The sequence below is a fragment of the Indicator indicator genome, chromosome 8 (genome assembly GCF_027791375.1).
Source record: "Indicator indicator isolate 239-I01 chromosome 8, UM_Iind_1.1, whole genome shotgun sequence".
Lineage (NCBI taxonomy): Eukaryota > Metazoa > Chordata > Aves > Piciformes > Indicatoridae > Indicator > Indicator indicator.
The window spans coordinates 10,393,134-10,464,020 of record NC_072017.1 but is presented as its reverse complement, the minus strand read 5'-3'; the positions used below and the strand labels follow the sequence as shown (position 1 = coordinate 10,464,020).

Sequence of the window (70,887 nt, the reverse complement as noted above, 5' to 3'; positions counted from 1 at the left end):
GAATGATCTGTGCCTAGCCTTCACTTCAGTTTTTGGACTGATTCACAGATTCTTTGGGAATGGTTGGGCTGCAGTGTAGGGAAATTGTCATTTTTTTTTGGGTATGTTTCATGAAGCACTTTGTAAGATGCTTCTAAATGCCTTATCTGTTGAGTCATGCTGGTGCATTTGTATTGCCTTGCCTCCTGCACCCCAACAGATCTTGTGCATGTTTTTAATGTTCTGGTTGTCTACCCCAACCTCCTTACAGCAGCCTTCTCACCTCGTCTGACTCACCACTTCTGCTCTTTTCTATGTTCCAGTTTCACAACGGAACAGGAATGCTGAACAGCTAAATACAGGCACTCTCTGGCTAAACTTCTGATGCAGGAGTTGTGTGGATCCTGTAAAATGCTGGGTACAGCAGCAACTAACTGCAAACACCATGTAGGCTCTAGTAGGAATTTCCATGCTTTGCTAGATTTTTTTTTTTTTGGTGGCTCAGCTGATTTTACACCTATCTGCCTGATAAAGAGTGCCAAAAGTAGAGTAGCCTGCCAGAAGTTCACGCGGTTCTAGAACCCTTAACAGAAAAATTGTAGATCTGCAGATAAGCACAGATCTGGAAAAAAAAAAAGAGAGAACAATTCCACCTCTGCATTAATTGCATCTGGGAACTTCAAGTCACATTTTGTACTTCACAGCAGAATGTTGTGCTAAATTAGAACTGGTGATGTTCTCGCCCACAATTGTTCAGTGCCATGCAACTCTGGTGGAGTTAGTCACAAGCAGAACATGCTCTGCCTACTCTATCTTTGCAGCTCCCAGAGCTTGGGAGCTGCTCTTAGTGCTTCATTACCATTCCTGTGTGGTTTGCAGGAGGAAGGAGAGTTGTGGGCAATGTCTGTCTTTTTTTTCCTGATGGCCAAGACCTGTCTTTGAAAGATGTTAGAGAGCCAGAGAAAACCCAACATCTCCAGAAACACGTGGTGACATAATCTGCAGCTCCTTAGGAGGCTGCAGTTGTGTGGGGGCTGAGGATTTTCAGTAGTGGTTCAGAGTAGCTGATGGGATTCTCTTGATTTTGTTTCCTTCTTGGACTGGTGTTGGAATCTGCAGAGAGCTCCAGCCTGTTTTACCTGGCTAATCAAGTGGGGAGAAATCAGTTCTGATGCTGAAGGTCTGTCATGTACTGCTGAGCAGAACTGAATGTGCTTCAGAAGGGATCTAGTTGGAGGTGCACCTGCTGGACTGCAGGGGGATTGGGCAAGATGACCTTTGGGAGGGTCCCTTCCAACCCAATGCAATCTGTGATTCTGTGTGATTCATGCCATCTAGACATCTGCAGGGGACCTCAAGATACAAATCCTTTAAAAATATACTTAGCAGTTGTGGTGCGTCTAGTTAGAATGATTTATTGTGCCATAGAAGTGTTTTTTAATGTGTGTCTTTTTTCTTGTTGTTGTTGTTGTTGTTTTTGTCTTTTATTTTCTGGCCTTGGCTGCCTGCCCAACCTTACCTTCACTTTTGGTCACACCTTTTATTTACCTCCTCACTCGAATGTCCAAGGGAACTTGCAAAGCAGTGTGTTCAAAAGAGAAATAAATCCAGAAGCAGATTTATTTTTGTGTGTGTGTGCGTGCAGCTTTTGCTTTTCTGTTGTTCATAAGGTGGTTCAGTTCAGGTAGAGGGTGAATGAGGGCTAGTACTTGAGAAATATGTTTTTTTCTTTTCCTAATAAAGGCCAAGCAGAGCTCTTTAGATTAGCTGAGGCCTTACTACTGCCTGAATTGATTGTGACTTTTTCTGCACAGTTAATGAATGCCTCAATCATTGCATTCAGAGTTGATGGTTGACCCACCACTTAATGCTGGGAATTTGTTTTTGTGTTCAGTCTAACACACTGGAGAGATGCAAAAGGCTTTTATATGTGTTCTGGAACCCCTATTACAAGAAGGATTTGGGCATGCTGGAATGTGTCCAGAGAAGGGCCACAAGTATGATAGGCTGGAGCACCTCTCCTGTAAGGACAGACTGCAAGAGTTGGGGCTGTGCAGTCTGGAGAAGAGAAGGCTCTGAGGAGACCTTATTGTGGCCTTCCAGTATCTGAAGGGGGCTACAAGAAAGCTGGGGAGGGACTTTTTAGGGCGTGAGATAGTGATAAGACAAGACTAGGGGAAATGGAGCAAAAATAGAAATGGGTAGATTCGGATTGGATGTTAGGAGGAAATTCTTCATCATGAAGGTGGTGAGATGCTGGAACAGGTTGTCCAGGGAGGTGGTGGGAGCCTCATCTCTGGAGGTTTTCAAGGCCAGGCTGGATGTGGGTGTGAGCAACCTGATTTAGTGTGAGGTGTCCCTGCCCATGGCAGGGGGTTGGAACTGGATGATCCTTGAGGTCCCTTCCAACCCTAACAATTCTATGATTCTATGTGGCATTACATTAATATCCCTGAGCTGGAACCCTTCTTGTCTACAGCCATGCTAGTAAATAACTGAGTGTTCCTTGAACATGGCATGTTTCATCATTGCAATCAATACGGGCAGCTTGCAGCAGAAGGTGGGTCAGAATGGACTTTATGCCTGGCTGGAGATAGGAGAAGCAGGGAAGTTGGGGGCACACGAGGAACTGGTAAAAGGTTGACAGTGTGGCCTCATGAATGTTCAGCAGAAGATGTATGCTAACTGAACATGTGGAGAAGCTAGCTGAAGTTGGCAGTGGGATGAGGGATGGCCCAGGGGAAGGGAGGGTGGCACAGGTCATGCTGTGTAGTGCACTGGGGAAGGAGAAAAAAGACCTTGGCATTGATGGTCCTTAGACCCACAAAACATTAGGGTGGTGGTGACAGACTTGTTTTTGTGTAGGGTTTGAAGGGTTGCAGACACAGTTCCCAGCTGTAAACAAGTTGGGGACCCTGGAATTGTTCCTTGTCTCTCATTCCTTTGCTGTGTTTGTTCATGGGAGTAAACATTACTTTGTCACAGCTGTTTAGGGAACAAGTATAAAGCGAACCAGAAATGCTGAATTGGGGCACAGCTTTAATTATGTGGTTTATTTTTGTGAGAACTGTGGTGATTCTGTAATTTTCCACACTGAGGGTACCTGGCAGGGGACAGTGTGTCTTTTTCAGTCCCCCTTTCCTGCATACCTTTATGTGGCTGATTCTCTGGTAAAGCACCTCTTCTTTTTAGGGTAGGGTGTAGTAGTTGCTTTAACTTTCTTAAAACCTTTGGTTTGGCAGGATTTGGGTTAGTGGATGCACAAGAACAGATTGCTCAAAAATCAGTGCTGTGGAAGTGATGCTGCAAGAAACTCTGAAGGCTTTTTTTCACCTTTCTGCAAGTTAATTCAGCCTCACTTCTGTTACTACCACAGACTCAGAGAGCAAACAGGGAGGGTTGTGTGCATGCACCTTCTCTCACCTCGTTTTTTTTGAACCATTAATGAAGTGGTCACTGTAGAGCTTTACAGAGGACTGAAGTGGTGTACTCAGAACAGAGTGATCTTGGGCAGTGGTTTTGCTGCTTTATAAAGGAGCAAAGTTGCATTTCTGCAGAAGCTAACCATAATGAACCACTTGTTTAAAAACAAAAAGTTTTAGAAAGTGAGGAACTGCTTTTTGAGCAAAGGGAAGTAACAATCTCTAATCAAACTAGAGGAGTGATAAGGGTCTGCATGATTGAAATGATATTTATGGCTTAAAAAAAAAAAAAAGGTTAGGAAGCTGCAGTAAGGAGATGGACTTGATACCAGAATGTCAAAACTACCTGATAGTACTTTGATAATACCTTTTCCCAGCTAAGGAGGGCAATGAGAAGCTGGAATGAAAGCCTTGGGACTGGGCATGAAGTGTGCAAGATGCTGAGGGAAAACCTTGAGTTACTGGAGCCAAGCTGGGAGCAGCTGTACTACCTGAAGGGAGGTTGTAGCCAGGAGGGGGTTGGTCTCTTCTCCCAGGCAACCAGCAGCAGAACAAGAGGACACAGTCTCAAGCTGCGCCAGGGGAGGTTTAGGCTGGAGGTGAGGAGAAAGTTCTTCACAGAGAGAGTGGTTGGCCATTGGAATGTGCTGCCCAGGGAGGTGGTGGAGTCACCATCCCTGGAGGTGTTCAAGAGGGGGTGGGACGTGGCACTTGGTGCCATGGTTTAGATACTCATGAGGTTTAGGGTGACAGGGTGGACTCGATGATTTTTGAGGTCTCTTCCAACCTTCTTGATTCTATGATGTGGAGGGAGAAGTCACACCAACAGGAAAGCACCGACCTGATTGACTGTAGGAACTGACAGCACTGATAGCAGACAGTAACAACTCAAGAGTATTTTTTCTGAGCTTGTGTACGGCAGGAATGAGGCCTGTGTGCTTCTCCTTGGCTTGCTGGGTAACACTTGTCAGTAGCTGCAGCTCTCTGGTGGTGTAGGGAGCATTTTGGAAACTTGTGTTTGTGCTAGATAATGAGTTGAGTGCTTGGAATACTAAATATTTCTGTGGCTTCTTCAAATCCTGCTGTTTTGCTGGTTGTGCACTGAGCAAAACAGGCTGGTGGCTGTAGCCACAGACTGCTCAGTGGTGTGCTGCCACTGACTGAGTTCCTCTGCAGGACCTGCCCCAGGTGGCTGCAAGCTGACTGAGATGTTTGCACCCAAGCAAAATCTCAAGCCTGACTTATGAAACCATCTTTCTATTGTCTTCCTGATGAGTTAATGACATAACACAGAGCCTGCAGCTTCAGCCTGTTTCTTCTGTCCTGTGCTGGGATGGGGACCCTTGGGATGGAGAAGGGAAGGTGCTGGTGAGATGAATTTTTGAGTCAGTTTGCAGTCTCAGAGGTGACAGGAAAAGGAGATGCAACAGATGTGGCTGAAATGTTTGCCCTGATTTCCTTGTTTCTGTTGGAAACCTCTCTGAGGTGTGGCTTCTATCAGCCATATCTAGTGGGTGGATGATTCTCTAGACTACAGAAAGCAATTAGTCAGAGTGGTGTGCAGGCAGAGCTGGGGTGGCACTAACGTTTGGAGCAGGGTGGCTAGGGCTGACTTGAACACCTTCTGGACTCGGGGATTATTTTGAAGAAAAATGTGACCTGAAACTGTTGCCCAGGTTTGTTGTTTTAAATTGCCATCAGGCTTCATTGAATCATAGAATGGTTTGGGTTGGAAGGGACCTTCAAGATCATCTAGTTCCAATGCTCTGCCATGGCCAGGGGCACCTTCTACTGGACCAGGTTGCTCAAGGCCTCCTGTAGTTTGGCCTTGGAACACCTCCAGGGTGGGGGTATTCACAGCCTTCCTGGGCATCCTGTTCCAGTGCCTCTCCACCCTGAGATACTGAAAACTGTTGTCAAATTCTTGCCCTTGTTCAGGCTTTGACTGGCCCAGGGCAGGTGTTACCCTTCAGTAGGTCAGTGTGCCCAGTTGTTCGTAGATGACCATGGTATCTGTTAGTGCAGTGAATGATGTAGCAGTGCCTCTGAGGCTTAAAAATAAAAGTATAGTAAGCAAGGCTAAGTGTTCAGAGGATGTCTTGTATCAAGGTGTCCCTGTGGGAAAACTAGAGCTAAAATCCTGCTTGTCTTGAAGTAAACCTTCCCTAGCTGGCTGCATTTTGTTTCTGGCTCTCTTCTTGAGCAGTGCTGTGCATACTCTTCTGTGCACTCACAGGAGCGTGTGGCCCTTACAAATGGGAGCTCATCTGGGCAGTGCCAGTGGGTGTCTGAGCACAGCAAAGATGATCTCTTAAAGCAGCCCTAATCCTCCTGCTGCCTCCTTTTTGGGCTTGTTTCAAATTGGCCTGCAGGCAGAAAGCCCTTCCAGGTAATAAGGGAAGGCTGTGTGCTTGTGTTCACTGAGGAGCTTACAAAGACCAAAATAGTGTCTGTGTGGTGTTGCATATGATAGAGAGTGGGCAGGAACTGCTTGCTGCTACTTTTCAGAGTAAAATGGATACTTGCTTTGAGTGAAGTACCTGAAGATGTGTGTTCTGACGATGGGTGCTCCATTTGTCAGCTCACTGCTCTGGAGTTGTGGAGTATCTCCTGTTGAGCTGAGCTCTCATGGAAGGGCAGGCAGAGATGGAGGTGAAAGCAGTGGCTTGTGTTTGTTTCATAGTTCCTGTATGCTTTTGGCATTCTGCACTTGGCACAGGAGAAATGGGATTTTTGTCTTAGTCTAGTAGCCTTGCAGTCTTGTCCAGATCTTTCAAATGCTGATGTAATATTTATTTGAATTGCCAAGCCGAAAGAACTCTGTTCTATTAATCAGGCTTTACTATAACACATAATCCTTTGTGAGGGATCAGTAAATCAACAGCCCATGTGATCTGCTATGAAACACAGGGATTGAAAGAACTCTGCTCTCTAAGTTTGTTTAGTAAAACTTGGGTTGAAGTACCCTCCTTTTATTAAAAAAACCCAAAAAACACAAACAAAAACAAGCAAAACCCAAACCCCAATATCTTACACAGTGCAGAAATGAAATTTCATTACCACTAATTCACATTACCCAGGGACTTCTATAGTCTCAAAATTGTTGTTGTTTTGTTTTGTTTTGTTTTTAATCCTTGGTGGAACTTCCAGTTCTTTACACCATTACATTCAATAAGTCTGATACACTGATTTTTTTTTTTTTTCCAGATGGCAGCTTGCTTCTTGAGACTGGTTAAGTGCTGGTACTTAAAAATGTGACTAGCTTGACGCTACTTACTAGGTGAAGTGTTCCTGACAAGTGCTGGAAAGAAGCTTTTAGCTAGCTGCATGAAAGTAAACAATGCTCAGGTTCAGTTGCAAGGAACAGCTGCTGCTGCTCAGAAGAGACTGGGCTGAATTCTCTTCTGTTTAAACCCTGAACTGGCTTCAGAGATCACAGCTTCTATAAGGTGCTGTCTGCAGGTAATTATACACATGAGCTGTGAGTTCAGGATTTCTTCTGCTGAGGCAGAACCTCTTCCAGTTGATGAACTGAGCTCTGCTGGAGTAGATTTGGGTATGTTTTCAGGGTGTTGGTTGATTTCACTCCAATTAACTGATTTTACTTGTTGCTTCTTATCACATTTCAGAGGCACTATCATTTCTACAGCTTTCCAGTAAAAATATAAGTAAAGGCTCAGTTTGCAAGCTCTTATTTTTTTGTGAATACATTGGCTGTTTTTGGTGAGGTGAGTAGATGAGTAAAACCGATGGTTTACCATCTTAATCTCATCTTCTGCCATTTCCACACCCTCCTGTTTCCCTCCCCCCCGCTGCTGACTGCAACTGAGCCAACAGCATCTTGAATCTTATTTTTGATCAGGATTGCAGTTGTAGTGCAGCAACTTATGTAACACTCTGTCATGAATTACTTTTTCTGCTTATAAAAACAGGGGAAGGGTTTGGAAAGGGCCCTGTCTTCTGCAGATGAAAACTGTTCACCCTCCTCAAAGGGTCAACTTTAAAACCTGTGTGAATGTCCAAAAGGCCATCAAACCTTTTGTAGGTGTTTGCCCTTAGGGAATATTAAGCGTTTCAGTTTTCATATTGCTGAAAGAAAATGTGAGGCTTCTTACCAAGCCAGCACTGGATCCTGCTGGAGCTTTAGAAAACTAACAGTATCAGATTTTTTGAGCCATGGCCCAAAGATCTAAGCTTTTGCAATAAATGCCTCACTTCAAAGCACAGATTGTCATCTGTAGTAGAATTTTAGCTGATTTGCCCTCATAAAGTTGGTCCTACAGAATGTCTCCTAAAATAACTAATTTCTTGTGGGACTACAAGATGCAAAGCAATGCTATGCAATGTACTGTGCAGCCTAAATCCTGGCCTGAACATACCAGTTGTGGTGAATTCTTTCCTCTGAAAGGTTAGCACCCTGATGTCAAGCTCTGGGCTGCTACAGGCATAGCAGCCTCGGACTGCCTGCTCCCTTCATTGTCTTTCTGCTGGAACTCTCATCTCTTCATTATATATAATGTACTGCTTTGAGTCATGGACGGGGAGAACTTAGAGAACTTGGGACTTCTGACAGAGGCATGGGGTGTTAAGATGAGGGGTGATGGCTTCAAACTGGAAGAAGCTAGACAGAGATGAGGAAGACATGATTCCCTATGAGGGTGGTGAGACACTGCAACAGGTTGCCCAGAGGAGCTCCAAGCCTTGAAGTATTCGAGGCCAGGTTGGAATTGAGTTCTTGAGCAAGCTACTGTAGTAGGAGGTGTCCCTGCCTATGTAAGGGAACTGGAACTGGATGATCTTCCAACCCAAACCAGTCTGTGATTGTGTGATTCTGAAGAAGGTTAATTGGAGAAGTTAATTGCTGGTTGCCAAATTAGGAGGGCAGTTGGTGGGCAGTGCAGTCTCTGTCTGTGGTGTTCCCACAGGTAATGGAGCTGAGGAAATGGTTCTGCTTACAGGGTGATGAGCACACTCAGCTTTCAGTTTGTGATGTTTGTCCCTCTTACAAGGGCCATCTTAACCTCCTCGTTTTCAAAGCTGGGTTCAGGTGTCACCTAGACAAATATTGCTGTTCTCTGCTCTGTCGCCAGTGCATGCCCCAAGACTAGCAGTAGAATTTTTCTGAACATGTTCTCCTGGTTAAAAACTTCTGAATAATTTCTTGATAATGTGAACTGAATCAGTTTGAAAATACCTGTTTGCTTTAGGATTTTAGAGGCACTGGCACCTGGCTTTGGGTGGGCATTGGTAATCAAATTTTACTGATGCAAAGAGAACTTGAGCAAACATTTTACATGGCAGAAGAGTGTGTTTATGTGTAACTGCTCTAGGAACTGGAAACTTCAGTGTATCAATGTCTCTGTGTTGATTTTATTAAAGAAGTGAAACTTAATGAAAGGAAGAAACTGCTTCCTTTTGTGTTTTACTGCAACACATGGAGAGTATACCTTTGTGTTACGGTGAGCATGGCACAACTGTCATGCGTTTTATGCTACCAACTGGGTGTTCACAGAATGCTTTGGGTTGGAAGGGGCATTCAAGATCATCTAGTTCCAACCCCCCTGCCATGGGCAGGGCCACCTTCCACTAGACCAGGTTGCTCAAGGCCCTATCTGACCTGATCTTGAACACCTCCAGGGAAGGGGCATCCACAACTTCCCTGGGCAGCCTGTTCCAGTGTCTCACCTCCCTTGCTGTAGAGAATGTTGATTGTGCTGGAGGGAATCCAAGGGAGAGCCACGAGGATGATTAGGGGACTTGAGCATCTCCCCTATGAAGAGAGACTGAGATCCCTGGGGCTGTTTAGTCTGGAGAAAACTGAGAGGGGATCTGATCAATGTCTATAAATATCTGAGGGGTGGGTGTCAAGTGGAGGGGGCCAGGATCTTTTTGGTGGTTCACAGTGATAAGACAAGGAACAATGGGTTCAAACTATAACATAGAAGATTTCACCTCAACATGAGGAGAAACTTCTTTACAGTGAGGGTGATGAAGCACTGGACCAGGCTGCCCAGGGGGGTTGTGGAGTCTCCTTCTCTGGAGACTTCCAAACCCACCTGGATGCATTCCTGTGTGGACTTACCCTAAGTGATCCTGCTCTGGCAGGGCGGTTGGACCTGGTGATCTCTTGAGGTCCCTTCCAACCTCTGATACACTGTGATACTGTGTTCAGTATTCCTCAGGAATGCAGAGCAGAAAAACATTGTCCCCCTCCCCCTTCAGATGGCTTGGTGTAAAAATTACTTTAAAATGGTAGAGTTCTAGCCTACACATCACTGTTACTATGGACAAGATGAATGCTTTGCTGCTGGCTGAAAGTTGGACTGACAGGGGCTAGCTGGTGCATTGGATGTCAGCTTTGTCAGGTACTGCATGCAGGGCTTGAAGCTGGACCTTGCAGATAAAGCCTGCAGAATGTGTTCCTTGTGCTTGGTTAAACCTGAGGGAAACTGCATGGTGGAACGAAATCGCAAAACATGCTCCTCTTTGAGATGTGAAAGAGAAGCTTCAGGTGGGCTTTATTGTCTATGGAGGCCATAAATCAGCAGCAGGACACCTAACAAGGCAAGACAGGAATGCCACCATGTTTGAAAACAATGTTCTCTTTGTCACACATTTCTGTGTCTGGGGGAAACAGGTGGTCTCGTGTGAAAGGAGCTTCCTGGGGCTTTGGAAGTTGGGATCTCATGGAATGTAATGAAGTAAAATCAGTCTGTGGTGGTTCTGGTTTACTTCTGTTTGTGCTGAGTGATGGGCAGATGGCTTTTTGAACTCCTGGATGCTATTTCCTTTTTGCTGCTGCAGATGATGGACTGCCTGTACGTGCTGATATTTGATATATTAAAGAAAGGTAACGTAGCGGAAACATTTCTAGCTGCTGGAATCTGGCACCCTGCCTGCTCCCCTGCTTCTGCCTGTGCAGGCAGCAAAGAGCAGCAGAAGTGCTGGTGAAATACCACGCATGAGATCCCCAGTTCCATTTGCAGTGTGTCCAGCACAGTTGAAATAGAATAAAAATAACCTAGGATGTTTGTTTTCATGCTGTAACCTTTTCAAATCTGATAGGTGCAGATCGGTATTAGTGTTTTAAAGTCTGATGTCAGGCTCTAAAATGGATGCTGACATTTGCTGTTTAAATAAACATGTATATGTCATAAAGCACCTGTACTGAGTCTTGGAAGTAAAAGCAGTCAACATCTGGAACAAGCTCACTGCGTTTCCTTTCATCTTGGTATTTCCCAATATGTGTCAGGAAGATGGGTTGGGATTTAAGTGGGGACTTGAGTATGTATATGTAACATAATTGTCATTGGTTTCCTTTCAAGATATCTTGTACCACTATTCTTTTGCATTTGTTTGGGTGACCTCAGTTGTCACAGTGTTAATTTTTAAGAGATCTTTGTGCTTGTTCTTTCTCCTTATCTATCTTCCAGGCTGTTTTTTCTCTTCTGAAAACTGTCCTGTGGTGCTACCAGTAGCGGAAAAAAAAAAACCCTCGAACCCTTAAATAAAACAACCCAATCACAAACCCACTTGGCTTTCTGGAGCCAGGAGTCCTAGGCTTCCAGCTTTGGGACAGGTCTTGTGGTGTTGCTGCTGTTTGTAGTCCTGTGTATGGAATTCTTTGTGTGTGTTCTGGCTTCTGGAACTGAGAGCTTGAAGATGGGGACTGCATAAATGCCAGCAATGTTTGGGACACCCACACTGAGAAGAGGCTTTGAGCTTGCTGGTGTGAGTTTGTGGAGATGAGGTGCCTCTGGAGGACATCATGGTATGAACTGGCTGCAACTGGAGTTTATGACTTCTCAAGTGTGCTGGGGAGAGCCTTGGAGAAAGGACAGGTACTGAGTTCACTGGAGCGATGTTAGAAACAGAATCACAGAATGACAGGGGTTGGAAGGGACCTTTGGAGATTGAGTCCAAGCCTCCTGACAAGGCAGGGTCACCTAGAGAAGGTCACACAAGAACATGTGTAGACAGGTTTGGAATGTCTCCAGAGATGGAGACTCCACTACCTCTCTGAAACTTCTTATGTTCAAGTTGGTGCCAGTTATTCCTTGTCCTGTCACTAGGCACCACTGAAAAAAGCCTGGTTCCATCCTCCTGACACCACCCTTGAAGTATTCACTAGCATTGATGAGATTCTTTCTTAGGCTGCTCTGCTCCAGACTAAAATCCCCAGTTCCCTCAGCCTTTCCTCATCAGAAGGATGCTCCAGCCTCCTTAGCATCTTTGTAGCCCTTTGCCATACCCTGTACCCTCTCCAGCAAGTCCCTGTCCTTCTTGGACCAAGGAGCCCAAAACCATTCTGTCAGATCTCCTGGAATGTTTTGTTTGTTCTTGCTCCAACTCCTGCCATAGGGTTCTAAAAGTCTGGTTTAAGTGTTTTAGGCCACAAAACCTACTTGGAAAAAAAAATGCAGGTTGTTCCAAGTAGTTCGTTGTTGTGTATAAGGTTCAGTCACGGGCTCAGCTTGCTGCAGGTAAATGTCTGTCATCTTTCCACTCCAAGGTTGTTATTTGCAGCAAGTTGTCTAGGACCGGGTTCAATTTTGGGCCCCTCTCTCTGAGAAGGATGTTTTGCTGCTAGTCTGGGTCCAGAGAAGGGCAGTGAAGGTGGTGAAGGGTCTGGAGAACAGGTCTGGTGAGGAGCAGCTGAGGGAACTGGGGTTGCTTAGTCTGGAGAAGAGGAGGCTGAGGGGAGACCTTACTCTCTACAACTCCCTGAAAAGAGGTTGGAGGTCTCTTCTCACGAGTCACAGCTGATAGGACAAGAGGAAATGGCATCCAGTTGTGCCAGGGGAGCTTTAGGTTGGACATTATGGAAAAACTTCTATATCAAAAGGATTCTCAAAGACTGGAACAGGCTGCCCAGGGAAGTGGTTGAATTCTCATCCCTAGAGATGTTTAAAGCCATCTAGATATGGTGCTCGAGGATGTGGTGTAGTAGTGGCCCCGGTAGAGTTAGATAATTGTTGGACTTGATGATCTGGAAGGTCTTTTCCAACCATAGTGATTCTGTGATTATATGACTGACTTCAGATTTTGGAGCTCTTGATTAATCGAGTTTCCTTTTTTTCTGCTGTGTGATTTTTGTGCACAGAAGAGGAGTGCCCAGTGTGTGCACGCTATGTAAGAGCTGGCTGCTCTTTAAAGCACTGACCACCTTAGCACTCAGGGAATGCATAATGAAAAGCCACACTGTTTTTATAGGCCCAGAAATACATTTATCAAAATGGTATCAACCAAGAGGTATCTCTGAGCCATGCAGCTCTGGTTTATCTGTGCATTCTCTTAAGTGCAAGTTTGGGCAGTAGCGTAAGGATAGCTTGTTTTGAGGATGTGTGACTTTCATTTCTTTCACGTTCTGAAAACCTTATTTATTTTAAGCCAGGCTCTTTAGATCTTATTTGCATCAAAGAAGCCAAGGTGAAGGGAGCCATGGTCAGTAGATTTGTCAGCCCTCTTTATCACTTGGTGGAATTCATCATCAGGAAAATATTTCACAGCATATTAGTAGGAGCAAAAGTGCCAGTTGTGCAGCCTGAGTGTGAGTGCTGACTGCAGAGGGGGTTTGTGTCAGCTCCTGGAAGGAGGACAGGCCTTAACTAGCCGGCAATTTGCACATAAGCTAAGAGCACTATTTAAAGAAACTGAGATTTATTTATGCATCCTTCAAATTAATGATCTGGTGAGTGGTTCTCAGAGGAAGTGTTTCATTATGGTATGTTTGATGAAATAAATCTATGCACTTGGAGTCTTTCTTTCGGAAAGTATAAACATTCCACAGGCTGACAAATGTGGTACTCAAATGCTAGGATCTCAACAGATTGTGTATTTCAGAAACGAAAGGACCCTGGTGCTAAGCTTCCTTTACTCCCAGTACAAAGTGAGGTTTTGGTTGGATCACTCAGCTCTGCTCTCTCAAAGTATAAATACATCCTGACAACATGTTGTTACAGGAACTCTGGAGGAACTGAGGATGCTACAGATGGTGCTCACAGAGGATTAAATTTGATGCCTTGGCTAGAACAGTTAATAATCTACGTAGGAGATCAGGTGGTGTAAAAGGCTGGAGTAATTCAGTAATGTCAGCAATGCCATGCCTGCATGCCTGATTCATGGATATAGGAGAGGTTTAGGAATCGCAAGTGAAAACAAATACATCAGAGCAAAAATGGGTGTGATTAAAAGTTTGAAGACCTATAAAATTTTATATGAAAATAATTAATGACTTCAATACACTCCTTTAATTTATAATTTTACTACACCTCAGTTCATTTTTTCTGAAGGTGTAAGGTTTTAGCTCTCAAAAGAACCATAGAATTGTAGAATCATTAAGGTTGGAAAAGATCTTCAAGATCATTGAGCCCAACTGTAACCCAGCCACCAAAGCAGATTATTTTTTTTTTTTTAATCTTCCAACCACATCTGTGATTACTTTGTAACACCTTTTACTAAACTTGTTTAAAATGACGTAGAGGTGGTAAAGTTCTTCTGAAGTGCTTCCCCCAGCCTCCTTTTTAATTCCAAGATGGGAAGAACCTTGTCAGCATGGAAAAAAGGTTGTAAACTTTTAAATTACAGCTGTGCTGTCACTCTGGTTATCCAGAGAGGAATTTGGTGGCTCATGCTCTGCTTAGGTCTTGAGCCATGTCTGAATAGAAGTGGGGACAATGAATTTTCACAACACAGTTTTAACCAGAAGGCTAAAGATCAGGCTTCCAGATGAGTGCAGAGGAGGGGAATTCTGAGCAAAAGGGTGAGGTTTTCTGTAGAAACCAGTTACTAGGAGGCTTGTTTCAGAAATTACGTGAACGTATTGCCAGATGTTTGAATGTCACCTGTAAATTGCTTTGCCTAATTTCTGACCAAATTAGGAAAATGGCTTGAATGTGCTCCTGCTGTTGTTCCTTAATAACTGAGAAATTCCTGGGCAGGTTGAAGTATGTGATCAGAGACAGGCTGCAGCTCTTCCAGCTACTCTGCTGGGAAGGGGAGAGAGTTACTACAGCAGCAGCGAAGAGCTAGTCAGAGCTGAAATGTTGGCTGTGCTTCGAAGCATGTTATGCGTTGGTAGTCACTGACTGTATATGAACACCCAGCTGTAGTTTATTTCATCAGCTTCGTTTGTCATCAGAGCATTAATTAACTCACGTTGGTAATTCAAACCTGTTCCTTTGATAGCTGTAATCTCTAACACGTGTGGGATATAAAGCAAAAATGCTCTTGTCGGTTTTGTCTGAGTCAAGGGTGTGCTTTTAGTCCAGATGAAGTCATGACTATAGGTCCTTTTTGAACCTGGGTAAATTTGTTGGGTTTTTTTTTTTTTTCCTTGGAGCTGCTTTAATTGTAAATGCTGATTACTGTATCGTGCACAGACTACATCATACACTTCTGAAGGTGTGTTAAATAGTTGTCACTACCAAATCAAGATACGGGGATGAAAGCTGAGGTTTAAACAGCATTAAATATTTGCCTTCTTGGTCTTGTTGTACTAATGCATGTGAGACACTTTCCAGTTGCTGAGAGTAGGGATCAGGTGTCTGGCTTTGTGTTTTTTTGATTGCACATTCATGTGCAGTCTGTAGGTTTGTGTAGTGAGTGTTGTTCAAGTACAAGTGAGGGTGGAAGGAGGAAAAGCCAGAATTTTCGATGGCTTGCATAAGCTGCGTCTCCCAGTTTCCTCTCCTGCTTTGTTAGGGTTGGCAGGAATTCCTCTGCTAAATTAGGCTACTTTGACTATTGTATACAATCATTGTCCAACTTCCTCTTCCCTTCAAACTGTTGCATTGCTCAGGGAGGGTGTGGGAAGGAGATGGAAAAGCCATGAATCCCTCGTCTTGATTTTTTTGTTTTGTTTTGTTTTGTTTAGTCAGAGCAGGGTTGTAATTTACTAATTAATTTCCTAACTGCCTAACTGAAGTGTTTATACTGATGTTTTGTGGTGGCAGAATCATTCTTGACATGATTAGCAGATCCAAATTCCTTTTTATACAACTACTGCTGATCTGGGATGGTTGTTTTTAATGCAGTTAAATTAAAGCAGAATTAGATTTGACATCAAATTTAACTCTCCAAATAATTCCTTTTTCATATTTTGAGTAAACGTGTTTTTTTCCTTTTCTAAAGTTCTTTAATAGTTTTCTAAGATAATTGACAATATTTTGACTGTCTTAACAAGTGACCAAAAAACCCAAGTGTCTGCTATCCTGCAGTTTGTTTTGAAGCTTTTTATCTAGGAAAGGTAAGAAAAGCTTTAATTGGAACCTGTCTGAAGACTTGACTTTGTTAGTGGCAGAGTTTATTTGCCTGAATTTCTGCTTTACATAACAAACTGATTTCGTGGATTTTTTTTTTTAATGTGTGTATATAAAAAAATGAAATTTTAGCTCCTCATTAGACAGCTTTTTGGTGGGTGTGGAGAAAGCAGAGATGCACTATTGGTGATTTAAGGAAAAATCAAAGCCTTCCCTGCCTGATGAAGTTTCAGGTATCCCTGCAGGGGGAGAGGGGAGCGTGGGGGGTGTGTGTGGAGTATAACTGATTTGCATCTCTGAAAAGGTACAGAAACAGGAGAATAAATGGACACTCCTCAGTAGTGCCAAAGCCAGGCTTGGCTCTCTCCTGCAGAGATCCCTTGTGTACATCTTGCAGCAGCAGCAATGATTTATGTTAAGGCTGTTTGAAGTGCCTGCTTTGGTTACTGAAGGTTGGTTGGTGGAATAGAAAAGAATGATGGCAGCTTTCATGGATCTGAACTGCAGAGTTGTGGTGTGGGTTGGGTTTGGTAACTGAAGGTGTTGCCAGTCACAAAGCGTGGCACATGTATGGTAGCAGGTCCAGGGAGGGACCCAGGGCTGCTGGATCCAGCTCTGAAGCCTACAACACAAGAAGGGACATGGAAATGATCAGAGGGCACCTCTGCCCTGAAGACAGGCTGAGCGAGTTGGGCTTGTTCATGCTGAAGAAGAGAAGGCTCTGGGGAGACCTTAGAGCAGCCTTCCAGGATTTGAAGGGGCTCCAGGAGAGCTGGAGAGGGACTTTTTGACAAAAGCATGGAATGAGAGGGGTAATGGCTTCAAACTGGAAGAAACTGGATTGAGATGAGACATGAAGAAGAAATTCTTGCCCATGAGAGTGGTGAGGCACTGGAACAGGTTGCTCATGGAAGTTGTGGAGGCTCCAAGCCAGGGTGTTGAAAGCCAGGTTGGCTGGGGCCTTCAGCAACCTGGTCTAGTGGAAGGTGTCCCTGCCTGTGGCAGGGAGGTTGGAGTTAGATGATCTTTAAGGTCCCTTCCAACCGTTCTATGACTGAACCAAGTGCTGCATTTACCAGACCTTTTGGTCAGGAGTTTCAACTGCAAGTCTCATCTGCTGTTGCTGTGTGAGCCTCTAAACACAATTTCAGGAATCACCTGAGTTTTCTTTAATTCCCAAATTAACAGAGTGATGGCAAAGCCTGATGTGAAACTTTACATTTTAAAATCCTTTGGAGGCAATGTCACACCTTTCTCCACTCTCTTTAGTATTATTGCATTTTCCTCTTGAGGAAGCTGATCTAAGTAACGTCAGTGTTGTGATTAGAGGAGTGGTGTATTCTCCCCTTTTTGTTCAAATTTCATCTGCTTTTAAAAAGATGTTTTTAGTGGAAGGACCTACTGCAATGATGAACTTTATTTTTCACTCCAATCATTTAAATAAATGTCACAAATGACATTGTCAAGTTAACTGTTACATCCTGCTCAGCCTACTTGCCATATGGAGGAGTTTAATTATTAAGAGTAGGAGTGATTTGCTTTGGGAGCTTTTAATTGAAAGATTAAATGAAGCTCACTCTAAGATGCTGTCTCTTCAACCATCTGAAGATTTTAATGACACCTTATATAAGGATTTAAGTTAAAAGCAACCTGTTTGTTGCCTTCACTCTGAGGAGCTGTTTTGAACACCTGGTGAAGTTCTTGGAAACACTTGTGTTTCTGTCATTTTAGTAATCCCTGCTGCATCTGACACTCCAGTTTGTACTCAGGTCTTGAAAAATTGTTCTTTTACAGTTGGGGTTTTTTTGGGGCCTCGAATGACATTGAATTGCTGAAGAAAGTGTGATGTATTAAAGTACAGATTAAAACTGAAGCAGGAAACAGAAATCCTAGTTAGAGTCATAGAATCACAGGATTGTTGGGATTGGAAAAGGCCTTTAAGATCATTCTTTACAGTAAGGGTGGTGAGGCAGTGGAACAGGGTGCCCAAAGAGGTTGTGGATGCTTGCTCCTTGGAGGTGTTCAAGGCCAGATTGGATGGGACCCTGAGCAACCATGGCAGGGCATTTGACCTAGTTGATCTTGAAGGTCCCTTCCAACCCAAACCGTTCTATGAATCCTTGAGTCCAACCATCAACCCATCACCACCATGGCCATTAAACCATCTTCCCAAAGTGCCATGTCTACACTTTTATTGAACGCCTCCAGGGATGGTGTCTCCACCACCTTCCTGGGCAGCCTGTTTCAATGCCTGATGAGGATGCATTTGGCAGGGAGCTGGGGGTGTTATGGCCACCTGCTTTGGCACTGGAGAATACAAAGGAAGCCTACTTCTGTCACCACAGCTGGCTGAAACTCAGTTATTTTGAGCTGAGTGTACTTTCTTGGGAAGCTGACACTCGTGTAGTGCTTGCCTGTTCTGTGAGGCTTCCCATGATCCCAGATGGCTTCATGGGAACAAGGAGTTGTAAAGCTAGCAAAGCAGGGTACACTCCTGGAGTCCTCAGGGAATGCCATATGTTAGTGTGAAGAATGATCTTCAGTTCTGTGAGGACATCGTGTGCTCACCATGGTGAATGTGGACAGCCAGGCTCCAGAGAGCTCACAGCGCCTGGGCTGCCCTGGGTGTGCTGGTGGGGAAACCAAAGGCACGGGATTGCTCGGGCTGGATGAAGCCTTGAGCAGCCTGGTCTGGTGGAAGGGTGTCCCTGCCCACAGCAGAGGGGTTGGAACTAGAGATCTTGAAGGTCCCTTCCCACTCAGACCTTTCTATGATGCTACAAAGTGTCAATTCTGGGGCCTGTGTCTGGTTCCAGAGGTCTTGAGACAGTTATCAAGGTTCTGTGTGCCCTGTATGGCCCAAAAGGCTCAAGAAGGCATGGGGAAGGCTTAAGGCATGGGTGCTTTGAAGCCCAGGCTGGAGGTGCACATGCCTGAGCAGGGCCCCTCTGCCAGGTGCTGGCACTGGCACAAACCTGGTGGCTGTGTGGCTGAATCACCTGGAGAGGCTGTGGGGCTGCGTCTGTGCCTGGCTGTGGGCTCTGTGCTGTGTGTGGGGCTATGTGTGTGCCTGGCTGTGGGCTCTGTGCTGTGTGTGGGGCTAGGGGCTGTGTGTGTGCCTAGGGGCTGTGTGTGTGCCTGGCTGTGGGCTCTGTGCTGTGTGTGGGGCTGTGTGTGTGCCTGGCTGTGGGCTCTGGGCTGTGTGTGGGGCTGTGGGCTGTGTGTGTGCCTGGCTGTGGGCTCTGTGCTGTGTGTGGGGCTGTGTGTGTGCCTGGCTGTGGGCTCTGTGCTGTGTGTGGGGCTGTGGGCTGTGTGTGTGCCTGGCTGTGGGCTCTGTGCTGTGTGTGGGGCTAGGGGCTGTGTGTGTGCCTGGCTGTGGGCTCTGTGCTGTGTGTGGGGCTAGGGGCTGTGTGTGTGCCTGGCTGTGGGCTCTGTGCTGTGTGTGGGGCTAGGGGCTGTGTGTGTGCCTGGCTGTGGGCTCTGTGCTGTGTGTGGGGCTGTGGGCTGTGTGTGTGCCTGGCTGTGGGCTCTGTGCTGTGTGTGGGGCTGTGTGTGTGCCTGGCTGTGGGCTCTGGCTCTGTGTGGGCTGTGGGCTGTGTGTGTGCCTGGCTGTGGGCTCTGTGCTGTGTGTGGGGCTAGGGCTGTGTGTGCCTGGCTGTGGGCTCTGTGCTGTGTGTGGGGCTGTGGGCTGTGTGTGTGCCTGGCTGTGGGCTCTGTGCTGTGTGTGGGCTGTGTGTGTGCCTGGCTGTGGGCTCTGGGCTCTGTGTGGGGCTGTGGGCTGTGTGTGTGCCTGGCTGTGGGCTCTGTGCTGTGTGGGGCTAGGGGCTGTGTGTGTGCCTGGCTGTGGGCTCTGTGCTGTGTGGGGCTAGGGGCTGTGTGTGTGCCTGGCTGTGGGCTCTGTGCTGTGTGTGGGGCTGTGGGCTGTGTGTGTGCCTGGCTGTGGGCTCTGTGCTGTGCGTGGGGCTATGTGTGTGTGCCAGGCTGGGCGCTGTGTGCCAGGCTGGGCGCTGTGTGCCAGGCTGCCAGCTCATTGACTCGCAACGGTCCAGGCACAAATGTGTCCAGGGTAGATGAAAGACGTGAGGAGCTTTGGAACCATTTCTGGTGCCGTATTCCTAAAATAAATTCCTAGGGCTTTGCTGACAGGGACACGTGAAAGCAGGGGGTCATTAATCCTCCTCTCTGCTTGTGTTGACAGTGCCACTTGGTGAGTTTAGCTCCCGGTGCCTCAGGAAACAGGCTGGAAAAGCCCTGATTCTGGGAGCTGAGCATTTCAGTCAAGGGTTTTTCTTGTCATCTCACCTCTCTTTGGCCTCTTTGCAAAAGGCAGGGCGTGGAGGGTGGCAGGAAGGAAAGGAAGGGGAAACCCCAAGGTGCTCAGTGTGACTTCCCCCCTTATCTCTGCACCAAGCTTCCTGTACACTGAGCTTGGATAACTCTGTCCAGTTCACAACCTGGTCTGTGCCCATGGTGCTGTGCAGCTCCCTGCAGTGGTGAAGACTTTTGCCTCCGAGCAGTTAACTGAGCTGCTCAGGGCAGGAGGAAGGCTTTGTTTGAAAGCCTCTGCCATGTTGGCTGAACTATAAATTTTTTTAGTAATGAATTTCATCTTTATCATGACCAGAACTTCTGAAGCTTCTTCCTCCTGAGCAACACTAAAAAACGGGCTGTGCAATAACCCCTGCTTAGAGTGACGTGTGGAGTGTCTGTGCCTTCTGCCCACCTCTGCCAAGGGCAAGGACACCTTCCGCTAGAGCAGGTTGCTCAAGGCCCCATCCAACCTGGCCTTGAACATGTCCAGAACATCCATGGATAACCTGTTCCAGCGTCTCACCACCCTCACTATAAACCTTGTCTCCTTTGTCTCCTTTGTCTCTTTGGTCTCTGCTTTTTGTTAGAGGAAGGACCACATTCTGAGCTGTCAGGTTCACTCCCTGAGTGAGTGTCTTAATGTCATCTTTGTGCTCTCTCCTGTGCTGATGATTTTGGACTAAGTGTATTTATGAGAACACGCCAGGCTAGGAGAGAGAAACTGCTCCAGACGTGAAATTTGATTTTATCTTAAAGTACCACAGAAGGTTTGAATTCCAGAACACTTTTCATAGGATGGATTTGAAGTGCAAAATAAGTTACCAACCAGTCTTATCATTTGTTGTGGGGCCTCAGTCCTGTGTTTATGGTGTTTGCTGTATCTGGAGACTTTCCCTCTTGGTTGTTGCCTTGGTTAATGGGGAGGTGTGTTGAGAAGTTTCTGCCGAGCTAGTATTAATTGGAATTGTTTCTGTCCTGTGAGGAAGGAATGCTAGAATGTTCTGCAGAGCTGCAGATGAAATTTTTGCTTTGGTAGGACTTCACAGGTGTACTTGTGAGATGCTTTCCACTTACTCTTTAGACTGTGGCTTTGTAATTTGTTTTTGTTTTGAAATTGCTCTGTGAAGAGAGGGCTGGCAGTCTGGTAATGCTGAATTTTACCAGATGAAAATAAACTAGAAGGTAGATCTGGATTCTGTCCGGAGTGGGTTAAGTCTCCTCAGATCTGAGGTGTGGTTTCTCAGTACCAAAAAGGAGCAATTGGCACTCCATCATCTCTTAAGAGAGAGATCAAGTGTTCCTGCAGCCAGCACCAGGGGCATTTGCAGCACAACCAGCCTGTTTGCTTTTCTCAAGAAAAGCCACAGGTCTTTAAAGTGCTTTCATGCTTAAATACCCCTGAAATGGTATTTAGCCCAATAATCTATCCCCAAAAGGGTATTTAAGATAAATAACTCCTCTTGTAAAGAAACTAATAATCCTCAGTTTTGAGAAAACTTCAGAGAAAGCCTTCTTGGTTTGAAAAGCTGGGCTTTCAGTGAACAGAATGGAAAAACATCTGAGTGGGTGCTTGCAAGCTGTGAACACTCTTTATCTGATGTTTTGTTCTGTGTAAGAATGGAACTAAGTAAAAATTAAACAAGTTGGGAGTGTTTGAAGGACCTCTTTATCTGTTCTGACAATTGTGCTTGCTTCTAACTGATAGCATGGATCTCATCTTGCAGTACAAAGATGGCTCTTCTAATATATGACTGTTTAAGTAGTGTTCTGTTCTTTGTTCATGGCTATTGGAATTAAATTATTAGCACTTGTGGGTGATTAATTTGAGGTGATTATAATTCCTTTGAGATGATCAGTTACTGTTGCAAGGGAAAGCTCTACACCAAGTCCTGTGAGAGAAGTCCTGAGAATTCCTTTAGCACCACCCCCACCCCCCACCCCCCCAGCCCATGACACCATTTTTTTTTCATTGCAATGCAAAAATCTCAAGTCTTATCAGCAACCATTATTTTTTACTATTTTGAAATTTAGAATAGAAAGAAGAACAGAATTCTGCCAACTCAGTTGGTCTGGAAGTACTAACCCAGTTATTTTTTCTGTTGCAAACTCCTGCTTCTGTCCACTTCTATGATTTCTGCATGTGCTTCCTTTTCATCACTTATATAAATGAGCCTTTAGTAAATACCATTGTAAATATAAAAGCTTAATTAATCCTTTGATTAGAAGGAACAAAAATTACTCATCTCCTGCCTCAATTTGTGTTGACACGATGGAAGTGGAGTACAGCAGTTTCTGTGAGTGATCAGTGCATTTTTACACTGGCTATGATAGCAGGAATTCACTGCCTTAGGAAAGCTGAACTTTGACAACATTTTCACAGATTCACAGATTGCATTGGATTGGATTGGAAGGGACCCTCAAAGGTATCTTGTCCAAACCCCCTGCAGTCAGCAGGGTCACCTCCAGCTAGATGTCCTCCTCCACCTTCTGTTCTCTGATGGTATTTGGTATATCAGAGTTAGTGAAATTAGTTATTAGTTAATGCCAAGGTCTCTAAAAGACCAGTCTTCAATGCTGGTTGGTCATCATGCAGGGTAGAGTTTTGGAGCACTTGGCTTGTGCCTTGAGGAAGGGTAAGAAGAGAGATGCAACAGTCTGATGTGGTGCAGGCAGGGTTACCAGATGCACACAAATCATGAGCCTTCAGCAATGAATACAAATGCAAGTGTGCTATTTGTGACCTGGAATCCTGTCCACAGTGACTTTGCTGTCTTTATCAGAGCACACAGGTCTGAGATACCATCTATTACCACCAACTGAGCTTTCTTTTGCCCTGTGCTTGCTTTCCTCCCTCAACATTCTGCATTCAGTAGCAGTTATCTGCTTTGAATTTGATCTGCAGCGTGGCCACAGATCAGTTGGTCTGGAAATACTAACCCAGTTACTTTTTCTGTTGCAAACTCTTGCTCCTATTCACTTCTATGATTCTGTGATTTCTGTATGTGCTTCCTTTTCATTACTTAGATAAATGAGCCTTTAGTAAATACCATTGTCTGTGGACAAAGCTGTGATTGTAGGACATGACAGTCCCTTTGCTCCACTGCTGCCTGTTCTGCCCAGGTTTTCAGAAAATGGCTTTAAAAGTGCTGTGCCTTTATTTGCTGTTGCAGTGAACTGTTGCTAGGGGTGGATGGCAGAAAAAAAACCCAACATACCAAGAGTCAAACTATTCCAGCCTATTCTTTGGGATTCCCTCCTGGAGAAGAAAAATAAAAGAGACTTCATTCTACTCCCACACCCCCTTCACTTTTTTTATTATTTTACAGCTAAATTTGAGATCTAAGACTGGTGGCTATGTGCGGTTTGATCCATGTGCACATACAGAAATGGGAGCCCTTTCTCTTGCATGGGAGCTTTATATTCTGGAGTGACAGGAGCTGATATTTCTGTTTCTGTGTTTCTTTTTGTTTCCCCTCCACTTTAGATCCCTGCAGCTCCCTCAGCCCACCATGCTTCACTGAGGAGGACCGGTTCAGCCTGGAAGCTCTCCGCATGATCCACAAGCAAATGGATGATGACAAAGATGGTGGCATTGAAGTAGATGAAAGTGATGAGGTAGGAGGAGAAGCCTTTACTTGTCTGCGCATGAGGTGTGTCTCTTTCCCCCCCATTTTGTACTGCTGCTCTTTACATTCCAGTGCTTGAGTAGTCCTTGCTGTTTTCCTTACTCCAGCCCTTCCCACAGCCAGATGTGGCAGGAAGGTAATTTCTAGAATTGTCCAAAAAGGTCTGTTATTGTCCAGAAAGGACTACTATTGCCCACTGCTCCAGTCTGAAGGGAATTTTTGTGCAGCTCTGTATTTAACCTGTTCTTTTTGTGATTAGCGTAAGAGGCAGGGAAATGGTGTTGGTTTAGCCGGCAGGAGGTGATCCCCAGCTGGTGTGATCTGCCACCTTTTGGCTTCTTTGTTCTAAGGTTTTTTTTGTTGAAGACATTCCCGGGCTTTTCTGTTTGTCTTAGAGCACTGTTCCAGGCACTTCATGGTGCAAGACAATATCTACTCCAGCCTAGAAAGCTTTCTTAGGTGGCTTTGCTAACCTAAGCAAAGTGTTTCATGTGCAAGTAGTAAGTGCTTCCTGCTGTAGGTTAATGTTAGATCTAAGTCCATGAGCTAGGGAAGGTTATTCAGACCTGCCTGGAGTTGATTGTGGTTGTGCTTGAATGAATTAGCTAGGTGGTCTCCTGGTGGTCATGGCAAAGGACTTGCCCTTGTGCTTACTCAACTTTTCCATGGGGATTCTCAGAATTGCTGAGCAGAAATGGAAATATCGATGAAGTTTTATTGGTTCTTTTCTGCTTTTGCTTTCTGGCTGATGCCAGGGTACAGATGTGTGAACATGGCACTTTTGGTCATGGTTTAATTGCTATGGTAGTCTTGGGTTGATGGTTAGACTTGATGATCTTACAGGTCTTTTCCAACACAAATAATGTTGTGATTTTAAGAAGGGAAAGTGAAGATGCTCCCTCATCTCCTGTCCCCTAAAACTGAGGGTGTATTGCCACAAGGTTCTGAAGCCCATTCTCACTCAAGATGACTGGAGGAAGAATCTAGCCCTGATTTCTCTTCCCTTTCTGGTGAAATCTCAGGGAAGATTATTGTCCATGAATGAGTTAAGTTTTTAATTGTCAAGTTTAATGTGATGCTACATTTATGTGTGGCTGTACAAGCAGTGGCTGTTGCTTGACTGTTAGGAATTCTCTGAAGGAATACAGGACAAGAGAGAGAATGGCCCAGAGTGAAATCATGGGCCTTGAAACTCTGGAGGGAAAAACCTGCCCTGCACCTGAGGAGGGGGTGTTGTGGCCAAGCAGCTGAGGAACTGGAAATAGTCTTATCTCTGTTGTCACAGAGTGTCTGGTGCCTGTCATTCGTGTCTGGGACAGGCAAGGTCCAGTCTGCAAACTGAGACACTGGTGTGGGCTTCCTGAGGAGCTTCTCAGCAGGGTGTGATTCTCCTGGCTTGTGCTGCCTTTGTTGTAGTGGAAGTTAGGGAAATAAATACATAAAGCAAAACAAAACTCAGCAACAAAAAAAGCCTAAACAAACCTGTTTCCCCTCCCTCAAAGAAAACCAATCAAACAAAAAAACCCAAACAAAACCAACCAAACAAAAAAAACCACGGTAAAACCAAATAAAAACAAACTCCAAAACACAGCCAAAACCAAACCACCAAAAAACTGCCCCAAAATGACAACGAACCAAACCCACTGAGAAACAAAAAACAAACCCTGCAATTTTTGTACATGAGAAACTTTTTATTAGTGTCCCAAAGATCTGCCCAGATTTCCACTAGACTCTCTTTATATTTGACCTTAAGTTTCTTCCTGTCCCAGAGTAGTGTTGAGATAAACCCAAGCGACAGCAACTACTCTGAAAAGCTTTTAAAATGACTGAAATTAGAACAGTTTGTTATAGCTGGGTAATGAGGGATGAGTAAAATATATATATATCTACAAACCACTACTGAGCTCAGAATAAGCTGACAGAAACATGGCCCTTTTCTCTGCCAGCTCATGTTTTAATAATGGAAATAATGGAATAAATATTTAATAATAACCCACAAATTAGCACTTTTTTTTTTTTATCCCCTTCATGTAGTTTCCATGCAAATCAGTGATGAATATGGATTTCCAGAGAGTGCTTTCTTCCAAGACAGGAAAGTCAAATCTTGAAATTAATGAGAAATGCAATATAATTGCAAATCCAAGGAATGATCTCTCACTGCGTCCTTACCACAACCTTCAAAGCTGGCTTTCAGCAGCAGAGATCTGTTGTCACCTGATGGCAGCACCTCTGAATATGCACTAAACAAGTCCTAATCCATGCCTTTTCAAACCCAGGGTTTTGTTTTGTTCTGTTACAGTGGGTCATGCTGCTTGTTTTGAGTAAGTAGGGGGACCGATTGGGTGAAAAAGGCTTTCCTAGAAGTAAAGCTGATGTGCAATTCACTCCTTGACTCCTGAGAGAGCAGCACATTGAGTGTGTTGATTGGCAGAAAACCGTGGCAAAGACCAGTACATTTCTGCTGTTTAACCAGGACTAAAGCCATGAAACAAATTCCAAGTGATTGGTTACACCCAGGAAGAAAGTTCTTGTAAATAAGTTATTTTGAGAGGGGAAGGTAAGCAGAGCTAAAGACGTTGCTCTATTTATTTTAACTCTTTTAATTTGCTAATCCATCTGAGAACTCACAACAGGAGTTCCAGATACTTCATCTACATGCTATTATTTTTCCTAATGTTCCTCATGCCATGTTTTGTGTTGCAGTTTGATTTTTTTTTTTTTTTCCCTCTGTGAAATTAAGTCTCACACAAAATAATTCTGTAGAGAGCTTCCCAAGGGTATAAAAAAATCTGAACTGCAACAAGAAACTTTTTATTCCCCTCCAGAATTGTCTGATACTGCAAGTCTTTTGGATCTCCTTTGTGTGGACTGGACAGCAGCTTATCTTTGACCTTGAGGAATCTGATGTGGGGAAACTTGATCTAAATTTTTAGCATGGGATTCATTAGTCATGGAAACACATGAGGGAGTTTTTGGAGTCCTCTAAGGAGGATAGAGGGGCTCTGGTCTGAGCTTAGGCTGGTTAGATAGTGGGTTTTTTTTAATTATTTTTTTCTTTATTCTTTGGTCTGTTACCCAAGGTTAGGTGGTAACACTTCAGAGATTGTCATAGGTTCAGCTCTTAAACCAAGACAGAGATTTATATAAATGAAAAACCTGGACTTTTAAATTCACAAGAAGATGCTTTGCTAATTCTAATTACAAAATACTTAGGGGAAAAAAAGACCTTTTGTCAGAGCTACTCATGTTTGAAGATTTGTTTTGCATTCAGGTTTCACATAATTGTAACACTTGCCCTGAATTTTCAGTGTAGAATGTTGTACTTCAAAACAAGCATAACTGAAAGAGAACAACAACATAAAGAGGTCAGATAATAAATTTGTGTCGTAATTTAGAGCATGCTTTACTCTGCAGTTACTAATTGCTGTGAAGTAGGCTCTCACAGTGTGAAAGCCAAAGTGTGGCAGAGCACAGAGGAGGAAAAAGGAAGGATGTGGGAAAAGACTCTGCTTACTGTCAGGGTGGGCTAATGTGAATTTTCCTACCCAGTCTATGTCTTCCTGTTATCACTTTGTTATTAAGATACAAAAGATTGATTTTCACTTTATGATGTACACACAGAAGATTGCAATTTAAGCTGGCTCAGAGGTTGGCTGTAAAGGGGTAGGTGGAAGGGAGGTTTTGCTCAGGAAGGTTTTAGTGCCTGCCTCAGGAAGCATCTGCTGCACCATGTGTGCCAGACCTGTTCTCGTGATGAAGAGGCAGAAGCAGTGAAGACTTAGCCTGTGCTCACTGTTTGCATAGGTTTTTCCTGTTTCCTGAGAACCACTCTCTCTAGATCCTACATCAGTCCATTTCCTCAAGGAATAGTGCTGTAGAAATAGAAGTTGTCATTTTTTAAATATTAATACCTGTGTGTCTAGTGTCACACCCAGCTAATGGCACCAATTTACAGCTGTGAGTGGGATCTCTGGTTACATATCTTCGTATTTTGACTGCCTTTTTTTTTTTTTCTATGAATGCACTTGCAGAATTACTTAACAAAAAAATCCTCAATCCTAGGAAGGTTGGACTTGATGATCTTTAGAGGTCTATTCCAACCAAAACAATTCTGTAATTCTCTCCCCATCCCCTACAGCCACCAAAAATCAGAAAAGACAAAAAGCACTGGGGAAATGCAGGGACTGCAGCACTGAGGGTACAAAACAGGGAGTGGCTTTTAACAGTGTGGTTAAAGCAGTTAGAATGTCAGGGGTGATATGAAGAAGTGCCTTAACATAGACTGTTGTCTGGAGGCAAGCATCAAGAAGAATCTAGCCTTAGTGGCCTCTAACAGGGAGGATGATTGTCTCCTACAGAGTGATGAAAGCAGAAAAAGCAGCTAGCATGATCTCATCAGGAATAGCAATGACAGTATATAGCATTTGGGCTGCAGTGAGCTTAACAGGAGCAGGATGCTTGACAGTCCAAGAGCTGCCTTTGAAGTGACCCTTTCTAAAGGGATGGGCTGGGGAAGCTGTTGTTGGAGGGCTCCAGGGCATATTTGCATCCAAGTTGCAAATAATCCAGGGGAGGTGGAACAAACATCATGCCTTGAGAGAGTATGCTCTGGTGTTTGGGAGTTGGAGTCTGAAAAAAGAAACAAAAGTCAAGGGAAGAATCCAGGAGGAAATAAAAATGGAGAAGATGCAGCTCAAGTGTAAACAACACAGTTAAAAATAAGCAACACCCTCCTGAAGTGGTGATTAAAAGGGTTACAGTAAAGGAGAACCAGTTCATGCTCTTAGCACTGGTGTTTATCGTGCAATTAATTTGCTAGTCATATTCTTGGTTCATTATGCTTCCGTTCTTTGAGCAATTAAAATGGTGCTCACAGTTTTGCAGCACAGGCTATTTTACAAGCTTGCTGGGGGAATCTGGGGAAATAAAGCTTAACATGTTAACTTCTCAATGCAGAATGGGTCTGGATTGCAGCTGGGATGGAAACTGGCTGTGCAGTTTGTGCAGAGAGGAGCTGGTGGGTATTTTTGTTCTTTAATTATGTAAGAGAAGTCTTAAAAAAAAAAAAAGAACGAAACAGGATTTTCTAGTTTGGAGCAGAGACATCCTAGCACTCCTGGTGCTGCAAAAGGTGGAGAGAGGAGGTAAAGAAACCACCAGGGAGGAGCAGCTCCTTCTGCAAGGGTCCATGATACTCTGGAACTGGGCAGCTGAGGTTCAGATTGGTTTGCACCATCACATTGGAGATAATTTGTTCCTGAAATTCCAGATAAGGCTGAAAATAGAGGAGGAGATGGCTTATAGATTGTGGGTTTTTTTGTGAATCTGGTGTTTGTTGACATCATCTACTGAGTGTCTTTGTGTTTAATTGAAGTGGGGGGAGGAGGAGAGGTGGGGCCTGCATCGTCTGATGGTTGGACTCGATGATCTTAGAGGTCTTTTCCAACTGAAACAATTCTGCGATGATTTCTGTAATCAGTTCTGGACAGCAGGAAGTGCTAAATGCTTTGGGCAAGATGGCAAGAAATTCCAGGACAGGAAATCCTGAGGAATTGGATCTGACAAGGTGGTGTGGAGCTCCCATTTTCGGTGTGTGTATGTTGGATATCAGAAGCAGAAAGTGAAAACAACACTTTGGGAACTGAACATTGAACTTGGGATGGCTCTAAGTGAACAGCCCTCCTGTGGTTGTGACAGAAACAAATTTAGACACAGAGTTTATCTTCTTCTTGGTGGGTACATCTTGGAATACAGAGTTAGCAGAAGCTTTTGGATGAAGGGGAAGTACAGCAGTATGTGGAATAGTTGTTACAAAATAATAGATAGCATAGTTCAAAAGCCTGATCTCTTTGTTTAGTGCCTCCTGGGATCCTGTTAAATTTCAGGAACCTACCCTAGGTATTTAAGTTAGGAGAGGTTTTGCTATAGACTGAGCTCCTTCTTCATGTTGTTGTCTGCAAATACATGCTCAGCAAGATGATGGATAGCCTTTAAAGTCACCTTGGCATTCTGGTTACATCCTTTTGATTTATGGAATAAAGGTCTTTGAGCAGGTGCTGCTCACCTGTGTGTAAACCAGTGTGCATCTCAGTGTCATCTGGCCAGGCAGAGCTCTGCCTGGTGGGGAGAGACCTGCTGCAGTGAGGCACAAACCGAGAACATTTTCACTGCTTTGCATGAAACTGGGATGGTTTCTGAACCTGCTTTACATCCATCTGGGCACAAACCTGCTACCAATACTGATCTTTCAAATGAGTGTTTTGAGCTTCCTAACCAGCTCAGCAAACGTTTTTCCCCCCAAGGCTATTGGAATGATTTGATTCTCTTATTCTATTGTAGATCTAGTTTTGTTTTGGGGGTTTTGTTTGTTTTGTTTTGGTTTGTTTTTTTCTGTTTTGGTTGGTATTTTTATGTGTGTTTTGTTTTTTGTTATGGTTGGGGGGGGGGGGGTGTTGGTTGTGTTTTTGTTTGATTGTGGTTTTTTCATTCGTTTGTTTGTTTGTTTTTCCACTGAGGTTTATCAGTCATCTGCTAATGTTTGTCCCCAGGCACAGTGTCTTAGAGTCTTTTGGCCTCCTGAAGTTCTGCAAGCATCTCTAACACACAGAGCCTGTGTTTTCAGAGTGGGGTAGGAAGAAGCCCAGCACATGCCTGAAAATATGATTCATAGAATGGTTTGGGTTGGAAGGGACCTTAAAGATCATCTTGTTCCAACCCTCCCACCATGAGCTGGGGCACCTTCCACTAGACCAGGTTACTCAAGGCCTCATCCAGTCTGACCTTGAACCAGGGAAGGGGAATCCGCAAACTCCCTGGGCAACCTTTCCAGTGTCTCACCACCCTTACTGTAAAGAATTTCTAACTAATCTCCAGTCTTAATCTCTCCTGTTCCAGCTCAAAGCCATCTACAGTGGTACCTGTGCAGAGCAGCCCTGTGGAGAGGCAGCCTTTGTGGTCATGGCCATGGTTGCATGGGAACCTGCTCCAAGGTGATTTGGATCAGACCCACCTCATGCCTTGCCTCCTTGGAGCTATTTAAGCTAATATTGAGCTATCTGCTCCTGTTTCTGTAGCACTGCAGGCATTCAGACCTGCCACAGTGAAATGTCCCTCTGGAAATTCTGGCCTGGCTGTGACGAGGTTGCAAAGTCGACTTTGCTATACAATAGGTACAATTTTGAGCTGCAATAATCCTTTTGCAGTACAGTTTGTAGCTTAGTTAAGATTGACTTGGTGACACTTTGATAGCCACAGGCTACATTTTTACAGTAATATTGGTATTATACTTGAAAACATTCCTAATTTTACCATGGAACCTCTCTAGAGTAGGCAGCTCTGAGCACTGTCCATCCTTCCTGACAGTTTTACTTTCATCAGCTTTTCTTGTCATTTTGTTTCAGTGATAACTTAATGCTTCTGGAATCATAGACTCTTAGACTGGTTTGGGTTGGAAGGGACCTTCAGGATCATCCAGTTCCACCCCCTTGCCATGGGCAAGGACACCTCCTGCTAGACCAGCTTGCTCAAGGCCTCATCCAACCTGGCCCTGAACAGTGCCACACTTGAAGCTTCTGTGGGCAACCTTGTTCCAGTGCCTCACCACCCTCATGGGGAAAAATTTCTCCTCATGTCTCATCTCAATCCAGCTTCTTCCAGTTTGAAGCCATCACTAACTCTAAAAAGCATCACAGTTGCCATCATAACTGAGTCACCAAGTGTGACACTGCATGAGGGGATGTACCAAAGAGTGTCTGACCATGCTGTACCTGGGGGTGGGATTACAGGAAAACTGGAGTTATAACTGGTGCAGTTTCTTCTGGAGGGATAGAAGTGAAGGCAATAACACCGTTTAAGGACTAGATGTTTAAGGAAGCCAGGAATCCTTAGCCAGAAGATGTTACTAATTGCTCCTGAAGTAAACTTGTCAGTTAAAAAGGGCTATTTTAAGTTGATGAAACAGAAAATCATAAACTTGAGCCCTCAGCCAGAGCAGAATGTAAACATGGATATAAACACAGCATGGGAGCACTTCCTTCAGGCAGGGAGCTGCAGTTGACTTTTCCACTGCTAAAGGATGCCATTGTTCATTTTTTCTTCAGGGAGCAGGAATTTCTTGCAGCCTCCATATTTTAACATGTTTTAACTTTTTGTGGTGCTGCATGGGCCTTTAGTCACCAAGTGCTCTCTCTCCATCTAGGGTATTTCTGTTCCTCTCTGTGAAGGGTTGGAATTTTTTGCTTGGCTTTTGTTTGTATGTTTGGGTGTTTTTATGGTCATTGTGGTTCTTGGTTCAGGTTTTTGGTTGTGAGTTGACTGGATTTTAGTGAATGTTAGGGTACTAAAGGCTTCCTGAAAAGAAGGTTGTGGCACACTCAAACCTTTTAACTCTTTCCCAGGGCTCCACAAGTCCTGTCCCTTGCAGGAAGGAGAAAGTTTCCTCTCCACTTATTACTCTGCTCAGCCTTGGGTTTTGGGGTGTGAGTCACAGAACCAGAGACTGGATTGGATTGGGTTGGAAGGGACTCTCAAAGGACATTTTGTTCAATACCCCTGCAGTCAGCAGGGACATCTCCAACTAGAGCAAGTTGTTTGGGGCCCCATCAAGTGTGACCTTGAATTTCTCCAGGGTTGGGGCCTCAACTACATCTCTGGGCAACCTGTTCTAGTATTTCTTTGTAGAAGCACAGTTCTTATGGTAGTTTTGGGATCAAAAGTCCAGTTTCCAGTCTAGGTGTGGTGTTTGTTTTTTTTTTTATTTATTCTCTACTTGTTTTTGAAGTAACTCCTTTGACAAATGATCACATTTTTTGTTTCATGTAGAGTTTTTGGATAACTTATCTGCTGCCTTCTTGGTTTCAGCTTTGTAGTCTTTAAAAGGCCTTCTCTCTCTCTCTTAATTAGGTTGGCCAAGATAATCCTTAGATGTTTTCTGTTGGAGATTATTCTTTTAACCTCCCTATTTAGAGTTATTTTTCTAACCTTTTCTTTGTATACTTAATGACCAGGGCAACAGAAGAGAGATTAGCTGCCATGACAAGGAACAAAAAAATCCTTTCGTTTTACTAGGACACAATCCCTATTCTTAAAGGAGAAATTCCATAGGAGGCCAGATTTGAAACAAAGCTCTTTTAGACAAAAGGAAGATGTTAGGTGATGGTCTGTATTTTTTCATTAGCAAATGTGTTCTCTCTTCAGAACTTGATGGCCCCTTTCTAGTTCTCCCAACTGTAATTTTACTGTTGTGACCCTCTGCTGTCAGAGGACCTCTCTGAGGAAGAGAAGTCTGCCATTCTCTTCTCCTGGGAAAATACGCTCTTGAAGCTGTGATTTGTCTCCTCCATTCGTGGTGAAATTCTTCCTCCCCCGCCCCCCCTTGTTCTACAGCCCGTGGAGTTCAGCAGCATGCTGAGAAGGTGGATTCTTGCCTTAACTCTTGCTCCCTCTGTGGGTTCTGCAGCACAACGACATGGAACTGCAAGTTTTCATAAATTCATAGAGTGATTTGGGTTGGAAAGGACCTTGAAGATCATCTAGTTCCCTGAGGTGCTGTTTGCATTGCTTCTCTGGCTGCCAAGGCAACCTGTGTCCATCCCATTTCCAAAATCAGAATGCTTTCTTAGTGCTTTGGGCTGAGATGATGGAGCACCCTGCAGCTTTTTCTGTGTAGCAGTTGGCACCCTCATCTTTATTCCCAGCCCTGTATTCCTGCTAACAGCGCTTCAAATGTTCCTTGGCAGAACCTGTAACTGCTCAAATGTTCTTGTCCTATGGTATTTAAAAACCTTTGCTGACAACTAGAAGTTAGAAAAAAGTGAGTTTATTTCCTATGAACAAAACATATCTGAGGCATGAGTTTGAGCTGAGGAGATGCAAAATGTACTGAAACCTTTATATATAGAACCATCACAGAATCATAGAATGGTTTGGGTGGGAATCACCTAGTTGCAACCCCCTCATCCAACCTGGCCGTGAACACCTCCAGAGAGGGGGCAACTTCACTGGGCAACCTATTCCAGTGCCTCACCACCATCATGGGGAAGAATTTCCTCCTCATATCTCATCTCAATCCAGCTTCTTCCAGTTTGAAGCTATCATTCCTCACCCGGTCACTCCATGCCTCTGTCAAAAGGTCCTCTCCAGCTCTCTCCTGACTCCGTTCAAATCCTGGAAGGCCCCTAAGTCTCTCTGGAGCCTTCTCTTGTCCAGCATGAACAAGCCAAACTCTGTCTGTCTTTGTAGAGGAGATATTCTAGCCCTCAGATCATCTTTGTGTCCTCCCCTGGACCCACTCCTGCTCCTGGACAGTTCCATGTCCTCCTTGTAGCCATGCGCTGCATTCCATTCTCTTCCTCTTTGCAGGCTCAGCAGCCTGTGATGTCCATTTTTAAAGCAAATGTCCATGTCTGATGTTCAGAGGCTGCAGTTTAACCTGGGAAGGCTTAGAGACATTCTGAAATAAGATGGGGTTTGGTTCTCTTTTTGTTTGGTTCCTTCAGTTTACCCTTTAATAGAGTGGAAACAAGTAAGATGATCTGCCTTTGGCTGCACACTTTGTTACCTGTGCTAGGTCTGTGGTGGTTTGATGGGTTTAGGAAGTAGTCAGAGTTCTCAGCTGGACTGTGGGATCTGCAGCAGAGGTTCTGCAGCAGAGGTTCTGCAGCAGAGGTTCTGCAGCAGAGGTTCTGCAGCAGAGGTTCTGCAGCAGAGGTTCTGCAGCAGATACTCATTCTGCATACAGCTGCAGCAGGCAGTCCTCTGCTGCTTGTGTTCTAAGAAGGGAGGTCTTCTGCAGTGCATCCTTAGCATGACCCCTTTCCTCATGGTTATAACATGAGCAGCCACATCCAAAGCCAGGTTTTGAGTTATCTGTCATGACTATGCTGTAGTTGGTTTTGCATGAGCAGCTTTATCCTTCAGGAGCTGCAGTGAGCAAGCAATCTGCTGTGGAAGATAATTTGGCTTTCATGGTAGCTTTCTGGTCTCCACCCACAGAGACTGCTCATGCTGTGCTTTCAGGGACATTCCTATGGGAGTTTTCCAATATCCATGGGAGGTGTTTTCTAACAGAATTCCAGCTTCTCTAGGCCTGGGTGAGACAAAAAGAAAAGGGGTTTTAGAGTTCCATGCTGTTTGTCTTGTATGCCTTTGGATAACCCATTGGTAGTGGCTTGTGAAAGACTAATAAAAGCAAGATGTGACTGTAGATCTTCCTTCTTGTCTTGTTGTGACACAGGCTTTCTGCTAATTACTGAGAGTGAATCAGCTTTGTGTAATGCTTCTGTGCTTGGAGTGGAATTACTGAAGAGTGATTAGCAAGGAGAAATTGGCCCTAAGATGCCTTCTGTGTTTTAATTTGATGAAATATCAGTCAAATTCTTGTTGTCTAATGAAAAGACTTTAATAATCCTTAGCCAACACCTTTCTCTCATCCCTCAAGCATTTAACTGCTGTAGCAGGATCCAGGTGTTACTCATCCAGACAGGACTGGCACATTTTCAAGTCTTACCTGGCCTTGTCTCCAAGGAGGTGAAGGTGGTTAAATGTTTTCAGAAGTCTGCAACATACCTTCGTGGTGCATTCTTGTCATGCAGCTGAATCTGAGGCACACTGATCATGTTGTTAAACCTGTTGTGCCAACAACAGCACCTTCAGCATCTCTAGGATGCTCGTGGTGAAAAATCAAACCCTCTAAGGGTATTTAATTTGCTCACTGAGGTTTTGATGTAGTCAGCCTACACGAATTGTGTGATGCTCACATGGGGAAGAGATTGTTAAAGGTTCTTCTATGCCTGCTTTCCATGTAGGTTCTGTTTAGAAGTTGTTATTTTAGCATTTCAGCTGAATGTTTTCCCTTTTCTGCAGTTTCTGAGGGAAGATATGCAGTACAAGGATGCCTCTAACAAGCACAGTCACCTGCACAGAGAAGACAAACACATCACCATTGAGGATCTGTGGAGACGCTGGAAAATGTCTGAAGGTAGGTAAAGCAGAAGAGCTGGAAATGATGGTGGCTCTTGAAATGGACATGATTCAACAGTTTTCCCTCTGAGTAGTTTAGAGTAGTAAATGGATGATCTCTTGGAAGCATGTTCATGACTCTGGTACTGCTGTTCCTAAGTGTGTAAACCTGGTTAAGCACTGGTTTAGTCCAGCTGTCGATTTCCTCTTGAGAGGTCTGGAAAAATGCTTCACTTTTCTTCCCCATCCTGTTCAGAAGGGGTTGCACTAATGGTGACCTTAGAGAGAGCTAAGAGTTGGTGTTAGTCAAACAGCTAAAACTGGCAACAAAAAGAGGATGAAAGTAGGAACATGCTGTTGGTTCATTCTGGGAATTTGAGAAGTCATCAAAGTGCAATCTGAGGTAATACATTGGGTAAGTGCTTTAACCGGTGGTTTTTAGCCTCCTCTATTCAAATACTCTGTAAATGCTCCTTAGTCACCAAAGATCTTGTTCAGTGTAAGCATTGCAGCTCAGTTATCAAAGGATCTCCCTGCAATTGTTCATCTAACTCAGGAGCAGCTCTTCAGAAGGTTAGGCTGCAGTAATACAAGAAGGATCTGATGTGTCTGGTGTCTGTATCTTTGGTCTGGCTTTCTTGGCTGTAGTGAGCAGTGTGAGTAAGGCTCGGAAGATTTGAGGGGAGTGTCTGGCCTTACTCTGTTTCTAATGGCTTTATGTGCAGCTCATAGAGGAAACTAAGGGAGGATCTTAGAGTAAGAGTCCCAGGCAGTGTGAACCTGTTGACTGCTAGAGAGTGTGAAACCCCTCAGATAATAACCTATTCCATTTAATAATGGGTAACATGGAAATACAGATTTTTCCTTTCTAGGTGGTTTAGGAATTTTGGTTTCTTTGGTTCCTTACCTGCTGCTAGTTTATAGTGCCATGCAGGAGGGTGGGTACAGTACTGCATGCCATACAGCTGATACAAGTATGTTTGAGAGAGATTGCAGTGTTTTCCTGTTAACTTTCTGCTGCCTTTCAGTATTTTCTTTCAGTCTCCTCTCTGCTCTCATTCTGTAGGAGCAGGCATGAGGCTCTAAGAAGATTCTTGTGCAAACAAGTTGTTAAGCCACCATCCTGGGAATGATCTTGGGACATTGCCTTAGATGGCTCCAGCACCTGCTGGCCTGTGCTGAGTTTTGAAGGATCAGCAAAGACAAAAGGCTTGAGGCTGAGATCAGTTGAAACAGATAAAAGTCACAAGATGCTGTCCTGACTTTAACTAAAACAACAGATGGAATTTTTAATAAAGAGACGTATCTGTTGGTTCCATGCTTGTTTATTTGTGGTTTTCCTGAGGGATATCATGAGCAAGGGTCAATGCCAGGATCACCTTGGTGAATCTTAGAGCTGATTTTTCTGCAGCTATATTTGGCTAAACCCTCTTGCTCACTGTAACCTGTTTTTTTTTTTCTGCTGCTTCTCTATGTGCCTTGCTATTTATTTTTACAAAAATTGCCTTTTTGTTTCAGTTCATAACTGGACTCAAGAGGACACTCTTCAGTGGCTGTCAGAGTTCGTTGAACTGCCCCAATATGAGAAGAACTTCAGAGACAGCAATGTCAATGGAACAACACTTCCCAGGTGAGCCTTTCTTCTGAATTAGTTTCAAATAATGGGAAAAAAAATCCCAACCTAGACCCATAGGTTAATGTTTTAGTCTGCATGTGGGAACAGCTGTGTGCACCTAATCCACCAAGACATGGTCAGCTGCAGGAAAAGTTATGCCTCCTTTTTCTGCCAAAATACTTAGAAACACTTCTTGCCAGTCCTTTTCTCTTAGGTTTGTTTCTTGCAGTTTAAGCTTTTATTGATCGTCACACAATTCTGTGTGGTAATGAGCTTCCTTTTGAACAGCCTCCAATCCACTAGGTGGGTACACACCACAGGCTGTCTGCAGAACCCCTTTTCTTAAGCATAACCATTGCATTTGCATGTATTTTAGTGTTACAGGTCTGCAAATGCACCAGTACCTGGATTGATTCCATGACTGTTTCAGAAAGAAAAGATGAGGGAAATGATTTGATGTTCTTCCTTTGCCACGTGCTGATACTTTATTTACTCTCCTCATGTTCTGTCTGTCACTTCAGCTGCTTAACTTAACTATGGGAAGTGCTGCTGATGTATTTCTGTCTAGGTTGACTATGGCATGTAGAACAGGTAACCCTTTGTCTCCTCATTAACAGGATAGCAGTCAATGAACATGCTTTCATGATCTCTCACCTGAAAATAATCGACCGGAGCCACAGGCAGAAGCTTCAGCTGAAGGCCTTAGATGTTGTGCTGTTTGGACCCCTCACACGTTAGTAACCTGATGGAACTTCTGTTGTATCTCTCATTTGTGGGAATTCAACAGAGGATATTTTCAGTGATTGATGCTGTGGGCAGTACAGTTTGTTTTGTGGGTGTGCTGATGGGTTGCATGCCTTGTGGGATTGGGCTGTGAATTCAAAAAGCTAATCAAGGTGCTGGGATCAGGACAAGGGTTCACTTCTAGGTGTAAGCTGATGTAGACATTTTGACATAACCCCACCTGACAGGTTTTTGTGTCACATGAAGTGGCCTCTCAAAGTTTGGGGTGGTTTAAATGACTCTTAACAGCTAATGTGACATTCACTTGCCAGTTAGCTTGGACAGTGTGTCAGCTGGGCTGCTGAAGTGAGAGGGAATGGCCCCAAGGAAGAGAACAGGAAGTGGTGGTGCAAACCCAGTACCAGTGCCTTTGGTGCAGACTTGGTTTAAATGCAGCAAATGCAGCAGCTCCAGATCTGACCCATTTTGACCTGTGCAGACAGCTCCTTGCCCCACACCAGTGGTCTGCATGCTTACTTGTGCTCAGTTCCAGCTCTGTGGTGGTGCTGTGTAGACTGGGTACTCTTCAACTGGGAGGTCAGAGGTGCTTGGTCAGGTTGCAGAGCAGTGAAGAGCTGGCCTTGCTGATTTGAGTTTCTCTTGAGAGTTCTGAGCTGGAGAATTTTAGGGAGAAGAAAGGCACTTTGTGTTGGCATCATACTTGTAATGCCAGCAGAAACTGTCCTGTGAAGGTTTTGGTCAGTTGAACTGTTGTGAAACAAAGTTTTGCTAACAAAGAAGTGGATGTGAATCTGGGATGGGATGCTTGGACAGTCCAGGCTTTGCTGTTTGTGAGTGTCATTGTTAGCTACTTACTTTTACATCTACTTCATTTTGTACAAGTGCTTTTTAAACTCAGCATAGGGCATTCCAGAAGGTGCAGACTGGGGAGAACTTACTCAAGCACAGCTCAAGTTCCTACTGGTCTGAGCAGATGTGTTGGGAAGACTCTCATTTAAATGGAGTTACAAGCTCTAGTACTGTCAAGGCTTAGTGAGCTTTCCTCAAACTGAAGTATGTTTTGGTGCAGATTAAGTAGATGGCATTAGAGCAGAGTTGCTTATGTGCTATAGAAAATGCACTGGAAACCATTTGACAGGTTGGATATAAATGAGCTTGGGATTGTGTTTAGCACCAGTTTCTGTAGTGAAGTCCACAGTTTGTTTTCTGTGTCCTGATGATGTTGTTCTCTGTGCAGGTCCCCCTCACAACTGGATGAAAGATTTTATATTGACAGTGTCTATAGTGATTGGCTTTGGAGGCTGCTGGTTTGCATACACACAGAACAGAACCTCCAAAGAACACATCACCAAAATGATGAAGGACTTAGAAAGTCTCCAAACAGCAGAGCAAAGTCTTCTTGACTTGCAGGAAAGGTAAAAAAACAACTACAAAAGTTAAGATTGTCCTTTTGTTTTGAGGTTAAATACAAATCTAAATACAGTCATAAATGATTTGCCTTAAGATGCCTTTGACTGCATTTTGCATGGAATTTGTGATTTCAGTGATGTATTTTTGGGGGTATAGATTGATCCTGGGTATTTGAACAGGCAGTGTGAACTTGGAGAGGAAGGTACAGAGCAGAGGTTGGGTGTTTTTTTTCCCCACAGACTGTACTGTTGTTTTCATGCAATTACAGCTGATTGTGGAATCCCTACAGAAGATTAAGCAGCTAAGGTTGAGATAGACCTACACTGATTCTGTTTAGCATTCTAAGAGTTTATAGTCTTCTCTAGTGCACCTGTAGCTCAGTTGTCTACAAAGAGTTGTATTTTGAACTTACTACACCTTTAATGAAGGCTGACCTAAAAGTGTGCATCTTTTGTCTGAGGTGGACATCACACTGTGGGCTGTAATTGCTGCTGATCGATGAAGCTTGCGCAGTCTTTATTATCACTGAATGGTTCAGGTTGGAAGGGACTTCTGGAGGTCATCTTGTCCAGCCCCACCTGCTCAAGCAGGATCATCTAGAACAGGTTGGCCAGGACCAGGTCCAAGGATGGAGACTTTACCACCTCCCTGGCCAACCTGTGCCAGTCACCTCATGGTGAAAAAGCATTTCGTGATGTTCAGATGGAACCTCTTGTGTTTTGGTTTGTGCTCGCTGCCTCTTGCCCTCTTGCTGGACACATCTTCTCCTGAGGGCTATCACTTTTAATACATATGCTGTGTATTTTCTCATGTTTTCTGTTCAATTGTGAAGGCTTGAGAAGGCACAAGAGGAGAATAGAAACGTTGCTGTGGAGAAGCAAAATCTGGAGCGCAAAATGATGGATGAGATCAATGATGCAAAACGGGAAGCTCATCGCCTGAGGGAGCTGAGGGAGGGAGCTGAGTGTGAGCTCAGCAGGCTCAAATATGCAGAGGAAGAGCTGGTGCAGGTATCTGCAAGCTGTTTGTCACTGCACTGTTGGCTTGAGATTCATCCTGGTTTTATTGGATCCTCAGGAGTGTTTAAAGCAGCATTTTTCTGATGCTCAAGCTGAATGGAAATATTCTAAGCTGATTGTCTCGTTGCCTGAGACGTTTGCCTAATGATTGTCTGTCAATCACACCATGAGCTAGTAAAAGAATTCTGACACTGTAAAAAGACCCTCACTTTGTACATTATCTTATCATCATGTTGTTGGATTCATGGAACAAAATACCTACAAAAGTTTTTTTTTTCTGTCTTATAACTCTGTGAGAGATAGCAGTAGCTTTGTCTCACTCTTCTGAGTAGCAGTAGGTTGGATTTATTGTACTGAATAAAAAGTGGCCTGGTACAAAATATTTCAGTCTCATGTTAAGGACTGTATATGATAGGAAAAAAAAAAAAAGAAATGAGTGTAGTAAAGTGTATGGAAATTCAGAAGTGCCAGAGCTGTCTTCTGTCATCAATGGGCATACACAAAACTTCTTTCAAGTCTTGGTGTGCTGCTGTGGAGTGTAAAGGTGCTTAGAGAAGTTACAGAAGCAGCAGATGAAATAGTTGCTCTCTTGGTGATGCTCATTTCTCCCTAGGTCCGCATGGCTCTAAAGAAGGCTGAGAAGGAGTTTGAGCTAAGAAGCAATTGGTCTGTTCCTGAAGCTCTGCAGAAGTGGCTTCAGCTGACACATGAAGTTGAAGTCCAATATTACAACATCAAAAGGCAGCACGCAGAAATGCAGTTAGCCATTGCCAAAGATGAGGTACTGAGTCTTCCTCTTCAGCTGCTTCAAGACTTTTCTGATCTGTGGCTAGATATATGAAATAATAAATAAATTGGGTCATCTGTGTTAAGTATTAACTCCTGGCTTTCTGCATTTCATTTTATCTTGCTCTGTAGGCAGAAAAGATCAAAAAGAAGAGAAGCACCGTGTTTGGAACATTACATGTTGCACACAGCTCATCCCTGGATGAAGTGGACCATAAAATCCTTGAAGCAAAGTAAGAGTTAACCAGGATGTGTATTTTCTGTGGTTATTTATTCCTGGAACAACAGGGTTTGTTGAGAGGGGTGGAATTTAGTGTCTTACCCTTTTTGCACTTGGAAGTGAAACACTTGAAAAATACTGAAGTGCAAAGATTTGGAAAGTCCTTGTGACTGAACTTGTGCTGCTTTGCTTTACCATGAAGAGCAGTGTCTGTAATCTGACTTTCCCTTGCTTTACCATGAAGAGCAGTGTCTGTAATCTGACTTTCCCTTGCTTTACCATGAAGAGCAGTGTCTGTAATCTGACTTTTCCTCCAGGAAAGCCCTCTCTGAGCTGACGACGTGTTTGCGAGAGCGCCTGTATCGCTGGCAGCAGATTGAGAAGATCTGTGGCTTTCAGATAGCCCACAATTCTGGGCTGCCAAGCTTAACCTCCTCACTCTACTCAGACCACAGCTGGGTAGTTATGCCTCGAGTCTCCATTCCTCCTTACCCCATTGCAGGGGGAGTTGATGACCTAGATGAAGATACTCCTCCAATAGTTTCACAGTTTCATGGTAAGTGGCGAGTTCGTTAAGGACAGGGAAAAGTTATGGGATTGTAAGACCACGTGCTGGAATCCAACAGGATTGGAGCAGAGTCATGTTCTGTTTATCATTTCAGATGCATCCTTTGGGACTGAAAAATGGGGATCACAATAAACATGACATGAAGAAAGAGCCTTTATTCTGTTTCACTGGGGAAGTGGGGAGTACATTCAGCTAAGGTTTTGAAAGTCTGCTTGTCATGCATGGCTTGGCACCTAGGCCAAAATTTGTAACGACAAACGATGAAGATCTGTTGGAACATCAGTTCTTCCTGATGGAAGGGATGGAGCTGGCCTAGGGAGATCCCTTGCTTTGAGGGGCTGCGTGCTACGTAGCTTCTCAAGCATTCTTTAGTGGCTGATGCAAAGTCCTGTTGTTGTCCAAGGGAAGCTTCCAGGCAGCATATTTGTGTTTGTGCACAGGGCTGTTTGAGGCAGAGAGGCCAAGTGCTGGGTGAGGGAGGCCTAGCTTTGCTTAGACTCTGCTCAGAAGAAAGACACCAGAGATCCAGACCACCCTGGTACGTCCAGTCATTGCGTCAGCACAAGGGCCTGTTCCGTGGAAGCTGTGGTTAACTGGGCTCCAGAGGCAAAGCTAAACAATCAGCTCCCATGTGGCTGTTCAAACCAGAAATAACAAGCTGAGGAAGGAGAAGGGAAGAGAACTCTGTCACACTGTACATTTGTCTTCTAGGGCTGGGATTCTCAGAATAGGTTAGAAGTGTGTTTTAAAATAGCCTAAGGAGAATGGTCACCTGTTTGATGCCTTTTGTTTCGAGTGCCTTGGACACGTTCTTCTTCCGGATGTGCCAACCTTGTGCTTACAGGCCACACTGAAAAGTTCATTAATCCCCTTGCAACACCAACTACTGCAAGTTCTGATGGCTTGTAAAGAATCCTGCCTCTCTGGTTGTCCTCACCATGAAGGCTTGGATGTAAACCTTAGCAGCAGATTTCTGGGATGACCCAGTAAAAGGTGGATGCCTAAACTTCCAAGCCTGCATGAAGAAACCTGTGCTCTGGTTTCAAAACAAAGAGCTCCATTTGCTATCAGGACTTTCCAGGTGTTTTAAAATGATGAAACTGATGCATATAAAGTTCATTTGGAAGTGGTTAGCTCATGGATGTTGTCTGAGGAAGGTTAGGTGAATTGTAGTAACGGTACAGATACTTGAAATGTGTTGTCCTGAATTTTGGTAAGGCAGGAGAGCATGGTTTGTTGTGATTAGAGGAGAAAAGGAACTTCTCTTTATTTTCCTAGCTTTAAAAAAATGCCTACTTGGTCAGAAACCCTGGAAACACTTGGGAGTGGGGAAAGATGGGGAAAAGATGCTGAATGACCCCTTGTTGAAACTAGGAGTCGAGTTCTTGTAGGCTAGTTTGGGAACTGCTCCATTTTTCCTGTTCTTCAGGCAAAAATGAGAAATGGAAGGAATCCATGGAGGACAGGAAAGACAGAAGAAAAGTGTCTTGTCTCACTTAAGGCTTCAGGAAAATACAGTGAGCAGACAGGGCAGTTCTGGAACCAAAATGCTTGTAACTCCTCTCAAAATTCATTGGTAGTTGAATCTTGTTCTGTTTTACACCACTGAGTAGGATGGCATCTGATTTACCTGGGCAAAAAGTGCAAATGTCCTAAAGGAATTCTTATTCTTTTATCTCTGTTCACGTTTGCTTTTCTTAGGAGGGTTTTTGTAATGACACAAGCTTAGTTTGGAAGTGCCAGCGTCTGCTTTTCAGGTCACTAGGGGGAGTTCATCAAAAGTTTGACTTAGCTGCCAGCTGCAGCTGCTCAGCCTGGCAGGAAGCAAAGTCCAAGTGCTGACAGAGGTGCAGGTAGTTGCTGCTGTGTGAAGGCTGGCATTCCTCTGCACCAGAAGCAGAATGGGGCTGCTCAAGCTTTGCTGAGATTCCAGGAATGGAAACTGGAATTTACATGATGCTAAACTGCCATCTGAAAAAGAGAATGCAGGCATCCTTGTCTACTCAACAACTTCTGGTAGTAAGCATTCTTTTGGTGAACATCAGTAAGGGTTTAGTTTGGGTCAGAACTCCTAAAGCTTGAAAACAGGCCTGTAGGTTCATTCCTATAGCAGTGCTGCTGCCTAATCATCTGTTGGAGGAGGAATTGGATCAGAACATATTAGTTTGTCACTTCCTGTTGGATACTTTCCTGGTCAGGTCTTGTGTCACTGTCTCAATGCATTCTTAGGGACTTTGTTTCTGGAAATTCATAGTTAGCCTGGCAGTGGGAAGTGTTAGCACCTAGGAAACTCTTGAGTTTAGCTGAGGTTGCGTCTTTGTCGTGTGACGTTGCTCTTCCATGCCTAAGGTGACTCCTAGATGGCTATTTGGTTGGGTGTCCTTGCATTGCCAACCTTCTACACGTTCTTTAATCCCCACGTCTCAGCACACCAGTGGAACCCAGGGTGTTGTGTAACATGCTAATTCCAGCACTGTTCTCTTTAGTTTGTAAAGGGTTGGGAGTTTCAGCAGAATCCTTCTCTTTGCTCTCAGCAGAGCACTTTGGTGTGCACCTGGTCAGATCCAATTTGGCAGGCACAGACCTGCTGCAGTTGCATCTTGGTTAGCATCTTCACCTACCTGTAGGATGTCCAAGGTGGTGCCAGTCTTTCTGCCCTCTCAATGTCCAATGAAGAACCACTTAGGCTGATACCTGCTGTTTAGTCTCCAGGGCAGCTTCCATTAACACCAATGTCACTGGAAGGTTTTGGTTTGCTTTCTCTTTGCCCAGGGTCCATTGTCAAAGCTCCCAGCACTCTGGCCAGAAGCAGTAGCTTGTGCCGCTCCAGACGCAATGTGGTGCCATCATCTCCTCAGTCTCAGCATGCTTTGCACTCCCCTGACCCCGACATCCTCTCGGTGTCGAGCTGCCCAGCTCTGTATCGAACTGAAGAGGAGGAGGAAGCCATTTACTTCTCTGCTGACAAACAATGGTACGGAGCTGAGCACGCAGCACTTGGAGAGCATTGTTTGAGACTAGCAGCTTAGAGGTAGAGGTGGAACCAAGCCACGGCTAAAGTAACCTGTAGGATGATAGAACTTAACGTGGAGCAGAGAGGGGTTCTGGTCTGGAATGTGTGTGTGACTAGCTAGCATGTCATGTACAGTTGAGTGATGTCACAGTGCAGGGTGCACTGAACTAACCCTGATTCTCCATTGCAATCTGTCACTGGCTTTTACATCTGCAAGCAGGAGCAAAAGCAGTGTCAGCTACTGGGCGAAGAGAAGATGGATGGTAGCACAATTCTTACAGCATGTTGAGCGGGTCCCTACTCTTGTTACATGGCCTCATAGGAAAAGGTTAAATTCCTTTTGGAAGGAGCAAATGAGCTTGTTGAAAGGTAGGGACACTTGTCCTGAAGAAACTTTTTGTATATGATAGGCTTAAATCTCCTTCTTTCGTTTCATAACTTTTCTCAATTCACCTGCCAGAAAGTTTTTTTGTTCTTTGAGTTGAGATGCAAATGGCTGATTCTGGGCAGATGCTGCTGCCCACAGAAACAAGATTGCACAAACTAATTATCTTAAGCTTAGATCATAAAATGTTGTAATGCAAGTTGTAACTCAATGTTTAACTTACTGTGTTGTTTGTGGATTTTGTTTTTGCTTTTATCTTTTTTGTTAACTAACTACTAAGGAAAAGTGTGGGTGGTGCTTTTAGACTAAGGTTATTGATTCTAAATTAATTTCCTTTTAACTGCAGGAAGGAAATAGTAGTTTTATTGTGTGTTCTTCTCTCTCTGCTCTGACTCAGGGAAGTACAGGAAACAGGTTCAGAATGTGACTCCTTAAACTCCTCCATTGGAAGGAAGCAGTCTCCTCCAGCAAGCCTTGAGATATACCAGACACTTCCTCCTCAAAAAGTGTCCCCAGAAGACTTCTCCCTGGAGGAATCATCCACAGGAGACTCCTCTTCTCTAACTGCAGATATTTCCAGGGGTTCTCCTGACTGTGTTGGCATGGCAGAAACTAAGAGCATGATCTTTAGTCCTGCAAGTAAAGTCTATAATGGAATTCTGGAGAAGTCCTGCAGCATGAACCAGCTTTCCTCTGGGCTGCCAGTCCCAAAGCCTCGGCACACCTCGTGCTCCTCAGCCAGCAGCGACAGCAAACCCAGCCAGGAGGCTGCCTCTGTGCCCCGGATCAGCAGCATCCCACAGGACCTCTACCAGAATGGGGAGAAAAGCAAAAAGCCATCCAAAATCAAAAGCTTCTTTAAGAAGAAGTGTAAGTGAGGTGGGCAGAGGAGACCCATAGCAACGTCCTAAGAACTCTCTTTTTTAACTCTTGAGGAATGTAATTCCATTGGAGCACTCCAGCCTGGATGCCCTGCTGGAACGCTCTGGAGGTCACCTATATTTAACTGACTGTACTGTCACAGGCCATGCCAGCTGTCAATGAGAAATCATTAAAAGTTCAGACAGTTTACATTCACTTCTGCCTATTTATTTCTTCTTTTTTTCCTCCTTCTTTTTTTTTGTTTAGTTTGTCTTTTTTAGATTGTTTGTTTGTTTTTGTTGGGATTTTTTTTTTGTTTTGTTTTATTGGGGTGTTTTAGTGTATTCATAAACCATTTTTAAGCTTCACTTTGGACTTCTAAGCTTTAATGGACTAGTAAGCCTGCCTGGGCTTTCCAAAGTATCTTGTTTACTGGAGCATCTTCCTATCTTTCCATAGAGCTAGGACATCTACCTGCTGGACTCTGAGAGAAATAAAAGCAGCAGAACTAACTGAATTGCACTACTGGTTTACAGACTGGAAAAGTCTCCCTGCAAGTGAACCTGGAAAGACTTTCTTGTTTGGCGGAGAAGATGAATCTTTTCACTTTTAGATCTTTTGGGGTTTTTAAGTAGAACTTAGGATTTCTAATTCACTTGATTTCTGGAAATGGAAATGCCATGCTTTTATTATGGGAAGCTTTGTTAGATGCATTTATTATTAGAATGGTTCAAGTCCTGCTGTAAAGATCATGTTATTCCCAGGACTTTCACTGTGATTTTACTTCACTGCAGGCTGTATGAAGAAAAAAAAAAAAGAAAAAAAAAAAAAAGGAGGGAAGTTAATTTACAAGAGAAGAGGCTCTTGATTCCTTATGCAAGTGATGGATATGAAACCTGACTGAGACTGTAAATATTCCCCCTTCTAAAGTGAGGAGGGGGGATAGTAGCTTTTGTTTACAGACAGACATGGACATGGGGTTTGTGACAGTTTCTAAAGACAATAAATTGGCAACATTATTGTGCTTGGGAATGTTCCAATCCTAGCTGATGCTTGTTTCAGACATGTTCCAGAGGTCCTGTTGACTGAGAGCTGTTGTAGGCTACCTTGCTTCTGCTGACTGCTGTCTATAAGCTGTTATTATATTTTTTTTGGATTAGCTATCAATGTCTTAATGTCCTCCTTTTGTAAGATTTCATACACTTTATTTTTGTATAGTTTGAAGATCTGGCTGTTCAGGCAGCTCTGAAGTAAATGGTCTAATTTTCTAATGCACACTGTTATACTAACTCCTGATTTTAGATACCAAGAGAGATCTAAAGGTGCGACTTGAAGAGCAGCTTTTCTGTTGCTGGTATAGGAGGAGATGAAGTTACCTTGAGGTCACAAGAAAGCCTTCCTAGACCAAGGGTAGTTAGCTGCTCAAAACCATCTTTTTATTTCTTTTAAGCAGTTGGAGATAACGTTCTGCTTGAGCAACAGTGCCTTGTATTCATGTTGTTGGAAGCATTGACACTGAGCAGGGATTTCTTCTGAGGTCCATTCCAGAAGAATCCTCCTTGCTCCAGTGGACGCAAGCACATCACCCAGTGATGAATAACCAGCTCCAGCTCTTCCACTGGGGTGTTGTGTTGCCTCTAACAGGTGCCATTGCCAGGGACTTGTGATGAGGGGCTCTCTTCTTTCAGATATGTCCATGCTGGACTGCACAAGAAGATTCATTCTCTGACTGCTTGGATTGGTTTCTAGTCAGGAGCCTTCAAAACCTGTAGCTAACTGACATCATGTCTTCTCTGTCATTTTCTGTTTAGGTTGCACTGTACATAACTTATGTGTTCTGTCCTCAAGCTGGTGGTGATGTTAACAGCAGCATTTACTGTGGCTACCGAAGTGCTTAGGAGGGTTGAAAAACGAGGTGGCACCTTACATGTGCAAGTAACTTAAAAGTCCTGGTACACTGGTTAATTCCAGGAGACAACAGAAGGGCTCCAGAGCTGTGCTGTCTAAAGGAGTGACTGTTGACACGTGGGAAAATACCGTTTGGTCCTGAGGAGTAGGAGTATAGCAGTTCTTCAACCTGATGTCACAGCCAGGGAAGCTGCAGTGCTGGGAAGCCAAAGCAGACAGACTCAGGGTTCTGCAGTGAGCATAACTGAAAACTGGAATAGAGCAGGTGCTGAGCAGTTTAGGTATAAAGTATCTTTTAAAAACATCCAATTTAACCCTTCTGGAAAAAGAAAGTTGTTATGGCTTTCTACAACCCAGTCAGGTGAGACTGTCACAGTGACAGATTCTGGCTGCAGAGCAACAAACCTTGGGAGCACAGACTGCTCTCAACCCTCAGTCCTTCACCTGCTGCCCTGCAACTTGATAGCTGTTGTTTAATGAATGGTATAGAACTGAAAGCTGAAATTAATCTGATCAGAAGTGGTGAGTATTGGAGCAGAAGCTGTAATTTAAAGTTGGGGTTTATTATTTTCCTAGACCCCTTGCCCATCCTTGCCACCTGAATTTGTCCACAGTCTAAGTGAGGTGCCTTGCTCCCACCATGGCTGCTGTGGAAGTGCTTCTCCTCAAGCTGTCAGCATCCTTTCATTGAGGAGTGTTGGGAGCACTGACTCTGAGGTAGATCCTCCCTGGCAGGTATCAGATCTGATCTCCATGCTGAAGTGCCTGGCTTGTGTCAGAAGTGAGGTGATGTGCTTTAAAAGTACAAGGTCCTCTGCTCTTCCATTTGCTTTACTGTGTAACTCAGACTGGCTGCAGTCAGTGAGTCCAGCCAGCATTCCAGCCACAAGGATCTCTGTAAGGCATGGCAGTCACTCCAGGCCATCATACAGTGTCACCAGCCTGGAATGGCTGAGGGCTTTCTAAGCCCTGCACTTGGAGTGCTTGGAATCACACTATTATTTTATTTTATTTTAGCTACAATCCATTTTAAATTCTCCAGTATTTTTCAAAAGATGCTTTCTTCAATAATTCGGTTAGAGAACTTTGTCAGGACAGCAGCCCCTTTGGGGAAGCTTCTTCCTGGTTACACTTTAAGTCTTTCAGCTGTCGAAAGAAGAGATGTTCAGTGTGTGGTTCTATAGAAAGAATTAAAAAAAGTCCTGAACAAACCCAAACCTTTCCAGAGTTCTAACTAAACTTAAGGGACACGTTTCCTAACTCTGAAAACTTCAGGAAAGTAATTTCTGGTGGCCATGGGAAAGCTTTTGACCAGCTTATGGTGGTAAAAAAAGTTGATTCTTTCCCCTGCATGGGAATGGAATTAAGATTGCTAAAAGTTGATCCTTTCCCTGTGTGAGGATGGAATTAAGATTGCTCAGTGACAGTTCCATGCATGTGTCAGCTTTTCTCTGGTACCAGGCAGCAAATGACTCTGTGTTTTGGTGGGCAGTTTGTAGGAAGAAGGAAGGCTCTCCATCATAGACAAGGCAATAATGTAAGAACAGAGTTCCTTATGTGGAGCTGTTGAAGGTGGTCAAGCCAATGATACTCTTCATATTTATGGATGCCAGTTTGAGTTAGGCATTAACTTGATGACTGACTGAAATCCTAATTAGAACCTGAAGCTTTCTAGATGTCTTTGCTCCCCAATACATGGGGAGGCAGCACGCACAGCAGAGAGACGAACTCTCCTTGACATTTCTCACACCACCAGCTTCTAGAGCTGCAGGGTGGTTTCATTCCATTTCCAAGGCACCTTGCTGGCCAGGAGTTGCTACCTTAATTTTGTAATGTATGCAAAGGAGCCTTTCTATTTTATTTATTTCCAAGCAGGAGAGAAGAATGTAAATAAACTGAATGCTTAACCTTCCACCTCTTGCCTGCTGCAGAGTTTGCTAAGCACGGTGAACACAGCTTTCTGACCTGCTCAGTTTCTCGAAGGTGGTGCTTCACCATCTCCTGTTTGAAGCTGCTTGGTCTGGGTGGCTGTAGGCATTGAGACCCTGCATGCTGCCTCTACATGGAGCAGTGGCCAAGCCTGCTGAGGCTGTTTGATTCCAAGTGCTGGTAAATTCTCTGCTCATGACTCAGACACAGATGGTCTAACCAGCAAGCAAACAGGGCTTTTGCTTGTCTGCCAGCATGTAAATGTTTGGGTGACCTTTCTCTGAGGCCTGCTAGCAGTTCAGCAGTGTCACACCATCTCCAGGAGACCTCTCTAGTCCTGGTCTGAAACCCCACCTCATCCCCTTCATCTTGCTTTTGGACAAGCAGAAAGCACTGGTTCATGCACATAGGAGCAATATTAACCTTGAAGCTTTTACTCCCACTTGCTGTTGCATCTGGCGTTGCTCCAGCAGGATGGCAGCACTCAGCAGCCCAGGTCAGTCTGTCAGAAATCAAATGGATTGGTTTTACCTTTTATATTTCTACAATTCCAGATGTCAAGTTTACCAAATTCTGTGTGTTTAGTGCTTGACTGAAATGGCAAGAGGAAAGCTTGGCTCTGCTCAGGTGTTTAGGAAAGCATATCTGAGCAGGGCAAAAAAGAAATTCCTCTTGCTCATTGTAGAGGATGAAGAGTTCAGAGTTGTTTTCATCTGTACCAGCAGCAGAAGACCAAGGAATGCTCATGACTTGATGCTGGAGATGAGAGGTACATTCAATCTCAAAGCTTTCAGAGCAGTAAATCTTCACCCAAGAGAAAAAAAAACCTTTCCTCTCTGGATGTGCTCTGCAGGGCATTGCCTTACTATTTTTCTTTCATGTATGACCCAGCAGTGTTTGGAGCCCCAGCACTAACATAGGTGACTGCCGGAGCTGAAAGCAGGCTCTGGTGATGACTTCAGCAGCACATCCTGGTTTAACACTGGCTAAAGAAATCTGAATGAGAATGTTCTCCTTGACATTCCCATTCTTTTAATTCAGATCGGTTCTTTCTCACCCCTTCCACTGCTAAAGAACTGATCAGGTCATGGTAGCTGGTCCCTGGTGAAGGTTAGTTCACAGTGTTTTCAGCGGAGAGTTGCTAACACAAATTGCAGATGGTTGCTTTTTGGAAAGACTAGATGGGGGTTGGATATTACTGAAAAAACACTGCTGGACCTCAGTGGAACTAGGTGCAGCACTGACTGGAGCAGCTGATGTGTGAGTGGGAAAGAAATCCTCAGTGGTTTTTATTTTTATCTGAACTTGATGCTGCACAATGATTTTCAGACTTGAGTTAATTTCAAGTTAAGGTCAGTATGTCCAGCCTTCAGCTGTCAGCCATCAGTCCATTCTTAATGCAGTACAACCTCCAGTAGTTGTACTTGTTAGGGGTAAAGTGGGCTCCTGGAAGCCTTCAGCTGAAAGGCAGAGGACTTCTGGAGTGAGCCAGGTGTCCTGTGTCCTTCACCAGCTCCTCAAATCATCATCTTCCAGTTAGTACCCAGTGTCCCCAGGGGAATGTGGCTGTGCTTGCTGCTTGGACCTTTGCAGCTCTGCCTCTTGGCTGCCTAACTGATGACCTTGCATGTGCACTGCTTGCTTGCTTTGCAACAGCTGCCAGCAGCTGGAGGAGATCTGGGGGTGGGGGTGGTTAAAAAAAATTGCTGCTTGGTAAAAAGAAATAAACTGAGGAGAACTGTGTCAGGCAGTGAACTGAGTAGAATCAACAAGGGTCCCAGTTTTTTGTCTAAAAGCATTGCCTAAATAGTAATTAATGAGTTGGGTAGCTCTCCTCCAAGCAACAACAACGATTGAAGCTCTCCACACTTCAACAAGACTGCTCTGGAGATGTCTTGGCCTGCGTGGATTGTTAATTTAAACAACACCCAGCTGTAGTGAGGGGTCGGCATATTAACGCCTGGCTGAAAAAGCAGATTTTGAATGTGTTGCTTTGTTTTGTTTAATTACAGCTTTATAGAAATGTAGGCATTTGCATAGAGCCCATCACTGGATTTGGGTTTATTTCAGTAACAGCAAGAGAGGACCAAGACAAGTCAGTCTGTGTGCAATTTAAATTGTATCCAAGATGCTTTACTGTTCTGGGAAGAGAGGATTGTTTTCTGCTCTTCCTCTCTTTGCTCTTGGCTTCTGTTTTTTTCCATGAGTTGGACTAAAGGAGAAACCAAAGCCCCAGAGTGGCTGTTTCTGTCTCTTAATACCCACTGCACTTGCCCTCCCTGCTGCATGCTGCTGGTGCTGTACAGATGCAGTTGGATCTCTTTGATGTTGGACAGCATGATGCATTTCATTCACCTTTCTACTTTGCCTCCCTTTAGCTAGATAATGCCTTTACAACTGGAGGAAAAAAAAATATTTGGGGGGAATTGAGTCTGCATATAAAAATTTGATTTAATTTCTTCTTTTTTTTTCTTTTTTTTTTTTTTTTTCCTTTTCTTTCCTGTGAGTCTTATGAGAAATGTCCTGCTTGGAGAGTCTCGGACAGTATTTCCCTGTGTTTATTCATGTTGCTTTATTTTATAAGTGGATATTAATTTTGGATGTGTTGTTGCACTTAATGTTGAATAAATCTGACTTCCATTTTGAAAAGTGAAACTGTGTTAGTCAAAATGTGTAATGTTGAGCCATTTAGTCCCCAGAGTAGAGGAACTTGGATTTTTTTTTCTTTTTAACCATTATTTATTTATTTATTTGGAATTGCTTTTTAAAAAAACTTTCCTTATTCTGCTTAGGGTTCTGGCCAATCTTTCTTTGCTTCATGCTGTCATTAAATCTTGAGAGCTATATTGTTGGGAAGGGAAAGGTGGAGACAGCTCTGTCTGGCAGCCAGGGTACTCCAGTTAGGCTTGGAAATCCTCAGGCTTATGGCTCTTGCTGGAAAGAGCCTTTCTGAGTTTAATTTGCTTTGTATTTTGAAGATTTGGGATTTTGTGTGCTTTTTTTTTTCTTCTGAACAAGTTGAAAAGCCTTTCCAGGTGACTTGGAATAATGTACAGTCTTGTGATTCTGAGCAGGAGGATTAGTTTGAGAACCTGTGGCTGTCTACCAAACAAAGTCCTCGTTGCTCTTTGCTGTTCCTTGGAACTGGTGGCAGCTGCGAGGAGGAGGAGGAGGTACTGGTGTCCATCAAGAAAGCTTTCTAAAAGTGACTTCTCTGGTAAGGAAAAGTCCCACCTGTGACAAGATGGCAGTGAGATGCACGAGTGACAATACTGGTGTGGACTGTGGAGTCAATATGAGTTGTGTTTAGAAAACTTAGAGTGCAAAATAAATAGTCTTTTCCTGGATGGAAATAGGATATTGGTAATGGAATCTCCACATACATTATTTTCAGTAGTTACAGTCTAGTACAGCCCTCTTCAGGTGCCAGAACTTAGTGTGTGTCACTGATTTAACTTCAGTTTGTCCTTTGTGTTCTTGATGGCACAGGGTCAGCTGGTCAAGCCCCAGGCAGCTCTACAGCCTTGGGCCACCTACGAGTAACTTAGCCTTCAAACCTTATTTGGTCTGCTCTAGCAAAGCTTCTGACAAATGTCTGACTCTTTCATTATTTTATTGCAAGGCTTGGCACACAGGCAAGTGGCCCATGGAGCATTCTAATCCCATGGGATATTACAGAGCCTTGGTTAATTGGCAGCCTCAGCAAACTGGGATTCACTGACCAGATTTGGGCATTATTCTGGATGAATTACTTTTGATTCCTACTGAATCAAAGTCCATCTCCTTATCCTGCCAAGTGTAGGCTTTTAGACTGACAGTTCTACCAAACCCATTAGGTGATCATAGAATCATGGAACTGCTTGGGTTTGAAAACACCTCCAAGATCATGGAGTCGAACCATCAACCCAACACCACCCCATAGTAGCACTGACTGAACAATTCTGCAGGGTCTTGGTTGCCTTTAGTGAGATGTAGAATGTGGAATAGAATCATAGAACCATTTTGTTTGGGAAAAAACCTTTCAGATAATTGAATCCAACCATTCTTTAACTACCAAGGCTGGTGCTAAACCGTATCGCTCAGCACCACATCTCTGCCCCTTTGAAACACCTCCAGGGATGGGGATTCAACCACCTCCCTGGGCAGTCTGTTCCAGTCTTTGAGAACCCCTTCAGGGAAGAAGTTTCTCCTAATGCCTGACCTCAACCTCATCTGGTGCAACCTGAGGCCATTTCCTTTCATTCTATCACCTGATACTAGGGAGAGAAGACCACCCCCCACCTCCCTCCAACCTCCTTTCAGGAAGCTATACAGAGTAATGAGTTCTCCTTTCAGCCTTCTCCAGGCTGAACAACCCTAGGTTGCTCAGCTGCTCCTCTCCAGGCCCTTCACCAGCTTCATTGCCCTTCTGTGGACATGCTTCAGCTCCTCAGTGTCCATGTTGGAGTGAGGGCCCCAAACCTGACCCCCAGACTCAAGGTGTAGCTTCACCAGTGCTGAGTCCAGGGAAATCAGGATTGAAATAGGACAAGACATCTCTTGTGAGCTCCTTTGGGTGCTGAGCTGTTCCTAGAGCTAAGGTGTTGCTGGTTCTGGTTGAGTTTCATAAAGGCCTCTCATACTCTCTGCTTTTTTTGAGTGCCTTGTGAGGATGAGCCAAGGATCTGCTCATGTAACCATACAGCAGCAAAATTCTCCTTTCTGAAGGACTTGATCTGTGTTCTTAGTGGAGTGGAGCTGAGCTCCCTAGCAGCTCTGTGCTTGTCTGCTTCAGTGTCGTTGCTCTCCTACTTCTCTACTGAAATTGCTAAGCAAATACTTCTTCCCTTTGGATGCAGCCTGAACTCTGTCCAAACACAAACTACTCCCCTTTTTATCTTCGGGGTCTTGCACTGCTGAATCTCTGCTTCAGTGCTGTGCTCAGTGTGCTTCACACTCCTCATCTGCCTGCAGATCTGTGTGTGCTGCCAGGGGATGCTTTGCCCTGCAAAAGAGGAGGTTGGAGCAGCAAAGGGCACCTGCCTGGCTCAGGCCTCTGCTGGAGAGGAGTTTTGATGAGAAAGAGTAACAGAAAAAGCAGTAATGCAGAGAGGGCATTGGAGTCTCTTTCTCCAGAGACACTCAAAACCTTCATGGATGTGTTCCTGTATGACCTTCTCTAAGTGACCCTGCCTGGGCAGGGGATTGGACTCAGTGATCAGTGGTCCAGAGAAGGGCCACCGGGATGATCAGAGGGCTGGATCACCTCTCTTATGAGGAGAGACTGAAAGAGTTGGGGCTGTTCAGTCTGGAGAAGAGAAGGCTCCAGAGTAACCTTCTTGTGGCCTTCCAGTATCTGAAGGGGCTACAAGAAAGCTGGGGAGGGACTTTTTAGGATATCAGGTAGTGACAGGACTGGGGGGAATGGAATGAAGCTGGAAGTGGGGAGATTCAGGCTGGATGTAAGAAAGAAGTTCTTCCCCATGAGAGTGGTGAGAGCCTGGAGTGGGTTGTCTGGGGAGGTGGTTGAGGCCCCATCCCTGGAGGTGTTTAAGGCCAGGCTGGGTGAGGCTCTGGCCAGCCTGATGTAGTGTGAGGTGTCCCTGCCCATGGCAGGGGGGTGTGAACTAGATGATCCTTGTGGTCCCTTCCAACCCTGACTGATTCCATGATTCTATGATCTCAGGAGGTCCCTTCCAACCCCCACCACTCTGTGATTCTGTGATAGCCCATTGTGATCTGCCCAGTGATTCTGACCCCTAAGCTGTCTCCTGGCTCACGTCTCGCCAGATAGAGCTCTGTGCATCCCTGCTGTGTTCTGGCTTTGAGGAGAACTCCACCTCCTCACCTTCATGCTCTGTACCCTGTCCCCATTGTAGCCATGGAGTTGTGTGAGCTACCTCACCGTGTTTCTGTGGTCTTCACGGGATCGTAGCAGACCTCTTAAGTCTGAGTGTTCATTCTGCATGCTGTGGATGTGGGTGTGCAGGCACTTCAGAGAGGCTTCCTCTTGGTGCCATGGCTGGTACAATAAAGACCTATCACAGCACAAAGCACCAGTTACTGAAGCTGGAGACACGTCCTTAAGTGTGTTTCTGCTGTAATGGGGGATGAGAAGAAGAGAAGTGATGGAGGACAGTGAGTGCTGGTTGTTCCTGTGCTCCAGAGAGCCAGGAATTATCCTTGCAGTGCTGAGCAATGTGGTGAAGGGAGAGAGAGGAAAAGGTCTCTGGCTTCTGGGGAGGGAGGTCAGGTGAAGGACCATGAAGAGTAGGGGTTTGGGGGACATGTGGATTCCTATTGTCAGGCCTAAACCTACCCTGGTGCAGCTTGAGGCCATTCCCTCTTGCTCTATTGCTAATCACCTGTGAGAAGAGACCAGCACCAACCTCTCTATATTGTCTTCCAGGTGGTTCACAGAATCATAGAATGGTCCAGGCTGGAAGGGACCTCTGAAGGTCATCTAGTCCAACCTCTCCACAGTCAGCAGGGACATTCCCAACTTGAGCAGGTTGCTCAGGGCCTCATTGAGACTATCCTTGAGTATCTCCAGGGAAGGAGCCTCAGCCACCTCCCTGGGCAACCTGTTCCAGGGTTCCACCACCCTCATAGTAAAGAACTTCTTCCTGACACCCAATCTAAATCTGCTCTTCTCTAGTTTGAAGCCATTGCCCCTCATCCTGTCACTACAGGCCCTTGTAAACAGTCTCTCCTCATCCTTCCTGTAGCCCCCTTCAGGTACTGGCAGGCTGCTATTAGGTCTCCTTGGAGCCTTCTCTTCTCCAGGCTGAACACCCCCAGCTCCCTCAGCCTGTCCTCATAGCAGAGGTGCTCCAACCCCTTGAACATTTTTGTGGCTCTCCTCTGGACCCTCTCCATCAGGTCCATGTTCTTCCTATGGTTGTAGAGGGCGATGAGGTCTCCTCTCAGCCTCCTCTTCCTCAGACTAAACACTTCCAGTTCCCTCATTGGTGTGGCCTCACCAATGCTGAGTACAGGGGCATGATCACTTCCCTGCTCCTGCTGGTCACACTCTTGCTGATCCAAGCCAGGATGCCATTGGCTTTATTTGCCTGCTGGTCACACATCCTTGCTGATCCAAGCCAGGATGCCACTGGCTTTATTTGCCTGCTGGTCACACATCCTTGCTGATCCAAGCCAGGATGCTATTGGCTTTATTTGCCTGCTGGGTGCTGCTGGCTCATAATCAGCTGCTTGTCAAGTAGAACCCCCTGGTCCTTTTATGCTGGGCAACTTTCCAGCCACACTTCCCCAAGCCTGTGGCATGCATGAGGTTGTCATAGCCCAGGGGCAGGACCTGGCACTTGGCCTCGTTGAAGCTCACACTGCTGGCCTTGGCTCATTGATCCAATCTAAGTCTCTCTGTAGAGCCTCCCTACCCTGAAGCAGATCAACACTCCCACCTAACTTGGTGTCATCTGCAGGTTTACTAGTGGTGCACTCTTAACTCCTCATTGAGATCATTGAAAAAGATGTTAAACAGAAGCAGTCCTAGTAATGAGCCCTAAGGGGCACCACTTGTGACCAGCTGCCAGCTGGATTTAGCTCCACTGACCACCACTCTTTGGGCCCAGCCATCCAGACAGTGCTTTACCCAGCAGAGTGTGTGTTCATCCAAGCCATGACCAGCTAGTTTGTTTCTTTTTTTTTTTTTTTTCCCATGAGAATTCCATGGGAAACTCTGTCAAAGGCTTTATGGAAATTCCAGGTAGACAATATCCACAGGCTTTCCTGCATCCATTAAGCAGGTCATGGTGGTGTTGGTTTGATGATGAAACTCAATGATACTAGAGATGTTTTTCAGCCCAAACAATGCTATGATTCTATGACAGGACAAGTGATTTGAGGTAGGTCAGGACTAGCAGAGCTGGAAAGAAAGGTGAATGATCTCAGGGTTCAGAAGAGATCAGAATCAACAGAAATGGGAATAGGACAGGGAAGGTTAATAATGTGTGATCCCAGCAGGGACAAGAGAAGAAAGGTGAGAAGAAAACAGTGGTTGTTAAAAGCCTCTGTGCTTTACAAATCGTGTGGAAGTGACATGCTCTGTGCCAAGCAATCTTTGCCTTTGTGCTCTTTGTCCTGCTACGTGTGCAGTGGGGTGGTGTGCTCTGCATTGGAAGCAGAGTCACTGTGTTGGCAAGGATTGGTTTCCCTGGATTTCTGCCATTATCCCTTGGGTGTGATGATGGCGTTCTATGAATCCTAACAGCACGGATGTTTGCAGAACCCCCTGCTGCTCAGATGCTGTGTGCACCCAGTGCCACTTATCCTTGCCAAGGATCACAGGCTGCTTTTCATTCCAGCCACAGCTCCTTCTCCATGCTTCTCCTGTCAAAAACAACAGGAGGAGGTGGCTGTGGTGGGTTGTGCCAAGGTCCAACATCTCCCTGTCTGCTCTCCAAGAGCAGTAGGTGTTTGAGGAAGAGAACTGCAAAAGACAGGTGCTTTACCTGGCAAACCCTCCTGGCATCTGGCAGCAATGACTTTCTGATCCTGAGGTTCCATCCAGAACCTGTCTCTAATGGGAATTCTTGTCTGTGCCTTTCTGACCAGCACTTCTTGAGCTGGGGGATTAGCCTTGCCCGGCCTTCCTGGGATGCTCGCCCTCTGTGAGAGAACCTAAGGAAGAAGTCATATTTTCAGCCTGTTTAGCTGGAAGTAAATCTCCATCTACCACACTGACAAATGTATCTCAGTCAGTAGAAGAAAAATGATCTGCTCTTTGGTACTCTGACTCAGCTGCCCATGGAGGAGCTCAGCATATGTCCTCCTAGCACTCAGAACAGGATGATTTATGGCTTTAAATTTATCTGGACCTCTAAAACCACAGATTGATGTCTAAGGCTGCATCAGTTCTTCACCCTTGTGTGCTGGAGAGAGATGCATTCATTCACACTAATCAGGTGCTGAAATCCCAGCTTCTGTAGAAATTAAAGACCATCAGCTCTGTGTGAGGAGCTGCTTTGCCTTGCCATTGCCTCACTTCTCCCCTCCCAGCTAAGGGATCAGCAGGCAGCAATATCTGGCAGTGTGATACAGATGTGAACCTGAGCTGTTGTTCTGTTCAGCTGGGTTACAATGCCCTGATTTGCCCAAACCAGACCCATCCCTGATTTAAAGCCTCATTGAGGGAATTTTATCCCATTTATGTGGGGAAACAGATAACTTCTTGCTGAAGTTGAGGAAATATTTAGGGATGTAACGAAAGGGCCAATAAAAATGTAAATGATTCCCTCTGTATTTTATGATATATTTCACCTGGCTCTCTGGCAATGCTGCTGATTTCGATAGCAAGCAGCCTCCTAAATATTTGGTAGCATGACTTAAAAATAACTAGATGGATAAACCCATAACATTTGCATTTGATTACCTGCCTCTGCCATTTCCAAGGACTCAGGCAGACAGTGCAAATTCACCCACATCTCTTTCTCTTGCTCCTGGCTTTCACTCTAGGTGGCAGAATTGTTCTGTCTTCAGCACACCAAGAGCAGATGAAGCAGCAAAAAAATGGTTAATGATGTCTCCTTCCCCAGTGGGGATAATTCTTGTTTCCCAAATCAGCTGCCTTATTTTCCCAATAGTGTCAGATTTATCAGCAAGCAGGGGGAATTCATAAGCTGGGATTTTTAAGAGGAGAAGGAAGGGAATTTTTTTTTTTTTTTAAAAAGGGGAAAAACCTTTTTTCACCAACCCTGCCTGACTCAATTAGGAGCTGCAGGGTGTGCTGTACATCAGCGTGGGCTGGGAGATGCAGATACCTGGAACAGCTCTGTGGGATGTGTCTGAGCTGCCACATCTGTATGGCTTCACAGAATCCTTGAGATCATTGAGTCCAACCCCCTGCCAAGGCAGGGCCACCTAGGGAAGGCCACACAGGAACACAGCCAGGTGGGTTTTGAATGTCTCCAGTGATGGAGGCTTCACCACCTCTCTGGGCAGCCTGCTCTGGTGCTCCATCACCCTTGAATTAAAGAAGCTTCTCATGTTTAGATGGAACTTCTGATGTTCCAGTTTGTGCCCATTGCCTGTTGTCCTGTCACTGGACACCAGTGGAAAAACCCTGGTCCCATCCTCCTGCCACTCACCCTTGAAGTATTGATTAGCACTGATGAGATCTGCCTTCAGTCTGCTCTTCTGAAAATCCCCAACTCTCTCAGCCTTTCCTCATCACAGTGTTGTTCCAGTCCCCTCAGTATCTTTGCAGCCCTTTGCTGTACCCTCTCCAGCATGTCCCTGTTCTTCTGGATGCTGATGGGAACAGACCTGGGGAAGCTGGAGTGCCCCCACCATGAGAGTGGGCTCAGGACCAGCAGCTGCACAGGACTCTTCTGTTCCAGAAGAAAACTAGAAGGTAGGAAAACCATGTTGCTGAGGGCTTGTTAACCCTGACAGGCAAAAGGAAGTGTAAAGAACTGAAATTTTTAATGTAAATGGTTTAGGAAAATAGTGAGGTTAGGGGCCTACACTGTGCCAGGAGAGGTTAGGGTCGGATCTTAGGAGAAATTTCTTTCCTGCAAGAGTGGTCAGGCACTGGAACAGACTGCCCAGGGAGGTGGTGGAGTCACCACCCAGAAGGTGTTCAGGAAACAATGTGGCACTTGGGTACATGGCTTAATGGCCACGGTGTTGTTGGGGTAGATGGTGGGGCTCGATGATCTTAGAGGTCTATTCCAACCGTAATGTCTCTAGGTTGGCTGCAAAAGTCAAGCTGTTTTTTAGAGAGAAATTTGCTGAACAGATATAGAAGGTATTCAGCCTGGAGGAGAGAAGGCTCCAGAGAGACCTTAGAGCAGCCTTCCAGGGTTTGAAAGGTGCTCCAGGAGAGCTGGAGAGGGACTTTTGACAAAGGCATGGAGTGACAGGACAAGGGATAATGGCTTCAGACTGGAAGAAGCTGGATTGAGATGAGACATGAGGAAGAAATTCTTCCCCGTGAGTGTTGGGAGGCACAGGAACAGGTTGCCTGGAGAAGCTGTGGAGCCTCCAAGCCTGGCAGTATTAAAAAAACAAGTTGTCTGGGGCTTTGAGCAACCTGGTCTCATGGAAGGTGTCCCTGCCCAGGGCAGGGGGGTTGGACCTAGGTGATGTTGAAGGTCCCTTCCAAACCAAACCATTCTGTGATTCTGTGATATTTGAATTTCTGAAGGAACTGCCAGTCTGGTTGGTTTGTAGCCTCATCACTATTTTTTGAGCAGGAATGAAATAACACTTTGCCTGGTGTTTGAGCTTCAGCTTTATTTGGGTGTAAATCCTTGAAGCCTACAAGTTTAGTATCATTTCTACAGAGTATAAAAGCAGCTTTTTATTGACTAAATCTGGTATAAATTTGTGCTCATACCACTTCTGAAAAGTAGAAATCATCCTGATTAGTGAATAAAATGGAAGACAGCCTCCAATTGCTCAGTGGGTCTGTAAGGAATGGGGACGTATTTGCTTTGCCTGCTGTGATGGGTGAGGTGTTTGTGGGGATGTCCTGGCTCCCCAGGGTTTGGGCTCTCTGCATGCTAACCGTGCTGACACCATGATGCTGTTTATCACTGGGGAGCCTGGAAGGTCCCCACACTTGTTCTGCTCAGCTTGGTGGGACAGGGCTGGTGTTCCCACAGATCACAGCCTGTTGGCAGCAGCAAAGATCACACCAAACTGCATTCTGCTTCTTGGAAATTCAGACTGGAGATGAGGAAGAGATTCTTCACAGTGAGGGTGGTGAGACACTGGAATGGAGTGCCTAGGGAGGTTGTGGATGTCCCCTCCCTGGAGGTGTTCAAGGCCAGGTTGGATGGGACCTTGAGCAACTTAGTCTAGTGGAAGGTGTCCCTGCCCATGGCAGGGGGATTGGAACTAGATGATCTTTGAGCACCCTTCTAACCCAACCCATTCTGTGGTGATTAATGCAGTTGTATTTCTTAATTTGTAGTTTCTTAATTTTCAACAAAACCATTTCTCCTTGCTGTAGGACAACTGAACTAATCCTCCTTAGCTCTTAGCTGCAGTTCTCTTGCCATTCTGTTTTGGGAGAATAGGTTTTTATTATCACCTCTCTATAAAGCTATTCAGAGGTGACCTTTTGCCACATCATTTTTCTCCTAGCTGGCTCGAGTCACCAGGAGGAGATCCTGCTCTCTGTGGAGCGCAGAGCTCTATGCTAATATTGTTTAATGTGTTTGCCACAGGGGTTTGCTATCAAGTAGCATAAAGTGATGTTCAGGGGGTGAGGGTTGTTACCTTTGTATCTGCTCTCTGTGCTGGAAGAATGTCACAGTTTTACATCTTTTTAATGGTAATGAAGCCGTCTTACAAAAAGGTTTTGGCTTTGCATTTTATGAAGCTTTTTTTACAAAAGGTTTTTCACTTCAGGTTTTATCCTGGAGAAAGCCTAAGCTAAACCTTTCCACCCACTGCTTTAGCAAGAGCTGCTCACAGTTCTGTTTGCCTCAGCTGCAAACATCAGCGTCTGTTCCACCCTTATTTACATGATATTAAGAAAAAGTGTCTTTGCTTCTCTCAGAGATGTCAGTTTGTGTGCTTTGACCTTCCTCTGTATTCATGTTCCCTGCTTTTTCTCCAGTAATGTCAGTGTTTTAGTGTTCAAACACAACCATTGAAACCATTCCCTTGCCTCTTGACACCAATGTGCTGTGCTGGTCTCTACCTGCCTTAGCCTGCCCCCTTGCTGCTCTGGGGCAGCTTTAAAACTACAAACTGTGGTTCCCTGACAGGTGCAAAAGATCAGCCTCGATCCAGTGAGGTCTTCTGCAAAGACTGGAGTGAGGTGAGGGTCAGTCTCTTCTCCCTGGTGTTAGGTGATAAAACTAGAGGGGAAGGGGCATCTGTGACCTCCCTGGGGCACTGGAGCAGATTGCCCAGTGGATGCCCCCTCTCTGAAGGTGTTCAAGGCCAGGTTGGACGAAGCCTTGAGCAAGCTGGGCTACTGGAAGGTGTCCCTGCCCATAGCAAGGGGTTGGAACTAGATGATCTTGAAGGTCCCTTCCAACCCAAACCATTCTATGATTCTATGATATGGCCTGCAATTGTGTCAGGGGAGGTTTAGGTTGGGGGTGAAGAAAAAGTTCTTTCCTGCAAGAGTGGTCAGGCATTGGAACAGGCTGCTCACAGAGGTGGTGGAGTCACCATCTCACCATCCCTGGAGGTGTTCAACAAGTGTGTGGACATGGCACTTGGGGACATGCTTTAATGGCCGTGGTGGTGTTGGATTGATGGTTGGACTTGATCTTAGAGGTCTTTTCCAACCAAAACAATTTCATGATTCTATGACTCATAAGGAGGAGAGGAGGAGCCAAAGGAGCTACTTTAAAAGTACAAACTGTGGTTCCTTGACTGATGTAAGAGATCATTTAGCTTCAGCCTAGACCCAGTCACGTATCAGGGTCACCTCAAAATTAATGAAGCTTCAGCCTCCTGCTTCAAAATCCATGCAGATGCATCACCGAGTCATTAGCATTAGCATGGTACTAATGATTGAAAATGGCACGGTGGAGATTGGCTGGTGACACACATTTGGAGGTGAAATCATGGGAAAAAAGGATTGTTGTGTCACCAGTGGGTTGGAGATCTTTGAACAGCCTGGATTTTTCAGTCAGGAAATTTCACCTTTTATTTTAAGCAACTCCAGTGAAGACAGTGCCTTCAAATTAAACCCTTTAAAAACTTTACTTCTCACAGCAGATTTTCTCCTGACTGAGAGAAGCATTCGTGGTCTTCCTTAACAGAACTGGGATGATAAGTGTGTAAAATCCAATTCAAGGGAAAAAGAAACTACTTCTCTTGATTCACTTAAAAATTAGCTTCTGGGGTGGAGTGAGAATGGGGAGAAACAGCAAATGATATGGAAAAATGCCTATTCCATCTGAAATCATGCTTAGCCACACAAAACTCTTATCGGAGCAGCCTCTCTGGCTGCAGGGAGTAATTTGCGGGGCTTTTCCTGCAAACAGCACAAAAATGGGATTTTTGAAGTTAGTTCAATATGCTAAAACTTTCTCCATTAGGTGTTGAAATAGGTTTTTGAGCTTCTCTTGATGTAGCTCAGCACCAATTTTCCTCTATTTCACTAGGTTTTGAATATTTCTGACATCTGCTGAGTAATACATACGAAGGGCTGAGGTTTTACATGCAGGAGCCCGTGTTTCCTTCTGTGAATCAACATGGACAACACCCCAAATGTTCCAAAATCCACTTGCAAAAGATAATTTCCATCCCCTTTGTCTGAACAGTCTCTTAAAATGTGATATTTATTTGTAGTAATTGGAGTGGATGAATTTTAGTGAGCAAACTGCCCTTCCTGATATGTAGGATGGCTGAACCTGTCTCAGACTCTTCCACTTCTGGCAGTGAGACTCTGCCTGCCCTCCTGCAGACCTAGAGTAGCTATTTTGTTGGTTGCTCTCTTAGAATCATAGAATTGTTTGGGTTGGAAAAACCCTTGAGTCCAACCACCAACTCAAAACCACCATGGCCACGTCTCTAAGTGCTATGGCCACAGGTTTCTTGAACACCTCCAGAGATGGTGTCTCCACCACCTCCCCGGGCAGCCTCTTCCATGCCTGACCACTCTTGCAGGAAAGAAATTGTTCCTAATATCCAACCTATACTTCCCCTGGAACAACTTCAGGCTATTTCTTGATACTAGGGAGAAGAGACCAACCTCCACCTCATTCCAACCTTCTTTCAGGGAGGTATAAAGAACAATGAAGTCTTCCCACAGCCTCCTCCAGGCTGAACAAGCCCAATTCCCTCCTCACTAGATCTGCTCTCCAGACACTTCACCAGCTTCCTTGCCCTTCTCTTGTAGGCTTCAGGTTTTTAAATTCTTTTTCTATTCTTCCTCCACTGCTGGAATGGGGAAGGTAAAAGCAGGGAGACTGAACAGCACGGTGCCAGCCCCAGGAGCAGCCTGCCTGGCAGGGTTGATGCTGTCTTCTCTGGGTCTGTGTCTCAAACTCCTGAAGCAGTGCATGTGGTCACAGCACAGGAATGTACTCACAGCACAGAGACAGCTTCTCCCCATGGGGAGGTGAGGCTGTGCTGGGCAGATCCCACAGAACCCACCCCTCACCTATAGTTCATAGCTGGTCGATGCCATTGCAGAGATTGTTTTTTCAAGAGTCAGATCCTCTCACTGCTGGAAGTCAGGTGCTGGTTTGGGAATCACCTTTGCTCTCTTGTGTGCATACAGCTGTCGGTGAGAAGCTGGTGACCTCCTCACAGCTTCTAGGTACGATCTTTGAAAGTTTGAAGAGCTGCAAGTCTGTATTCATTGCCTTAATCCCAATGTTTGCAATGTTAATTCTATTACTGGGAATGCTGCTTAGCCTGCAGCTCTGTCTTTTATCAGTTCTTATAACTAGGAAACCAGCAAACCCCTCCCTGGAGGTGGACAAGATCAAGCTGGACAGAGCCTTGAGCAACCTGGTCTAGTGGGAGGTGTCCTTGCCCATGGCAGGTAGATTGGGACTGGATGATCTTGAAGGTCCCTTCTAACCCAAACAATTCTATGAATCTGTGAACAGGGAGAACAGAATAGAGGAGGGAATAGTTGGACATGTGTTTCAACCTCCTGCAAAGGTCAAGCAGTCATCTCTAAGGCCTCCCTTCTCCTGTAGAGCAATGATTTGGACACCAACACGTGTGGTGAGGTGGTACCCATGTCATACCTGGTCAGTGCTATGTTTGTAGCATTTAAATCCTACTCGTTGTTCTGAGGTGCTGCTCTGTCACAATCTGCCAAGGGTAAAAATACCCTGGAGAGAGAGGGAAAAAAAGCAAGACATCTCCTCTTTTGCAGACTGAAACCTTCCTAAAATCTGCTGTAGTGGTGGTGGCTTTTCTAGTTTTCCTTCAACTGATGTTGGGCACATGGTTTTTATGCAGCTGAACTCTATGGTCTGTATTGGAAATCCTTGGGGTAGTTTTTTTCCCAATTACTTCTGGGAAGGAAGGGAATTTGGGGTTGGACTCGATCTCTGGAGGTCCCTTCCAAGCCCTAGCATTCTATGAATCCAGTTTGTCTACAAAGGCTGCTCCAGTGCTGTACCTAACCAGACCTTCCTGCAGCCTGCTCATCCCTGTCATACCTTAAAATCAGCATGCTTGAAAGCAAAGAGAATAAACAACTTTGGGGTTTGACTTAATCTAAATGGGATTTAGTCTTGTCACTCAGATTGGGGAACTAAGTTGCCTCAAGATCTTCAACAGCTCCCTTCTGAGGAGGATGTCAGCCTGTGGGCAGAGCTGAGCACAGCAGCCAATGTCATGTTTCTGGTGGCACCTGAGTCACCTCATGTCACCATGCTGGAAAAGCTCAGAGGCTGTCACTGCAGCCACTCCTTGTTATTTGGGAAGACTCTTTGGAGTTCTGGGGACTGTGCTCTGTTATTGTTAATTAAAAAAAAAGTCTTCAACATAGCCAATTAAAAAAACCCGAAAAGCTTATGCTGAGCATATTAAAGCTGGCACGAAGCACTGCCTGTGGCAATGCTCCCCAGCCTGGAGGCAGCAATATGGAGGGAGCCCTGTGCTGCAGGAGGATCCTGCTTTGTTCTTCCCTTCAGCTTTTTAATTTCCTCTGCCTGTGAGCAGTGTTGGAGGGGACCACGGGCAAGCAGTGCTTGTGAGCAGCAGGGATGGAGGGCTGGCCCACGGTGCTGCTCCCTTTGCTGCCTCTTATCTGTCACATTCCTGCTGCTCGTTGTGGAACTGTCCCCAGAGCTAACTGAATTCTGTGAAAACTTTCAGAAAATGACAACTAAGGTGACAGAAAAGCACAGAGTGTGTTCCAGACCTGCTGCATGATGATATCATCAACAGCCAGCTGAGGATGAGCTAGGGTGTGCCCAGGTGGCCAAGAGGACCACCAGCATCCTGGCTTGGCTCAGCAATAGTGTGGCCAGCAGCAATAGGGCAGGGATGGGACCCTGTGCTCAGCACTGGTAGGGCCACACCTTGAATACTGGCCTCAGTTTTGGGGCCCTCACTCCAAGAAGGACATTGAGAGGCTGTGGCAGGTACAGAGAAAGGCAGCAAAGCTGGTGAAGGGTCTGGACAACAGGTCTGGTGAAGAGCAGCTGAGGGAACTGAGGTTGTTTAGTCTGGAGAAGAGGAGGCTGAGGGGAGCCCTCATTGCTCTCTACAACTTCCTGAAAGGAGATTAGAATGCAGGGGGGGTTGATCTCTTCTCCCTAGTATCAGCTGATAGGAGAAGAAGAAATGGCCTTAAGATGCAGGAAGGGAGGTTTTGGACATGAGAAGAAAGTTGACTGAAAGGGTTCTCAAAGACTGGAACAGGCTGCCCAGGGAGGTGGTTGAATCCCTATCCCTGGAGATGTTTCAAAGAGGCAGAAATGTGGTGCTGAGGGACACAGTTTAGCACCAGCCTTAGCAGAGTTAGAGAATGGTTGGACTTGATGATCTTAAAGGTCTTTTCCAACCAAAATGATTCTGTGGTTTTATGATTCCACCAATGCACACAAGAGGGCACAGTTATGCTTTCCCACACAATTTTTATGTCTTAATCTGTAACATCTCAGGAAACTAAGCAAACATTCTTTTGTTCTCTGAAAATACCGGGGTGTTTAGTACAACAATGCATAAAGCTGTTCAGATTCAGAGCTGGCATTTCTAAGATGCTAAACTGTAGTTTAAACTCCATCTCTAAACAATTGCTACCACGAAAAAAAAACAAAAACAAACCAAAAAACAACAAAACAAAACCAAACCCCAACAACCAAAACCAAAACCCAACCCCCACCCGCCCCAACCCTCAAAAAAAAACCCTGGGTCTTTAAAATAAACCAACAGATCTTATCTCCTGTAGGTATTGCACATCTACAGTCACACAATGACTGTGGGTTAGGTGCTCAGTTCTGAATTGTTGGTTTTCATCCACATTAAGCAATTGGAGCTGTTTTCACTAACCCAGCTTTCCTTCCTCATCAGCTCTTAAGGCAGATTAGTTTAATAATCCGTACCACTTTAACTGTCTCATCATCTTTTTTTGTAGTTTTATATTCACACAGACCAAAATATCCACCTTTTTACAGGTTCTTTGCTTTAGCAAAAAACCTACACTGAGCCAGCAGCACAACTCTTCACAGTCTGCTGGAGAGAGCACAGCAAATAATTAGTCATGATGCTCCTAGAAATAAACGTGAAACATGGATGCATGAAGGCTGAAGTGTTTCTTCAGGTGACAGGACAAAAGGGAATGGATTGAGGCTCGAGGAGGGTGGATTTAGGCTGAATAGTAGAAAGAAATTCTTCACTGTGAGGGTGGTGAGGCACTGGAACAGGTTGCCCAGAGAGGTTGTGAATGCCCTCTCCCTGGAGGTGTTCAAGGCCAGGTTGGATGGGGCCTTGAGCAAGCTGCTCTAGTGGAAGACATCCCTGCCCATGGCAGTGGGGGTTGGAATTTGATGATCTTGAAGGTCTCTTCCAATCTAAACCATTTTATGAATTTGATGTGACCTGGGAGAGCTCTGCCTTGCTAGAGAGTCAAATTGCTGTTGTCCTGAGCACAGAATTTAAAGTGTGATGCTCCAAAATATTAAGCAACTATTTTTTCCCCTTACTGTAATTACCCACCCACCCAAATTTAAAAATAGATAAAATATCATTCTGTACTTCACAGACTCTAGGAGGAAAGCTGACTGAGTACTAAGATACTCAGTTATTATAACCAGCAATCATACAGAGAGGACAGGACTTTAGCAAAAGGCAAGTTTTTCTATTAAGATCAGAGTTATCAGGTAAAACTTCTCTTTCCATCATTTCAGATGGTCTCCTCCTAGCTACTGCTAAAGGTTGTTTCCAGCATTACTCTGTGCAGCATGTTAGGCTATCTAAAAATATCAATAAGATCAGTGAACACTGGCAAAATCAGTTTTAACAGCACATCCAGACTTGTATTTCTCAGAAACTAGACCATGTAGGCATCCTTTGGCTTATCAGCAAACAAAAGGAAAGTTTACATCTCTAGAAAACATTTCCCTTTGATCATTTCTTGATCAGACTCAACAGCTTCCCTCAACTCCACCTAGGGAGGTTGCCTTAACCCTTCCCAGATTTTTCTTTGCACTGAAGTGTTTCACACCAGTGTTTCAGGCCAAGTATTGTGGTAGCCCAATCCTTTGTTGTCTCAAACAATGGGTGTGGCAGGGCAGGGGTGATAGCCCATAATGACTCTGTTGTCTCAAGCGAAGTGTGGCATTACCTGGTCTGAACAGACAGAGTGGTTTTGACGGCCTTTTATAGCCCTCACGGAGAGCTGCTGGCCTGGCAGAACGGTTCAACAATGCAAAGAGGTAACCCCTGCGGAGCTGGGAATTCCTTCTTTAAAACCACCTGTGACAGCGCTGCTGAAAGGCCAGCGGCTCAGGAGACCAAGTCCTCACAAGTGTTCTTCTCAGAGAACATTTGACCCGAAGATAATCTCAAAAATCATCTCAAATTCAGCAAAACGGTGGAGGCAAAAAGTACAGGCATTTGTTTCACCAACAACTCAATCTCCTGCTGGTGTTGTTGAGAGAGCACAAACTTCCATGCAGTCCTTGGGAGACATCACCCGGGTTCTTTGTGAATCAAGCCTTCAGAACCAGAGCCTTTCTCTGTCATGTACCAAAAAAAAAAAAAAAAAAAAAATTATCAAGCCTGCAAGCTCCTCTAGGCGGAGAGGAAGAAACAAAGCCAACATTCAAGGCGCTTTGATATCAATACACCTAATACACAAGTGAAGGAACAAAAATAACAACAACAGCAACCCTTCAACTAGCAGCTCATCACCTCCACTGCAACTGCGAAAGCAAAGACTCCGTGTCAGCTCCCTATCGATCACAGATGGGAAGCAGTTCACCATTTTCCCCTCACAAAGATTCTCACCATGGAGCTGCAAGCATCTCTGTGACAGAAAAGTTACTTGCTCGACGTCAGGAAAGAAGCTTTAGCTTCAACAGCCCTGAAAATCAGGCCATTAGCTGCATTGTGCTTGGCCTCTGCTCACAATCTCTGCACTCAGAGCAGGTGAGGATGTCTACCCACTGATCAAAATGTTGATTTTTGGGAGGGGTGTGTGTGTGTGTGTGTGTTGCAGCTGTACAGTCACAATAGCATGGGTTTATCTAGCTCTTGGACACAGCTGTTTCAATTATTCCTTAAAAATTAATGGTGATCTTCTTAAAAAATTCCTTAAAAATTAATGGTGATCTTCTGCAGTGGCCAGTGGGAGCTCAGCATCTACAGCTGGCCTCACAGAGTGAGCTCTGTGGGGGCATCTCTCAAACATAGACATTGCTGCTGGAATTGCCTTCATTGGGGCACAGGAGAGGTTGAAATTACCCCCAAAATAAAATTGCCACACTAGCTCGGTGGAAGGAAATGAAGCTGTTTTTACAAGCAAAACTACAATCTAGAAATACGAAATGCAATGAATATGTACAAAATATATAATATCTACATATATTTACAATTTATAAACAACACAAGAACCCCTCTGGACAAAACCAGAAGGGTTGCCAACAGCTTCCTCCTCTTCCCCTCCACCCCCCCTGTACAGGGGACAAGAGGAAAAAGGAGAAAAGCAAAAAGTAGCTTATTAGTACTTAGGCACAACAAAGAATGCAGCCAAGGTCAGCAATGGCTAAGCAAAAGCACCAGCTAGTGTCTGCCAGAACAAAGAAATAGAAAAGAGAGCAAGAGTTAGTTTACACAACTACCTTTATGTTAGTTATCAGACCAGTGGCATTATTTAGACCTTATCATTATTTTCCCCTTTCCATCCAATGGTAATTTATTTACATTCTACTACTTTTCTACTCAATTTGTGGAAAATTTCCTAGGCACAGTCTAAAACTGCCACA

At 44.8% G+C, this 70,887-nt stretch overlaps 1 protein-coding gene across 1 annotated transcript; it reads left to right on the top strand.

Annotated features, from left to right (window-relative positions):
- Positions 1–22,241: 22,241 nt before the first annotated feature.
- STIM2 (stromal interaction molecule 2) lies at positions 22,242–46,194 on the top strand. The gene is made up of 12 exons (XM_054383306.1): positions 22,242–22,266; positions 23,457–23,587; positions 35,461–35,575; positions 37,075–37,186; positions 37,789–37,904; positions 39,153–39,330; positions 40,158–40,335; positions 40,958–41,125; positions 41,263–41,363; positions 41,668–41,906; positions 44,691–44,892; positions 45,714–46,194. Exons 1-12 carry the CDS (start codon positions 22,242–22,244, stop codon positions 46,192–46,194), a joined length of 2,046 nt encoding a protein of 681 aa, XP_054239281.1.
- The last annotated feature ends 24,693 nt before the right edge of the window (positions 46,195–70,887 follow it).

Bases quoted from the DNA above. Each gene is read 5' to 3' on its own strand.
- STIM2 (XM_054383306.1), top strand. From the start codon at position 22,242: ATGGAAGTGGAGTACAGCAGTTTCT. The intron at 37,905-39,152 runs GTTAGTAACCTG...TTCTCTGTGCAG, and splicing joins GCTGTTTGGACCCCTCACAC to GTCCCCCTCACAACTGGATG. The intron at 41,907-44,690 runs GTAAGTGGCGAG...CTCTTTGCCCAG, and splicing joins AATAGTTTCACAGTTTCATG to GGTCCATTGTCAAAGCTCCC.